Source organism: Meles meles, chromosome 8 (assembly GCF_922984935.1).
Source record: "Meles meles chromosome 8, mMelMel3.1 paternal haplotype, whole genome shotgun sequence".
Classification (NCBI taxonomy): domain Eukaryota; kingdom Metazoa; phylum Chordata; class Mammalia; order Carnivora; family Mustelidae; genus Meles; species Meles meles.
Window position 1 is genome coordinate 100,685,390 of NC_060073.1, and position 72,089 is coordinate 100,757,478.

At 39.7% G+C, this 72,089-nt stretch overlaps 4 protein-coding genes, 1 non-coding gene and 1 pseudogene across 5 annotated transcripts in view; 3 read left to right on the top strand and 3 right to left on the bottom strand.

The window, feature by feature from the left end:
* LOC123949815 (olfactory receptor 10G6) overlaps positions 1-454 on the top strand; it is a 984-nt gene extending 530 nt beyond the window's left edge. Inside the window, exon 1 of the mRNA XM_046017464.1 lies at positions 1-454. This exon is cut by the window's left edge and continues 530 nt beyond it. Coding sequence (XP_045873420.1) covers positions 1-454 — 454 coding nt within the window.
* Positions 455-9,898: 9,444 nt separating this feature from the next.
* On the top strand, positions 9,899-10,888 carry LOC123949886 (olfactory receptor 10S1). The gene has a single exon (XM_046017596.1). The coding sequence runs from the start codon at positions 9,908-9,910 to the stop codon at positions 10,886-10,888; it is 981 nt and encodes a 326-aa protein (XP_045873552.1). The 5' UTR covers positions 9,899-9,907.
* Positions 10,889-22,382: 11,494 nt separating this feature from the next.
* Positions 22,383-23,327, bottom strand: LOC123949401 (annotated as a pseudogene).
* A 12,712-nt stretch (positions 23,328-36,039) lies between these two features.
* Positions 36,040-37,970, top strand: LOC123948841 (olfactory receptor 6T1). Its single transcript, XM_046015969.1, is given in 3 exon segments — positions 36,040-36,157; positions 36,985-37,933; positions 37,935-37,970. Coding segments are annotated over 3 exon segments (1,005 nt in total). The 5' UTR covers positions 36,040-36,137.
* Positions 37,971-42,441: 4,471 nt separating this feature from the next.
* Positions 42,442-43,386, bottom strand: LOC123949382 (olfactory receptor 4D5). The gene has a single exon (XM_046016799.1). It carries the CDS (start codon positions 43,384-43,386, stop codon positions 42,442-42,444), a length of 945 nt encoding a protein of 314 aa, XP_045872755.1.
* Positions 43,387-62,870: 19,484 nt separating this feature from the next.
* On the bottom strand, positions 62,871-63,005 carry LOC123950099. Its single transcript, XR_006820125.1, has one exon. It is a non-coding gene; the product is annotated as a U4 spliceosomal RNA (small nuclear RNA).
* Between the last annotated feature and the right edge of the window lie 9,084 nt (positions 63,006-72,089).

Genomic DNA, 72,089 nt, shown 5'->3' on the forward strand with positions numbered 1-72,089 from the left:
CTTCATATTCCGGCTGCCCTTCTGTGGTCCCAACCGGGTAGACTACTTCTTCTGTGACATTCCCGCCATGCTGCGTCTAGTCTGTGCTGACACCACCATCAATGAGCTGGTCACCTTTGTGGACATTGGGTTCCTGGCCCTCACCTGCTTTATGCTGATCCTCACTTCCTATGGGTATATAGTGGCTGCCATCCTGCGAATCCAGTCCGTCGATGGGCGTCGCAATGCCTTCTCCACCTGTGCCGCCCACCTGACCGTTGTCATTGTTTACTATGTGCCCTGCACCTTCATTTACCTTCGTCCTGGTTCTCAGGAACCCCTGGATGGAGTGGTCGCTGTCTTCTACACTGTCATCACTCCCTTACTTAACCCCATCATCTACACACTCCGCAACAAAGAGATGAAGGCAGCATTGTGGAGGCTGGGAGGTCGCAAAGATGTGCAGCCTCACTGACTCATGAGCCCCAGACATGCGAAAGACGCTAAGATATAGGACACAGGTAACTGGGGATATTTAAGACAGAAAGGAGAGAAGGATCCATGCAGAGAGTAGAAGACTCCTAGGTGCAGAGATGGAGACTGGAATTTTTCCTGCCTTCAAACGTGATTTTCATATTTCTACCTTCAAATCCAATAGGGATCAAAGCAACCCAGCAAGGACGGAAGCTTGCAGAAAAGATCCACGATAAGTAAAAATCCACATAAAAATTCTGTTTCTCTATGACATCAATCTGCATGTTCATTATTGCTTCTAACCCTTCAGCAGATTCCCATATTGCTTTTTACATGTAACAAATAACCTTCATGCAAAACAGAAAGTTTGACCTTGACCTCAGTTATAGAAAGTAGGTGTTTTTATTTCCATGTAACTGTGGGAAACTAAAGTCAAGGAAGAGAGTGGCCCTTCCATACTTCCTGTTCTCAGCCTTTTACTTTGACAAAAATGGTAGATGGACTTGAACTTGAGGAGGCAATTCCACCACACTGGGAGGGAGCTGTTCATGGGCACTGCCTCACTGCCTCACCAGTTCTAGCCTTCTCAGTTTGCACAGGGCTCCACCTCGATAAAGCTGAGGGAGGTATGTCAATGGTAAACTTTCTTGCTCCACAAACACAGACAAGATCCCCTGGCGTCCCCATGGATATCAGTAAAACAGATCATAGGAGGTGGTGCAAAGACTGTGTGCACTACCACATTCTGGCATTTTCCTACAACTGTTGAGTTTGAATGAGGAGCTGGATGGGATGGGGCATGGACCTGGCTGCAAGAGGATGACCTGAAGCCTGGTTTTCCTTGTGAAACTGTTGCTAGTAGCTCGTGAAGGCCCTTCACTTCCAGGTTTTGGGACACAGGATGCAAGACATGGTTTCATTGTTTCAAATGTACAGGAGTGAGTAAAACCCAGAAAGGATCACTATATTCTCCAGAATCAATTCTATTTGTTAAAAAACTGTGATAACGGATAAGAACTGGTTTCTCTGGACCAGAAACTTTCAGAAATGGAATGTGTGCCGTACAACTCCAAAACTGTGACATTGTTGGCTGTTCTGAGAGGTTGTAGTCTTATGAGAAGGACGTGCATTTGTATCTGAGCATAAGATAAAATATCTGACTAGAAAATGATTAAGAAACAGCTGGTATAATTCAGTGGACCATAAGTACTGTAGTAGTTCAGAAAAGGAGACCGAGAAAGAGCATCAGGTCTAGAATCTGTAAAGCTGACATCATGGGAAGTATTGGATAACATATGGGTTGAAGGTCTTGTAAAATTGAGTCAGTCAAAGGAAAGGAGTAGGCAGCAGTTTTTATGTGAGGGGGGAAAAACAAAAATCCCCTCAGGATAGTCCTAGGAGAATGTTCTAGAAAAGTCTAATCAATTATTTGAGGAGGAGCCCTGGGGCTAGGAAAAGGCAGTTGACAAACTACTGGGCACCTATACAAAGAACAGTGTCCTGGGCACCTCAACACCCCACAGGCCAAGAGGAGGCAGAACTGTCTCAGTACGCCGCTGAACGGAACATCGCTGGGCCAGAATGGACTGTGGGGAAGTCAGAGGAAAGCAAACTGAAGGGCCTCCTCTCCCATTTAGGTCAATGACATATCATGAATGCTTACATCTAAAACTTAATTTGTTGCTTAAGTTTTAATAATAGAAGATACATTTCATCGATTTAAAAAAAGACACCTAAAAACATAACAAAGAACAAATTTTACTTTAGTCTCCAAACCACAGTTAAAAGAGCAGCAGAGCTGAGGGGTAAAGCTAAGTCTGAGTCTAGAGTTTGAGCTCTCCGCTAGAATGAACTACAGGGAGTAATGTTTTCCATGTAACTTCATCACTAGGAAGGGTGTTTTGTTTTCAAGTGAGCTTTGAGGTTATCTAGCCTTGAGAGTGAGAAAAATAAAGCAGAGAGGAAAAGTACAAGCCTGAATGTTTTTCCAGTGTGGAAAATAGTAACTAAGAACAGTCTACCGTTTAGAGTTTGGAAAATCAGTATGCTTTTCTTCCTTCTAAATTTGACTTCTTGTTTTAAAATTTAAATAACTCTCTGGCTTCCTATTTTAAAACTTGAGTAATTGATCCAAGTAGCATATTTTATTAGAGAAAGAAGCAAATTGGAAAATTGTGTTAGCTTTCATTTCCCAAATGAATAGCTGATTATCACATTACCCTTATAAATACTTGTCACACACACAGGCTTAATATGCTATCTTCTAAGTATGCTAAATTTTTTTTTTACGATTTTATTTATTTATTTGACAGAGAGAGAGAGATCACAAGTAGGCAGAGAGGCACATAGAGAGACAGGAGGAAGTAGGCTCCCTGCTGAGCAGAGAGCCCCATGTGGGGCTCGATCCCTGGACCCTGAGATCATGACCTGAGCTGAAGGCAGAGGCTTAACCCACTGAGCCACCCAGGCGCCCCTAAGTACGCTAAATTCTTACGTGTACTTGACCTTCTTTCACAATATCCTTTGTATATATATGTGTGTATATATATGTGTGTGTATATACGTATGTATATATATATAAAATGTGTATGCATATCTTTTATATATGTGTGCATATATGACACACACAGACAAAATACAAATTCCATTAGTATGTTTGTTAGCACAAACTTTTTGAGTAGCTGCATTTTAAAAAACCTTTTAAAGGGCACCTGGGTAGCTCAGTTGGTTAAGCGACTGCCTTCAGCTCCGATCATGAGAGTCCTCGCATGGAGTCCCATATTGGGCTACTGGCTCAGCAGGGAGACTGCTTCTCCTTCTGACCCTCCCTCCTCATGTTCTCTGTATCTCATTCTCTCTCTCTCTCTCTCTCAAATAGATAAATAAAATCTTAAAAAAAAAAAACTGTTAAATACCCAGTAGAACTACTCTCCCATATTTTCTATTCATGTTAAGATAATTTCCAGCTATTTTCTTTTTTTTTTAATTTAATTTTATTTTTTTGACAGATAGAGATCACAAGTAGGGAGAGAGGTAGGCAGAGAGAGAGAGAGGAGGAAGCAGGCTCCCCGCCAAGCAGAGAGCCCGATGCGGGGCTCGATCCCAGGACCCTGGGATCATGACCTGAGCGAAAGGCAGAGGCTTTAACCCACTGAGCCACCCAGGCGCCCCTCCAGCTATTTTCTTATAGTTATTTAAGTGGATTTATAAATAATTTTGTGTGTTATATGTATTTTGTGTTATAGTGCATTATATATTATTTAGAAATGTTTCGATTTATATGTTTTGCTGTCATGATCTAATAGTCATTCCATCTAAGTTATCTTTGTATGTATCTATTCAGATCACTTATGTAGTAATTTTTTAATTTTAATATTCATCAAGAAATCTGTTTATGCTTATTTCTAAATTCCTGAAGAACATTTCAATTTACCCCTGTTTTACTTGATCTCTCTAGGAGTGATTTCTTCATCTGCAAAATAAATTTAAGCAACATGATCTCTCAGGTTCTATTTTGATATTCAAAAGCTCTATCATTTTTCCTACCCCCACCATTTCCATGAAGTGTTCTTAAAAATTGGTGTATACAGGAAATGTTCTTAACAGACAGACAAGAAAAGAGGAATCATAGAAAAATACCTAGACTGGCAGCCACCAGCCAGATTTTTTCATATGCCAGAAGTGATAAAATATAGAATAAACAATTTTATCAAAAATTTGCTTCTGTTTCCATTTTTTGCATAGTTTGACTATTTCACTGCATTCAAAGGGCAAAGATAGAACTAACTGATGGTAGTGAGGTATCTTGATTTAAACCGCATGTAAAGAATATTCTAGGGACGCCTGGGTGGCTCAGTCGGTTAAGCAGCTGCCTTCGGCTCAGGTCATGATCCCAGCATTCTGGGATCGAGTCCCACATCCGGCTCCTTGCTTGGCGGGGAGCCTGCTTCTCCCTCTGACTCTGCCTGCCACTCTGTCTGCCTGTGCTCTCTCTCTCTCACAAATAAATAAATAAAATCTTTATTAAAAAAAAAAAAAGAATATTCTAACATATCTAAACTGTCCAATAGCGGACTAGGCTTTTCTGTGAAGTAATAATATTCTCAGACTGAAAGTGTCATGGAGAAATCTGTGGGTTGGGTAACTGTTTCAGAAAAAGTGAGGATGTTGTGCTCTGTCCCATGTCCCAGGGTCGATGCCTACTGTTAACAGAACGTTCATCACATATCATTATTTTAAAAATGGGAGTTGACATACCGACCATGAGATGAGAAACCAAGCCATCATGCCAATAAGTGGTGATGGTGGGATGTAAGCCCAAGTCCGTCTGCTTCCAAAGTCCATGCTCTTTCTGCAGTGCTCTTTCAAAGATGCTTATGGGAAGCACAAAAATCCATAACACAGGCCTTCTTCCCAGGGGGCTCTGTGATACACCCACAGAGAAGAGGGAAGCAGTACCCTAAGCCAGTCTGGGAACAGGGTCCTTAACACAGTACGCTGTCAATGCCTCTGGAGTTCACACCCCTGAACACCCCGGACACTTTTAGACAGAGTAGGAAAACTCCCTGGGGGAGAAAGACTAGATCTAATCTCAAATAGTGGTTTAGATCCTTCCTTCTCCAAGTGTGAACCATGGGAGAACAGCGTGGGCATCACGGGAGAGGAGTCAGAAAAGGAATCCCGGGCCTATTCCACACCTGCGGAATGAGAATCTGTATCTAAGATTCTCAGGGGATTCAGACTCACATGAAGCTCTAAGAAGCTTGGGAGATATCATCCGGTAAAAATGAAGGTTGATTCCTTCAATGTGGACTAGAGCAGACTGAGGAGAACAAGAGGAAACTGGGATAAATTTAGGAGAGGGTGAAGAAATCTACTTGAATAGAGACGTGTCCTGAATAGAGGAAGGATGGAGGAAAAAAGAATAAATAGACAACACTCAATCAGATTTTAGATAGTCTTGAGTTGTGAAGTGAAAATGTATGGAGCCCAGTAAAGAAATATGGGAGGGTGGGGTAGCTTGCAGTTCTAGGGGATCAGTGAGATACACTTGGCTGGAGTTTGATCAGGCAGTGACTTGCAGGGTGGAGTGCACAGTGGCTGCACCATTTTCTCTTCCCACCAACAGCGCATGAGGGTTCCAATTTCTCTACCGTTCTTGCCAACGTTTGCGCTTTCTTTTTTTTTTTTTTTTTTTTCCTTTCCTCTTACTCTTTTTTTTCATACGAAAGGAGCCTGGACCATCTTGCTGTGCCAGGAAGTAAGGAAATATATGAAAAGAGGCAGCATGTCAGTAAGACACAGGTGATAAACAGAAGGGTTGGGTATTTAATCTCAGAATCAAATATATATCCATGAGCCCCTATCTATTTAAGCAATTGAATAAATAAATAAATGGGGAAGAAGAACCACATATTCCTTACAGAAATTCCAGTTAATAATCTAGAAGATCAAGGGAAATTTGAAAATCACCATTAGACTAACAACAAAGTAATAATATTTTCAGGCAAAATATACAAATATCTTCTAAAATAAGTGAGTGAAAGATTGACAGGATATGGAATTTAAGCTTAGTCTCAAAGTACCTCCCCCTCACAGAGACATGTCACATAACCAATAATAAAACATACTGACATCATGTATACTCTGAAATGCCCTAGAAAGGATAAATCTTCATTTCTCTTCTGTAACTTCCTAAATATGGAAATGCCTAATCATTAGGTAAATTTATGTTTAACTATTTTTTAAATATTTTTTTATTTTTAATTTTTTTTATATGTTTAACTTTTTAAGTAATTGCCAAACTGTTTCCTAAAGTGGCTATACCTTTTTGTATTTTCTCTAGCAATGTATACAGGTTTCAGTTTCTCTACATCCAATAACACTGCATACCATTTGTCTTATACACACACACACACACACACACACATGAATATACATGTTTATACATATACATGTATATGTTTATACATATACATGTATATACATGTATGTGGGTGTGTGTGGGTGTGTATACATCCATTCCAGTGAGTGTGACAAGAGAAAATCTTAAACTAAATTGGCTAATCAGACACATGAAAAAATGTTCACCATCACTAGCCATCAGGGAGATTCAAATTAAAACCACATTGAGATACCACCTGACACCAGTTAGAATGGCCAAAATTAGCAAGACAGGAAACAACGTGTGTTGGAGAGGATGTGGAGAAAGGGGAACCCTCTTACACTGTTGGTGGGAATGCAAGTTGGTACAGCCACTTTAGAGAACAATGTGGAGATTCCTCAAGAAATTAAAAATAGAGCTTCCCTATGACCCTGCAATTGCACTGCTGGGTATTTACCCCAAAGATACAGATGTAGTGAAAAGAAGGGCCATCTGTACCCCAATGTTTATTGCAGCAATGGCCACGGTCGCCAAACTGTGGAAAGAACCAAGATGCCCTTCAACGGATGAATGGATAAGGAAGATGTGGTCCATATACACAATGGAGTATTATGCCTCCATCAGAAAGGATGAATACCCAACTTTTGTAGCAACATGGACGGGACTGGAAGAGATTATGCTGAGCGAAATAAGTCAAGCAGAGAGAGTCAAGTATCATATGGTCTCACTTATTTGTGGAGCATAACAAAGAACATGGAGGACATGAGGAGATGGAGAGAAGGGAGTTGAGGGAAAGTGGAAGGAGAGATGAACCATGAGAGACTATGGACTCTGAGAAACAACCAGAGGGTTTTGATGGGGCGGGGGGTGGGAGGTTGAGGAACCAGGTGGGTAATAGGGAGGGCACGTACTGCATGGAGCACTGGGTATGGTGCAAAAACAATGAGTACTGTTACGCTGAAAATAAATTTAAAAAACGGAACAAAACAAAACAAAAAATAAAAATCTTTTTTTAAAAAGTGGTTTTACAATTAAAACAAAAACTAAATTGGCTAAAATATCAGGGATATACAACCACCACTGATATAAAGGATATTATGATATATTCATCTACTCAACATTGAAATGGGTTTTCTTGTGAAATAAAGATTACTCTGTTATGAAATTTTTTCAAGCAGAAGCTATAGAATTTTTTGTCAGGAGCATCATGGGAAATACTACTGCATTGAATAAATTAGTGAAAATGAAGAAATGCAAGGTCATATGTTATGTGCCTGCTACATTCTAAGTAAAATAATAATTATCACAAATGATGATATCCTCATTTTTTAATTTGAGAAATGGAGGAACAGAGAAATTCAGCACCATAATCCCTCTCTTTCAGCTAATGAGTGCCTGACCAGGGATTTATTTTTATTTTATTTTATTTATTTTTTATTTTTATTTTATTTTGTTTATTTATTTGTCAGAATGAGAGAGAGAGCACAAGCAGGGGGAGCAGCAGGCAAAGGGAGAAGCAGGCTCCCTGCTGAGCAAGGAGCCCAACTCCGGGACTCGATCCCAGGACCCTGGGATCATGACCTGAGCTGAAGGCAGAGGCTTAACCCACTGAGCCACCCAGGCATAACCTGACCAGAGATTTAAACTTGAATCTATAAAAATCAAAATAAACTTTACTCCTTAATATTTTGGCTGCTTTATCCCCAAAATGTTCATGGGAAACTAGAGAAGGCATGAGGTATTTTCCGTGTTCCCTGTGGGAAGACGTGACATATGTACGTGGAACACTAAAGTAGTCGAGACACTACATGGTTAGGTATTTCTTCATAATTATCACAAATACTATAGGTCTCAGGAATGAATAAATCAGTGTGAGATAATGTATTCATAAAGGGCTTGTAAAGGATTTAATGTTCAAACTTGAGTACAGAGAGTAGATTTGTGAGAGATTAAATGAATTTCGTGTTCAAAAATGTAATGCAGTGACGAGATCAGGGAGAGATTATGGCAAATTGCACAGAAGATGAGGCAAACAGTATCATCCCTAGATAAGAGAGATTTCTTTAAGGGATTGTAGGAGATAAGGATTTTGTGATAATAATGGAAATGATGTGTAGATAATTTTGACTATCAGACAGCAATAATACAATTCATGCCTTGGGCAGTGGGGAACAGTAAAGAACAGAAACAAATTAAACAATGTTGCTGTAAGAAGACTGACAAAGAAGCTGAATAGAGAACCATGTTACACCTTTGGGAAGTGAGAGAGAGCTGGGATGCAAAACCATTGTGAAATTCTAGGTATAAAACATGCACATGCAGACTTAGGTCCATGGAAATTGAAGATACAATAGAAATTAGGACTTTATTTCTTTTTTTAAAGATTTCATTTATTTATTTGACAGAGAGAGATCACATGTAGGCAGAGAGGCAGGCAGAAGGGAAGGGAAAGCAGGCCCCCTGCTGAGCAGAGAGCCAGCCAAGGGGCTCTATCCCAGCACTCTGGGATCATGACCTGAGCTGAAGGCAGAGGCTTAACCCACTGAGCCAACCAGGTGCCCAGCAGTTTGGTGCGTTTTTCTTGTTGTTGTTGTTGTTGTTGATTTTAAGATTTATTTATTTACTTACTTACTTACTTATTTATATGAGGGAGATTGAGAGAGCACAAGGGGCAGAGGGAGAGGGACAGCAGACTCCCCCCACTCCCATGCACAGGGCTCACTCCCAGGACCCTGGAACCATGACCTGAGCTGACTGAGCCACCCAAGTGCCCCTAGAAATCAGGAGTTTAGAGATAATTTTCACATAATACAACATCTAGGTTTAGGAGATAAAGGATGGAAAGGATTAAAGAAAACTCTTGGATTTCAACTCCAACTCAACAATAAAGGCATGGGAAAACATTTCCCAAAACGATGAAACAAAGATGTACAGGAAGAGCAAGAAATGTACTTAAATATTTGTCCTTCTAATGATGCAGTCAATTCTCTAAGGCTTCGTTGTCATACACTTGAGAGTTAGCTATGGGTAGCTGTTAATTCCAAAGAATTCCCTCTGGGTAAGGAATGGATGGAACTGCTGGGTGTCTGGCTGACGTAACAGCCCCCACACTCTGGGCAAGTATCCCCCAAAGATGGGCTACAGCTCCTAGCATCACATAGTAATAAGAGCCGGCTTACCCACATCTGCAGTATGGCAGAGTAAATTAGGAGAGTGAAGGCATCATAATTCGGAAATATTTGCAGGATTGATATGGTCCACGAGAGTAAGATTTACAATCCATACTTATATTGGTGTTATTTAGGGGATGCATTTCTCCAAGTAATTATTACAGTCCTTTATGTGCCTCAAAGGATTGTAGGTCCCCCATATTGAAAGAGTCATTTCTGAAACAACAGCAAGAAAAAAACAGATCAAAAGAGTGAAATGAACCTGTATATCTTTCTCTAGTGTATGGGGCAAGACCAAGCTGGCACAGCCCGATGGCTCGTGACATTGCTAAGAGGGATGGCTGTTCATTACATTTGTTGTTGTTATCAGTTTTGTTACAATGGGGTAACTAACCGCTTCATGTGTGAGAAGATGGCCATGGAGACAGAGGACCCCAACCAGACTGTGGTGAGCCACTTCTTTCTGGAGGGTCTGATGTACACAGCTGAACATCCTAGCCTCTTCTTCCTCCTCTTCCTCCTCATCTACAGCATCACCTTGACCGGGAATCTCCTCATTCTCATAACTGTGGGCTCTGACCCTCACCTCCGCTCCCCTATGTACCACTTCCTGGGGCACCTCTCCTTCCTGGATGCCTGTTTGTCCACAGTGACGGTACCCAAGGTCATGGCAGGCCTCCTGACCGCAGAGGGGAAGGTGATTTCCTTTGAGAGCTGCACTGTACAACTTTACTGCTTCCATTTCCTGGCCAGCACTGAGTGCTTCCTATACACAGTCATGGCCTATGACCGCTACTTAGCTATCTGTCAGCCGCTACACTACCCAGTGTCCATGAACAGACGGATGTGTGCAGGGCTGGCTGGACTCACTTGGACCATAGGTGCTGTGCACTCTGCAATCCACACCTCCCTCACCTTCCGCCTGCTCTACTGTGGTCCACACCACATTGCCTACTTCTTCTGCGACATCCCCCCGGTGCTGAAGCTGGCCTGTGAAGACACCACCATTAACGAGCTCGTCATGCTGGCCAACATTGGCATCGTGGCTGCGGGCTGCCTGATCCTCATCGTCGTATCCTACGTCTTCATCGTCGCGGCAGTGCTGCGCATCCGCACTGCCCAGGGCCGGCGGCGAGCCTTCTCCACCTGCTCGTCCCACCTCACAGTGGTGCTCCTGTACTACGTGCCACCTGTCTGCATCTACCTGCAGCCTCGCTCCGGGGGGGCAGGAGCTGGGGCCCCCGCTGTCTTCTACACGATCATCACTCCCATGCTCAACCCTTTCATCTACACTCTGCGGAACAAGGAGGTCAAGAGGGCTCTCCAGAGGCTTCTGGGCCGAGGCTCACGAGAGTCTCCAGCAGGCAGCCCACCCCCCTGACCTGTGCTGGGATTCTTCATTTGCCTGCCAAGAAAACAGCTATTCCCAGAGCAAAATGGGGAGGGGAATTCATTCAGGTGGGAATCAGTGCAACTGAGTTTCAGCCCAGCCACAAGCTTTTCCCCCTCCCTTTGGCCAAGTGACATTTCTCAATCACAAACTCAGTCACAAACTCCCCATCTATAAAATGGAAGGACCCCGTAGGTGATGTCTATGACTATCTTCCGGATCTAAGTTCCATGGCTCAGAGGTATGTGAAATGCTGTTCATATCCTCACTTGTTTTAACAAATGATTCTTTTCTTATTTCATACGCAATAATTTGATTAAATAAATAACGCATATTAAAGAATACTGATAACAAAAATGTAATGAACAAATAATAAATAAAATTTTACCTATGCATCACCTAGCTTAAGAGAACAAACCACGCTTTCAAGAGGATAAAATACAACTACACGGAGAAAAGTGACTTGCTCAAGGTCACTTAGAAAGTGTCATTATCTTCACTTTCCCATTCAAGATCATATATAACAAAGTAGTAGAAGTAAGCTGGATTTTGAGGTCAGAGCTACCAGTATTCTAATCCGGATCCCACCAGTCAGTTAGGCATAGAATCTTGTGCAAATTTTATAATACTTGGTGTCTCAATCTCCTCTATTAATTGTAAAGTTAAAAATAACTACTTTGGGGCACCTGGGTGGCTCAATCATTAAGTGTCTGCCTTTGGTTCAGGTCATGATCCCAGGGTCCTCCATCGAGCCCCATGTCAGTCTCCCTGCTCAGCAGGGAGCCTACTTCACCTTCTCCTACTCCCCTGCTTGTGTTCCCTCTCTCGCTGTGTCTCTCTCTGTCAAATAAATAAATAAAAATCCTTGGAGGGAGGGGGGTCGAGACACGGGGGTGGGGTTATGGACATTGGGGAGGGTATGTGCTATGGTGAGTGCTGTGAAGTGTGTAAACCTGGCGATTCACAGACCTGTCCCCCTGGGGATAAAAATACATTATATGTTAATATGAAAATAAAATTTAAAATAAATAAATAAATATCTTTTTAAAAAAAATTACTTTGTAGGATTTTATGAGGTTAAGTGCCAGTGCAAAATAAATGTTCCCTTTTCTTGCCAAGCCTGCTAAGGATGTCAAAGAGAGCTTATTATATAAGCTAAGGTTCAATGTGTCTCTGAAGAATTAGAGGGGTTTTGATATCTTCATTGAACATGGAGGAAGCAATACAAAAAATATGTATATTTCTAGACTCCAAGGTAACAAATAATAACTCTAGGTTTTAGTGAGAGCAGCTTGCCACAGAAGTGGATAGAGCCAGGCTGTGTTCAAAAAAGTCTGTGAATGACCCAGAAGTACTCTATAGACAGAAAAAGGGCCTTGAATGTCAGATTTTAAAGTTTGGATTATACACCAGACATCCTGCCTCTTTATTTCTCTGGTTCTTCTATAGGAAGAAGAAGAAGTCACATTCGTAAATGCTAAAACAAAAGGGATAAATGGTAGAATGACCAGTTAATGGACCACCATAACAACCTAGACATGAGAAAACCAGTGTCTAACTTGGGTAGTATCATTGAGATGGAGAGGCATTTTACAGAATTATGTCTAGAGGTATTGTAAAGGGAACAAACTAGAAAAGCGTTAGAATTGGAATCGTAACCATAATCATTTTGAGCACATGAATGTAGAAGGCACTGTGCCTGTTACTTTATATTATTCCTCCTTAAAACTATATTTCAAGACAACGGTATTAATCACCTTATACAGACAAGAAACCTGAGACTGAAGGAGGTGACATAAAATTTCCAAGGTCATGCAACCAGTAATAGTTGAAGCCAGGATTTCAATTCATGTCTGTATGGCTTCAGAAACCCCGCGTTTCGATTATGCCCGAATACCTTGGAGAGAATTGAATCTAGCCTTCACTGTTTACAAACTCCCAATTACATTAGAGGTCTCAATATCATGTTAGACCTTGAACCAAGGGTAGTCCTCTTTGAGATAAGGATTCCCTGAACTTTAAATAGTGCCTTGTCCTCCATAAAGGCAGGATCTGAAACTGGCATTTCTGGAACAGAAAAAATACACCAAAAATAAAGAAAGAAATCTGGGCGCCTAGGTGGCTTAGTAGGTTAAGCCTCTGCCTTTGGCTCAGGTCATGATCTCAGGGTCCTGGGATCGAGTCCCGCATTGGGCTCTCTGCTCAGTAGGGAGCCTGCTTCCCCCCCCCCACCCCACCCTGCCTGTCTCTCTGCCTACTTGTGATCTCTCTCTCTGTCAAATAAATAAATAAAATCTTTTAAAAAAAGAAGAAGAAGAAGAAGTGCATCGAAGATGCCGCCCTCAGCCAAAATTCAGAGCTAATCTCCTTTGTTCTAGTATCTCAGAGTTACTGATATATCTGTAGGAAGGCCAGAAGGAACCCAGAGAAGTTCATTATTCCCATAGAGTAGGTTTTAAACAGAGGGAGAGCCAAACATAGAATGGGGGCAGAGCCAAAACAAGGCATGGTCCTGTCCTGAAGCGTTCTTCTCTATCATCAAATGGCTGCTTTGTTGAAATAATGAGATACATCACGGAAGAAGAATGTGCCTATACCATTCCAGTCCCTTCTTCTCAACTTTGGCCCTACCCCTTCTATCCCTGTCTACCCCTTACTTTACTCTCTCAGACTCTGCTCTTCTGTCTTCATATCTGACCCGGTCAGCCTGGATTCTTCATCACACTGATTTATTATAGCTTTCACAATGGCACTAAAGCTATCCTGCCTTACATAGTTATTGAATGCGTCATGTGCATAACTGGATTATAAGAACTTTAAGAGCACAAAGTCCATAGACCTCGTATATGTCCCAACCAAAGGTTAACTCTATAAAATATTTGTTCAACCCAATACTCAAAATCTGAAAATCAAACAAGACACTATCAGTTCTTCACAAGAAGAGTATCAAGTCAGAAAATTGGTTTTTCATCCAGACAAATTGTTCCTCCTGATTATTTTCTCCTTTTAGACATTTTGATATTCAGTGTTGATTTTTAAATTTAGGAGACTGGATGTATTTCTAATACTACAGGCTCACTTGAAATTTAAAGGAAACAGACTAGAAAATTACTGAGTATTAGTTAAAATGAAAACAATACTTAACAAAAGGAGGACAACTGCATAGGGCTATCATTTTCTCAGTCTCCCGGCAATGCCAGTAGTGCATAGACTGTTAGTCTCTTTTTGATGAATATGGTAAAGGGACAGGAAACAAATGCATTATTTAGGAGGGATAACCTGCAGAGAAAGACATGCTACAAGAGTGACAAAGCATCCTTACTCTTGGTCGTCTATGGTCTGGTGCTTCTGAGGGAGAAGTTCACCAGGACTCTGAAGGTGGAATGTGCGAAGAAATTGTGAATCATGTGATCAGATGAACTAACTAACCTCATCGAATGAAGGATTTCCGTGGCAACAGTGGCATTCAAATAATGAAGCTGCAAGTGATACATGATTTCAGTCCTGTTGTTGTTTTAATAATGTGACAATCTGTAAAGCATGTAGTCGTGTCCCCCTAACAGCAATGCTAGCATTTAATAAAATAATATTTCTTTGAAAATATTTTATTACTTAGTTTTTATTGCCAAGTTTGTATCCACTTCCAATTTTAGCGATTGCTAACAGTTGTGCTATGTAAATTAGGGTAAATATCTGAAAACATTAAAACTGGGGGGGGAGGGGCACAGACTTAGAGACACTATGACAAGGTAGTGTTTCCCCAGAATGTTGCAGAAATGTGTAAGCTTAGGGGTCGGATGTTTTACCACCCTTTAATTAAGGGAGGCTCACAATGAAATATGGATGCCCCAAAGTGTGAGTAAGAGTCCTTGAAGTTAGATCATTCTCTTTCTCTCTCTCTCTCTCTCTCTCAGTCTTTCTCACCTGAACCCTTCAATAAAGGCTTATAAATTCTAAGATATTGAGGCAGATTGTATTTTCCTAAGATGACCACAACAGTATCATCCATCCCAAACCTTCTTCTTGAAAAGAAATGAGGACACTTTCCATCAAGAGTTAAGGAGTCTTTTCCCCAACCCTCCCCCCTACCCTGCCTTCTGAATTTGAAAGATGCTAGGTGACTTCTCAGGCTGGACCACCATAGGCAATGCAGTCTCGCCCTGGCTCTTGAAGGCACTTACTTTTGGAACTATTCATCATGCCCTGAGAGAGGGCAAGTAGCCATGGGCCACGGTAAGAGACGCCTGTAGATAGGTTCCCATGAAGAGGTTCTGAGGCCCTGGGCCCAGTGCAGCTAAGTTCTTAGAGACAACAGTGAGTACAGGCTTCCCAGCCATAGGACTGAGCCATCTAACCTCAGGCTGCCCCAGGGACTACCAAGTAAAGGGGAGATGAGTCTTTATCACGATACCTGGCACAAATTCCAGACTTGTGACTAAATCAATGATTGTTGTTGTTTTAAGATACTAAATGTTGGGGTGTTTTGTTACATCAAAATTACAAAAATTAACAAAATTACAAAATTACAAAAAATTACAAAAAATTAACAGAGAACAATCTATGCCTGGTCACTGCTACTAACGTATACACACAGACATGAGTATAGTATCATCCCCAAGTAACCCTCAGGAACCATTGGTTGTGCTTCCAAATAATTTACCCATTGTTCTTTATATTCTGTTCCCTCACATCTTATAGTACTAGAACAAATAATAGAACAAACTGATTCCAAAGTTAGCAGAAGGAAGGATATAAGGATTAGAGTAAAAATAAATGAAATACAAAACAAGGAAACAATAGGAAAAAATCTACAAAACTCAGGGTTGGTTTTTTGAAAAAATAAAATTGAAAAACCCCTAGCTAGACTAAGGGGAAAAAGAGAGAGAAAACTCAAAGAAATAAAATAAGAAACTTTACAATTGATGGCCAGAAATAAAAAAGATCATGAGACACTATTATGAGCAAATATAGATCAGCAAATTTTGCAATGCAGAATAAATGGATAAATTCCAGGAAACATAAAACTTACCAAGACTAAATTATGAAGAAATAGAAAGTCTGAATAGATCTATTAACAAATCTACAGGTTAGAGAAGTACTCAAAAAACCTCCCAACAAAGAAAAGCCCAGGACCAGAGGCTTGACAGATGAATTCTAACAAACATTTAAAGAAGAATTAATGCCAGTCTTTCTTAAGCTCTTGGGTGAGTGAGTCAACGGCCAATGGTGGGAATCAGGTATCTTACTGTGAGAACTGGCAGCTTACAAACAAGCAAGGAGAGAAAGCACGTGGTACTAGATTAGAACAGGAGTCATCAGTATGCACACATGTTTAACTGAATATAGCCACAGATGACTGCATATGGACATATTTATTGATATGTGTAGATACATGTATTTCCTTGTTCTATCAGCTTAGAGGGCCTAGAAGCAGTGATACCCTAGTAGCAGCAAGAACATTTCATGCCCAGATATGGGTTTCTAATGATGATCTGCAATGAAAGAAACCAGGAAAGGAACTTGGGCAGGAAAGACAAGCCTGGAGCATCTTCTGGTGCCAGACAGCAAAGAAGTGCTAAACTACACACACAAACACACACACACACACACACACACACACACACACACGCACACACGGTTATGTCAAAGAGACACAAGAGCTGGGACACCTGGGACGGTGGGTTGAGTTTTTGACTCTTGACTTTGGCCCAGGTCATGATCTGGTGGTGGGATCAACCCCCACGTCAAGCTCCATGATAACCAGGGAGTTTGCTTGGGATCCTCTCTCCCTCCCCCTGCCCTTCCCCCACTCGAATAAATAAATCTTTAAAAAATAAAAAATAAAAAGAGACACAAGAACCAATTGAAAGGGTTCTCAATAGCCAAAACTTAAATAATTTGAGTAACAGAATAAATAAAGCAGTAATGGAATATAATTTAATATATAAAATAAATGCCCATAACTCCATCATGACATAAATAAATGATTAAGTAAGTAGATAGATAATAAAATGGAAAAATCCATATTGCAGAAGCCCGAAGAAACAGAAAAAAAGAAATAATAGAGATAAGAGAAAAAATATTTGAACTACAGACAACATTTGCAATCCACATACCCAACAAAGACTTTCTGGTATGTATCTAGAATGTATTTTTAAAAAGAAAAAGAAAGAAGTACTAAAACTCAATGGTAAAAACATGAACAATGAAACATTCCTATTAGAAAATGGGCAAAAGATGTGAAAAGACAGATCACTGAAGAGGACATATACCTGCCAAATAAGCACATAAAAATATGTTCAATACCATCAGGAATGAGGGTGATATAAGTTAAAACCACAATGAGACATTTCACATCCATCAGAATGACAGAATAAAATACAGTGACAGTATGAAATATGGCACAGATGTGGAGAAGCTGGGGCATTCATATATTGCTGGAGGGAATGTAAAATGGTACCACAGCCACTTTGTTAACTAACTAGAAAAAAAAAGACATAGTAGCTAAAATTTTCTCAAAATCAGTGGAAGACAGATTCAAGAGCTATGCAAACCTTAGACAGAGTAAATCCAAAGAAATCCATGTCATGGCTCATCGTACTCAGACTTCTGGAAACTAAAAACAAAACAAAATTTTTGGTGAAGGTAAAGAGAAGTGACAAATAACCTACGGAGATATAATGATTAAGATGACAGCGGATTCCCCATCTGAAATAGTGATGAAGAAAGGGGTTTCAACGGAAAAGAAAGAACCGCCAATTTTGAATTCTTTTTTTTTTCAGGTTTTTATTTAAATTCCAGTTAGTTAGCATACAGTGTAATATTAGCTTCAGGTGTAGAATTTAGTGATTCAAGCTTTACATTCAACACCCAGTGCTCATCACAAGTGCCCTCCTAATCTCCATCATCCATTTCACCCATCCCACTGCCTACCTCCCCTCCAGTAAGCCTATTCCCTACGGTTGAGAGTCCGTTTTCTGACTTGCCTATCTCTTTCCCCCACCCCACTATGTTCTTAAATTCCACATATGAGTGAAATCATATGGTTTTTGTCTTTCTCTGATTTATTTTGCTTCACATAATACACAATAGCTCCATCCATGTCATTACAAAAAATACCTCATAGTGCATTTGCTGAATCATAAGGTAGTTCTATTTTTAACCTTTTGAAGACCCTCCATACTGTTTTCCACGGTGGCTGTACTGGTTTGCTTTCCCACCAACAGTGCAAGAGGGTTCCCCTTTCTCCACATCCTTACCAATGCCTTTTGTTTTCTGTGTTGTTAATTTTAGCCATTCTGACAGGAGTGAGTGATATCTCATTGTAGTTTTCATTTGTATTTCCCTAATGTGAGTGATATTGAAGATCTTTTCATGTGTCTCTTAGCCATCTGTATGTATCCTTTGGAAAAATGTCTACTCAGGTCTTCTGCCCATTTTTAAACTGGATTGTTTTGGGTGGGGGGTTGAGTTTTTGTTTTTGTTTTGAGAAAGAAAGGAAGAGTGTGTGTATATGCACAAACAGGAGGAGGTGCAGAAGGAGAGAGAAAATCCCAAGGAGTTTCCTCACTCAGCTCAAATCCCAAGGCGGGGCTTGATCTCAGGACCCTGTGACCTGAACTGAAATCAAGAGTTGGAACGCTTAACTGATTGAGCCACCCAGGCATCTCAGGTGTTGAGCTTTATAAGTTCTATAAGTTTTATAAACTGAGTTTTATAAGAATGTCCAATGGAAAAAAGACAGTCGCTTCAAAAAATGGTGTTAGGAAAACAACAGCAACATGCAAAAGAATGAAACTGAACCATTTTCTCACACCATAGACAAAAATAAATTCAAAATAGATGAAAGACCTAAATGTGACACAGGAAACTATCAGAATCCTAGGGAGAATACAGACCGCAACCTCTTTGACCTCAGTTGGAGCAACTTCTTACTAGATGTCTCCTGAGGCAAAGGAAACAAGCAGAAATTAGCTATTGGAACTTCATCAAAATAAAATCTTCTGCACAGTGAAGGAAACAATCAACACCACTAAAAGGCGACCTTTGGAATGGGAGAAGATATTTGCAAATAACACATCTGATAAAGGGGGGCCACCTGGGTGGCTCAGTGGGTTAAATCCTCTGCCTTCGGCTCAGGTCATGATCCCAGCCTTCGGCTCAGGTCATGATCCCAGGGTTCTGGGATCGAGTCCCTCAACAGGCTCTCTGCCCGGCAGGGAGCCCGCTTCCTCCTTTCTCTCTGTCTGCCCCTCTGCCTACATGTGATCTCTGTCTGTCAAATAAATAAATAAAATCTTTAAAAAAAAAATATCTGATAAAGGGTTAGTATCAAAAATCTAAAAAGAATTTCTCAAACTCAATTCCAATTTTGAAGTCTATATCCACTAACAATATCCTTTGGAATAAAGAGGAAATAAATACATTTCCAGATGAAGGAAATCTAACATAATTGGTCTTCAACATACAGACTCTTTCAGAATAGCTAAAAAAGTATATGGAACGTAAAGGAAATGATCACAGGAAGAAGCCTAGACTAAACTCCAGGAAGGAAGAAATGCTGACTGTGGAAAATATAGATAAATAAAATAGACTATCTTCATGATTTTTTAAACTTTTTTTGACATTTGAAGCAAAAGTAATTACACCACCTGATATGACACTCAATGTATGTGGAGGAACTACCAAAGACAGGTTTTGTTATTGGTGTGTTTTTTTTTTAATGAGAAAGAATAAAGGGAAGTAAATAGAAGCAAGTTTTCTACACTTGACTCCAAGTCACAAAATGTCAATACTATGAAACATGTACATGTAGACTATGTAAGTTACATGTGTATATTGTGCTAAATAGAGTATATAGACAGATACTTCAAATCACTAAGTATAAATCAAAGCTGAATTCTGAGAAAGGTCAAGTAATTGATAGGAAGGCAAGAAAAGGAGAGCAGAGAAAAAGAATATATCAAGGATGTATCAAGAAACAGTGGAAACAAGTAGAAAACAACACAATGGTAAGGTAAGCCCTCAGACATCAAGAGATCAATAACGGTCTAAATTAATTAAATGGAGATTTAATTTAAAAGCAGAGGTTTTCAGGGTGCCTGGGTGGCTCAGTTGGTTAAGCATCTGCCATTGACTCAGGTCATGATCCAAGGATGGTGGGATCAAGACCCACATCAAGCTCCCTGCTCAGTGGGGATCCTGCTTCTCACCACCCCCTGCTCCTTCTCTCTAGCACTCCCTCTCAAATAATTAAATAAAAATCTTAAAAAAAAAAAGCAGAGATTTTCAAGATTTATTTAAAAATAACCCAAACATGCTACCTACAAGAAACTTGCTTCAAATACAATAATGTAAGTAGGTTGAAAGAATGAAAAATAATAAACCATAAAAACGTAATAAGTTGCAAGAGTTGCTTATATTTTCTTAACACAGCTCCATTATCCTATAAGTTTTTCTTTGGTTTATCATTTGACTTTTCATTTTCTTAACTGTGTCTTACAACAGAATTTGAATAGAGAAATAGGCAAATCAGTAAATATTACAGACATCAAAAGGCCAGCATAAGGGATATAGTCAATAATATTGTAAAAACATTGTATGGTTGGTTGCAGGTGGTAACTACATTTTTCATGGTGATCGTTGCATCATGCACAGAATTATCAATTCTCTATGTCGTACACCTAAAACTAATATAACACTGTATGTCACCTACACTTCAATTAGAAAAAAAGAAAATAAGCACAATATTTAACCAGATATTTCAAAGAAGATATATAATTGGCTAGCAAACATGTGCAAAAATCCTCAATATTATTCATTAAGGACATGTAAATTAAAACCAAAATGAGATATTATTGGACACACCCACCAGAATGACTATGATTAAGAAGACAGATGTTATCAAGTGCTGACAAAAACATAGAAAAAATTGTCATATCCTGCTAGTGGAAATATAACAATAGTAGAATCTCTTTTGAAAACAGTTGGGCAGTTTCATAAAAAGTTAAACAAAGACTTTTCATTTCACCCGCAATTCCATTTCCCATATTTTCACTTAACTCACTCAGAAGCAGCACCCAGACATCTATACATCTCCCCTCCTTCACTACTACCTCTGGATCCAGATATCTCTGTTGACTTATCTTGAGTTTGAACTACTTTTCATCAAAGGATACTGGACTATTATATATCCAAATACAAAAATTTTACTCAGATCAACAGCCCACACCATATAGAAAAAGCAATTCAAAACAGATCATGAGTTTAAATGTCATCATACTTAGAGAAGAAAACATAACAGAGAAATCTTGGAACTCTGGGATGAGCAAAAGATCTCTTAAATATGAAACCAGAAGTTCAATCCATAATAAAAGATTGAGACATGAGAATTGATCAAAATTGAAATTCTCTGCTCTTTGAGAGACACTATTAAGAGAATGAAAAGACAAGACAGATTGGGAGAAAATATTTAAATCATATGTCTGATATACTTTGCATTCAGAATATATCAAGAAATCCCAAAACTTGAGACTAAGAAAACAAACAGCACTATGTGCCCTATAAGACCGCACACATTGCCTGTCTCACTTACCACTATATCTGCAGTGTTTAACAATGGAGCCTGGCGCAGGATAGATGCTCAGTCTCTAGTAATAACTACACTGTTTGTGCCATTAACCCTCTGAGACAAAAGGGGCAGTGAAAATCATACAGGGAAAATGCTGACTGCTTAAAGAATTAGAGCTTTTTAAGTCTATTTGAGAAAAGGACAAAAATTCTTCTACTAATATAGCCTCTCCTATTATCTATATTTCTGGCCCTGAAATCCCAAGAGGGAAAACCCTGTATAGGCTTTATTCCTGATGTCTCTAAAAAGGTTATGTTAGTTTCTTGTCTTTAGGATCTAGGATCAGAAGGAAATCCCCCTTTACCACACTCCCTCGAGACCAGAGACAAGAAGGAGAAAAGCATCTTTCTATTTTTATCTTCTTTGGGGAAACAAAGGACTCTCCCTAAACAAAATGTCCCACAGCAATCTAATAGACCTCTCTCATTTCCACCACAGCCTCTCAACAGAGGTTTATGGAGTGAATGAATGAATGAATGGCCAAATCTCAAGTCCACCAAAGTTCATATATCCATGATAAATCTTCATAGGAATTCCAGACAGGTCTCAGTCAAAAATCCCACACTTTACCATTTCTGAATTTACCAACATTCAACCTTTTATACTTAAAATTTATAACTTCTGAAAATGAGCTGAAGAATGACAAAGGAACTCCTTTTTACTTTCTATGAAAAGACAGAGGACTGGTCCTCCTCCTCCTTATATTGTCTTTGTGAAATGACTTATAATTAACTCAGTTTACCCTATTATTTGAATCATTTGCATTCCTATTTTGATTTTTTACTGTTTTCTCTGTAACTTCAAACATTGTGTGCCCCTCCTAGGTTTGGCATCTATACCTAACCCAGTTTCCATTTATGAGAACATCCTTTTCTTCAAAGTCGTACTCAGTGCAATTTTAACGTCTTTGTTCCTCAGACTGTAAATAAAAGGATTCATCATTGGCCCCACGATGGTATAAAAAACTGTGGATACTTTGTCTTGATCCAGAGACCCAGCAGATGGCTTAAGATACATGAACGCTGATGATCCAAAGAAGAGAGAAACAGTAATTATGTGGGAGCTGCAGGTACTCAAGGCTTTGGACCTGCCCTCCGAAGAACGGATATGGAAAATGCTGGAGAGGATCAAGGCATAAGAAATGGAGATGGTGAGACTGGGCACTATTACATTGATGCCCACCACAATGAAAACCACTAGCTCGTTGATGTAGGTGCTTGTGCAGGAGAGCCGGAGGAGAGGAGGTATGTCACACATGTAATGATTGATGATGTTGTCACCGCAGAAAGTGAGTCTCAGCATGCACCCAGTGTGGGCCACGGCACCCGCAATCCCCATCACATATGTTCCTGCCATCAGCGTGAGGCAGACCCGATGGGACATGATGGCCTTGTAAAGCAGGGGCTTACAGATGGCCACATACCGGTCATAGGCCATGGACGTCAAAATACAGCACTCGTCAATAACAAAGAAGGAGAAGAAACAGAGCTGTGTCATGCACTCTGCGTAAGAGATGATGTTCTCTGTTACAAAACCCATCAGCATTCTAGGGATTATGACAGACGAGTAGCAGAGATCAATGAAGGAAAGGTTGAAGAGGAAGTAGTACATGGGAGTGTGCAGGTGAGGGTTCAGACCAATCAGAATAATCAAGCCCAGGTTCCCCACCACGGTGACCACATAGATTCCTAAGAAAATGAAGAAGAAAGGCAGCTGGAGTTCTGGCTGTTGTGTTAAACCCAGCAGGATAAACTCGATCACTGAGGAGTCATTTCCTGCAGCCATTCTTCCCTAAGGCATAGCTGTGAGAACAGGACAAAGGGTGACGTTGCAATGAGTACCCAGCCTTCCCCGCCAACCCCCCCATATTGAGACTGAGACCCAGAGTGAGAGAATGAACTCAAACCTACCCTGCTGTGTGCCTTTGTTGTCTCCATGGCAAAGTTTGATCCACATTCAAAGATGTGTATCAAACACACTAACAGGTGAGTGCCGTAGGCGTGAGACTGAGGAACCCTGTGACCAATCAGGGCTACGTTGTCTGTGTTCCACTCCTGCTTTGTCCACCAGCCCCCCCTAATGACCCATGGCTGCCTCCACGGGGAGGAGATGAGGGCATCTCAAATCTTCAGCTGCCATAGCTGAGGCTGAGAAGAAAGAGAACAGGACAGATCAAATCAACGCTCACCCTTCAGTATAGGGCCTTGCTACCCTTTCTCCCTGATTCTCAAGGAGCCACAAGTGGCTCTGATGAATTACAGAGGTGAGCAGCCCTTCACGGAGATCCTTCTTCTTTGTTACCTTTTTTGTTTTGACCGAGGGAACCAGAGCACAGACCTCTGACGAACCATGACTTACAGATGATGATTTCTGACAGTGGCTTTGACCAGAGTGGTTTTCTCCAGACAAGGGGGTAGTAAATAGCACCCTGCCCGTGCCCAAAGAGCCCCATGCTAATATGACCCCAAGGGTTTTCATGAATTAGGAAATCCTAGGGACCTGATTAAAAACAAGAAGATGGTTCTCCCAGCATTTTCCCCAGAGATCAGGCTTTGTACCAAAGAGACATTACCTACTGTGCATGTATAGCACAAGTTCATTAGAGGAACAGTGATTTCTTAGAATATGCCATTTTTCACACCTTTGGCATTGTTGCCAAATTGGGCACATCCCCAAATAGAAAAGCAGATGATCCTTCCTGCATCCACAGCCCCTCTTGCCATACAAAATACTATACATTATTTGTTTGTTGTGTCTTCCCACAACACACACACACACACACACACACACACTCATTCATACACTCACATACATTTGAATTTAAGTTCTAAAGGGACAAGGATTTTGTCTGTTTTCTTCAGCACTATTTCTGGAGCACCTTAGACTAATACGAAGGATATATAGTAGGTATTGAATATTTGTTTGATTCAGTGAATGAATGAGAATCCCTTTTTTCCGTCTTTCCTGGGCCCTGTACTGGTTACTGACTACAATGGAATTCTTGCCGCACAGGCAAAAGCTTACATGGCGTCCGTGTCTTTCTTTGCACACTTGACTGTAGAGTAGGAAAAACACCAGGAACGTCCGTGAAGGTCACTGCTGAACTCCTGGTGTCCATGCAGGAGCACTTCAGATCACAGTTACTGAACTCAAGGAAAAAATATTATTTTCCTCCACCCTCAACGTCACATAGAGGACTGCCATAGGCTCTCAGAGAGGTCCCAATGTCTCTCCCCAGGGACCACAGCAGAGACTCAGATCAAAAGGCAGATTTGGATTAGCCTAGGAAGCTCCAAAATGCCAAAGTCCTGCTCAGCTCACTGTGGGAGGCCATGGGGAACCATTCAGGGTTTTTATTGCTCTTTTGGCACCAGATTGAAATCATCAAAATGGAGACTCTTAGGAAGATTAACGTGGTGCCCACCAGCAAGTTGGACTGATATGCAAAGGACTAGAGGCAGGGTCAGCTTTGGGAGACAATTACAACAGTCTATGAATGACTTTCGGATGCCCTGAATTAACAGTGCTACTGTCAGTAATTCCAAGAAGCAAACATACTCAAGAGACATTGCAAAGGGAGATTCATCCAGACTTCTTACAAAGAGGATAGAAATAGACAAAAAGAGTTGAAAAAATGCTAGCCTCAGGATTGGGATAAACTATGCTGTGACTACAAACAGAAAGAACTCGAAGTATTTATGGAAAGTGTACATTCGGGTTGAACATGGTGAGGTTGGCTGTTAGCCGGACAGTGAAGCAGAAGCACATGTTAGGAAACAGCCCAGTGAAGGCTAAATAAATGTAAGGAAGAGGGTTACACATGAGAAAAAGATTTGGGGATTGTTTCCATAAAGGCTAAAGCCGTGGGATTAGGTAAACTCAAGGAGAGAAAAGATGAAGAAAGATTATGCTAAGTGAAGTAAGTCAAGCAGAGAAAGACAAGTATCATATGGTATCACTCATATGTGGAACGTGGGTAACAACACGGAGCAGCATGGGGGAAAGGAGGGAAATTTAAAGAGGGAGAAATCAGACAGGGAGATGAACCATGAGAGTCTATGGACCCCGGGAAACAAACTGGGAGTTTCAGAGGGGAGGTGGGTAGGGGAATGGGACAACAGGGTGATGGGTATTAAGGAGGGCACGTGTTGTGATGAGCACTGGGCGTTATGCATAACTAATGAATCACTGAACACTACATCAAAAACTAACTGAACAGAAATGAATATAAAAAGAAAAAGAAAAAAGAAAAGAAGGAGAAAAAGAGCAGAAGAGCAAGAAGAAATTTTGAGAAATCCTCCCATTGTAGGTTTTATGTTTAGGATCATCTTAAACCAAGCCATTACTGATATGAATCCTAATTATTATTCTTATCCCCCTCAAAATTACTAGGGGACTGAAAACTCCTCAGGCGAAATTTGAAAAGTGCCCCACTGGATAGGCATTCCTCAGGCTGCAACAGTGATAAGTACCTGGGGGAGTCCATAAAATGTTTCGTCTTTTTTTGTTTTGTTTCTTTTAGGCAGAAAAAGAGAGAGCACACATGAGCAGAGGGAGAGAGAGAATCCCAAGCAGGTTCCACGCCCAGTGCAGAGCCCATGTGGGGCTAGAGCTCATGACCCTGAAATCATGACCTGAGCTGAAATCAAGAGTCAGTTACTTAACTGACTGAGCCACCCAGGCACCCCCATAAAATGTATTCTGTATAGAAAGTTACAAACTCTTATTTGGCTAATACGATAACCAGAAAGAGTCCCTCTAAACTTATATGAAATCACATTGCAAGAATCTCACATGAAGGTTTTAAGCCACAGCTGAAAGGCATTCTTTCATCTTTAATGCAAACCACCTAAATACAGGCAAATGTGAAATGAAGATAGGGAGGGTCTGAGCCTATCCTTACATTGCAAAACTCTCATTCCCTCCCTACCTTTCTCCCACCTACATAATGTTCGCCTTAACCTAATTCAGTTAAAACAATGTTAAATGGTCTTCCTTTCTTTGAAATATATCAGCACCTCTTGCCCATGCCTGACTCCCTTTTTTTTTTTTAAGATTTTTATTTATTTACTTATTTGTCAGAGGGAGAGAGACCAAAAGCACGGAGAGTTGAAGGCAGAACAAGCAGGGCAGTCACAGGGAGAAGCAGGCTCCCTGCTGAGCAAGGAGCCTGATGTGGGACTCAATCCCAGGATTCTGGGATCATGACATGAGCCAAAGGCAGAGGCTTAACCAACTGAGCCACCCAGGCATCCCCTGACTCCTTTTTAAGTAACTCAAGCTCAATATGTTCTAACTTGTCATAGTCAGTGGTAATCAAAGCTTTATGTGATGCTCTATTTTCTAAAGATGCAGAAAATAAAACCATGTATTTTAACCCAGAACATGATGTTTTCATATATGTTTACATTGTCAAATGGTCATCACAATCAAGCCATTTAACATATTCATTACCTCATGTAATTATGAGTTTTTTGTGATGAGAACACTTAAGATCAACTCTCTTAGCAAATTTCAAGGATATATTACAGTATCATTAACTATAGATACAATGTCGTACATTAGATCTCTGTAACCTACGCATCTTGCTTAACTGAATTTTTGTCCCCCTTGGAGAGCATCTTCCCCTTTTGCTCGGTCCCAGGTCCTGACAACCATCATTCTACTCTATGCTTTCATAAGTTTTGACATGTTGAGATTATATATATAAGTGAAATCATGCAGTATTTGTCTTTTTTTTTTTCGTCTGCCTTATTTCACTTAGCATAATGTCCTCTAAGTCCAACTACGCTGTCCCAAATCCCCTTCTTTAAGGCTGACTAAACCATAAGGATTTTTTTAGAAGTCAGCTCATCCTAAGATTAATTTCTTAAAGAATATACACAAAGACCTCTAGTCAAATAAGATAAATGAATCAGCTGTAGCAATGGGCAAGGGGACCGTTATCTGTAGAAAGCAGAACTCTCTAGTAAATATTAGATTGGAAAAATACACCTTAATCTTAAAGCCAGATGAGGCTTCCTAGGTATTCCCTCTTGCCTGATCCACTGTAAACGAAAGAAATTTTGTGGACACTCCCCACAGACAGAAAAGGAATTGCCTGTACCAGTCTATTTACCTTGCAGGAGTGAGGGTGGGGAGATCGTGCCCAAAGAGACATTTTTCTATTAATAAATGAACTGGTCCCAAGAAAAGGATGGACTTGCCTTCTTGCTTTTGAAGCACGATGGCTCCACCTACTGATAAAGGTCTGACCCAAAGAATTTTGGACCAGCTCTTGAGATTAGCAATTTCTCTTCACTTACAAAAATTGGGTAAAAGGGGAAAAACCCAAGATTTCCAGAATGTGAAGAAGAAAGGAAGTCCTTTCCTAGACGGAAATGTAGGAGGAAGAATAAACATTTCTAAAGTGCTGGGAAACAGGATCCGGCAGAACCTGGCTACTCAATAAATACTTGTCAGTGGCAGATGCTGCCATCAGATTCTATTTGTCTCTTATTTGTGCAATAATCACACCTGTGAAGAAAATACTGTAATAAAGTGGGTAAGAGCCTGGCTTCTGGGGCAGAAGACCAGATTTAAGTTGTGTGTCCCTCTTCATTTCCATTGATTAACCAAAGTAAACATGTATAAGGAAAAAAAAAAGAGAAAGGGAAAATGCCCATTTTTTGGAAAAGGTAGCAGTTCTACTAATTTATACTAATATACTACTAGCAGTTATAGTAATCTCCCTTCAGAATGATGTCTGATGTCAGAAAAATGTCTTGATGATAGCATTCCATCTTAATTCTGAGATGAAATGCTATCATAAAGACAGTTTTTCTCCAAATGAATGTAGCTATCACCAGGCGTGTTATTGAACAAACCATTTGGACTCATTTCTTACTTTTTGGCCTCTTCTTATGAGACAAGGCTTTGTGATCAAGTAGGCACCAGAACACCCTCCAGGTAAGGTGATTATCTGCCACACTTTATAGAAGTCCCACTTTAACTGGAATTATATCAGCTGGTTTCACTGAAAGAAACAGAAACTATTCTAGGAATTTTAAGCAAAGAGGCTTACAGGGAAATAAGTGCTTACATAATCACTAGCAGCAGCACTTAGGAAATGGATTCTAGACTGGGACTCCAGGATGGACTCCTAGTACTCTGTAGATCTGACCCAGTGAGGAGGTTAGAACGAAGGTGGGAAGAGCTCACCCACAGTAACCACAAGGGCATTCAACACCCTTGAGCACACTTTCTCTTATTCTTGAAAATCAAAGCAAGGCTGGCTCCTCACTTTCCCATATTAAAAGCAGATCGCTTTTATTGACCTCACTATTCTATCTGATTTAAAGGGGCAAGTTTTGACAATCCCAGAATGTTTAAAGACTTTTCTCTAGACATATTATTCTAAACAGTGCAAAATTTTCTTTTATCTATTACATATTTTAAGTCATAATTTATTTAGCCTATGAACTCCTAAGAATATCATAGAATATTTTCCCATCTTCAGGAGAAAGAAAAAAAAACATAACTGGCTACAAATAAAAATCACCAATACACAGTCTGACATGACTATATTTCCTAATTCCAACTAAGTTCAGACAACAATCAATAGAACTTTCAAATATGTTCTCTTGATTTCATTGTATCTCTGTTAAGCCAATAGTAGGCACAATTCGTTCATGCTCCCAAATGTGCAAAGTTTTTCAGTAGAATGGCATCTAAAAAGGGGCAGACTCTTAACAGTTCACAGTTTTAAAGGACTTTAAGTTCAACATTTATTCAGGGGATGGAGCAGAGTCAGCAGAGAAAAATGGATACTCTGAGCTTATAGAATTTATGTAAATAAGAAGAGAATTTTTATTCTGCATGATAATGAGCAAAATTTAAATGATTTTTCTAATCTTTATTATCTTAGTGCAAACTATATACAATCCATTCTCTTGAAAGCCCTCTGAAACCCATTCTGCTGATGAGGAAACTGACACTCAGAGAATGTAAGTAATATAGTCAAGTTCAGGCAACCGGTTGTGTCATAACTAGTGTGTGATTCAATACTCCCTATTTATTGAAAAATAGGGTTTATTTTGTTATTTGTGCTGATAATATATAGACACTTAATTTTTATAATTTCATTACATTCTCAATATACCCAAGGTCTTGAGTCACTAGCTAAGTTTAAGAGAATTTCCCAAAGTTTGGATATAGTAGTAAATTTTCTACTACCCTATACTCAAGAAATAGCTTTTTTTATTTTTTATCAAAGGAGTATGGCTGCCAATCTATGACAAAACTCAAACAACTTACTCCCTGTAACCTCAAAGGGCTAATTACACTGTTTATTTTTAATAAAGTTAGGTCAAAGGTGTTTCCTTTTGGGATTTCAAAACAAGTTCAAAGCAAGTTAAAGTAAATGTTAATTGATTAGGTATGGAAAGAATTAATCATGCCAAGTTATAAGAGCTTATCTTTCAACACTACAGAGGGGTTTTGCCTGGTATCACGTGAAGCAAACAGGTGTTAATACAAAAAACCTTCCTTGTTCTCCAGTGACCATGAACAGGAGCCCTACAGTTCCTCAGCCTTCACCTTCTTCAGAGTGGCCAAGGGGAGAAGCTTAAGAAGTACCATACTGGAACAGGTACAAGCCAATTTATATGAGCCTCCCATCTCAGGCAACTTTGTGTACTTAAAATCTATTCTTACTCTGACTTAGAAAGGAACTTGTTCCTTGCATTAACAAGTCTTGCATATACAAATCTTGTCTTATAGTTTTGCAGTATGAACCATATGGTATATTTCATTACACACAGAAATACAATTTATGTTTATCGGAAGCAAGAGAGGAATGAGAGCCCCCCATTCCCACTTCTGGCTGTGGAGTTCTGCACACATAGACCCGTACTTGAGCCAATAAAGCACTGCACTGCACTGTGGGAAGCTCTGAGGTTTATGTTTTGCTTACCCAGATAAAGGGTAACAACTTCCTCTTTTATTAGGACCTCAGACACCACGCCTCCAGCTCTTGGAAAACTTTGTCCTTATTCTTGTCACTGCAGTTTCACGTGAAATTCTAGTTTTGCGGGTAGAGAAGTTACCAGGAACCTACTATATTTGGGAGAGCACCAGGCAAAGTACCATGTCCCAGAGAGCACAAGTTCAGGGAACATTTGCATTCTGCAGTTACTGTGTTAGTCATTCTGTCCTCAGGCCCGTAAGAATGGAATTATTTCTCTTAAGAAGTAAGTGACTTCTGGGGCGCCTGGGTGGTTCAGTGGGTTTAGCCTCTGCCTTGGCTCAGGTCACCATCTCAGGGTCCTGGGATCAAGCGCCGCATCGGGCTCTCTGCTCATCAGGGAGCCTGCTTTCCCCTCTCTCTGCCTGTCTCTCTGCCTACTTGTGATCTCTGTTTGTCAAATAAATGAATAAAATCTTAAAAAAAAAAAAGTAAGTAGCTCCAAATAGTCATATTTCTTTTTAATTTAACACATTGATTATTTGACAATTACCTAAAAGCAAGAATACCATGTAATAGGTATATAAAGACACGACTGGCAGAGATGGAAAGGATCCAAAGACAAAAATTGAAATTCTTCGGTCTCAAGGGCTTGTTTAGGCTCCCAGGAGCCTTTAAGTCCTTGGGGTTTGAATCATTCTGCCTCCAACAAATAGTATGCTCTGGTCTTGCTATCTTTAAAAAGGAGTATACTTACATAATAATTATATTTTGAACAGTAGTTTGTTAATAAAAAATGCACAATCTTTATAGTCTCATTTTCCTATGGAAACACTCAAAAGTTTTGGTATTTGGGGTTATTTTAAACCTTACAGACTTATATCCTTTCTTGAACTGAGATAATTCCTCCTTAAATGCTCAGTTAAATGTTATAAACCTTATAAAGTATTCCGTGCTGCCCCCAAACAAAATTTGTTTCTTTCTCTGCCCCCACATGACTTTCATTTTACTTTTATCACAGCCTTAAATGAATTCTAATGGAATTTATAAATTTGCAATCACGGTATCTTAACACTTACTATGCTATGGCTCCTTAGCAATTAATGCCACTTTGTATCTCCGGTACCTGGTAGGACAAGGTAGCACAAGGTGTTCGAGATTGTATCTAATCTCCTATGTATGGGGTACTTGGAGAGCCCAGTCCTGAAAGCAATACTCTATACATATTCGTGGGCACCATGGGGCATGAGTCAGCCATTTGGAATGTTGTCAGAATTAGAAGCCTGGATTTATATTGCTTCTCTGGGCCATCTGTAAAGTTTGCTCTACTAGAAGATAGAAACTGTAAAGTTTGCTCACATTAGATAGCTGGTGTTGGGGACACCTGGGTGGTACAGTTGGTTAAGCCACTGCCTTGGGCTTAGGTCATGATCCCAGGGCCCTGGGATCAAGTCCCACATTGGGCTCCTTGCTCAGTGGGGACCCTGCTTCTCTCTCTGCCTGCCACTCTGCCTGCTTGTGCACGTTCTCGTTCTCTCTGACAAATAAATAAAATCTTAAAAAAAAAAAAGAAGAAGAAGAAGAAGAAGAAGAAGAAAGCTGGTGATGGTTCTAGTTAGATGGTTCTAGTTTCTAGGGTCTTCCATTTCCAACCTACAACTTAACTTCTTTTTATACCTCAGTCCTTTTCCTTTAATCACACTCAAACCACCCAGCTCTCTTCTTTCTCTCTAAATCCAGTAGTTCTCAGACTTTAAGGTAAATAAGAATAACCCAGAGAAATTGTTAAAAATCTGTATTCCTGGACCCTAACCCCAGAGGATGATTGCGTTTTTACAAGGTAGAGTCTAAAAATCAGCATTTTTTTAAAGATTTTATTTATTTAAATTTATCTTTAAATTTAAGATAAAATTTAAATTTTAGATAAAATTTTAAGATAAATTTAAGATAAAATTTTATCTTATTATTTATTTATCTCTCTTGTCAGAAAGAGTGAGCGAGAGAGCGAGCACAGGCAGACAGAGTGGCAGACAGAGGCAGAGGGAGACGCAGGCTCCCTGCCGAGCAAGGAGCCCGATGAGGGACTCGATCCCAGGATGCTGGGATCATGACATGAGCTCATGAGCTGAAGGCAGAGGCTTAACCAACTGAGCCACCCAGGCATCCCTAAAAATCAGCATTTTTAATTGACAAACTAGAGGATTCTGGTGCAGGTTTTCCATGCTCTTAGGAAATAATTCAATAAACCTAGATTTATCCTTAATTAATAAAGTATAAAATGTATTCAAACCTCAAGATGCCGGGAGGATAGCTAAAGAGGAGAAAAGAGAAACAAGCTAAGTAAATGTGCAGTCAGTAGAATGAGGATTTGGCTAAGGGAAGCAGGAGAGCAGTTCTGAGTGGATCATAACGAGCTGGAGGACTAAACAGACACACGAACATACATCCTGGAAACTGGAAATTTGCGAGACCACATGGTCCACGTGGATGAAAACATTGAGAAAAGGTCTCAGGGGTGCCTAGGTGGCTCAGTCGGTTAAATATCTGACTCTTGATTTCAGCTCAGGTCATGATCTTGGGGTCAATGAGATCGAGTCCCAAGTCGGGCTTTGTGCTGAGTCTGGATCCTGCTTAAGATTCTCTCTTGGGATGCCTGGGTGGCTCAGTCGGTAAAGTGTCTGCCTTCATCTCAGGTCATGATTCCAGGGTCCTGGAATCAAGTCCTGTATCTGACTCCCTGCTCAGAGGGGAGTCTGCTTCTCCCTCTGTCTGCTACTCCCCCTGCTTGTGTGCTCATGCTCTCACTCTCTCTCTCTCAAAAATAAATAAATAAAATCTTTAAAAATAAAAAATAAATAAATAAAATTGGTTCTCTCTCCCTCTGCCCCTGCCACCACCCCCAGCTCCCATGTTCTTTCTCTCTAAAAAATAAAAAGAAAGAAAAAAGAAAAAGGGTTTCATAGCAAAGGTTTATGGTAAGTCCTGGCAAGAGGGTCTTATCTTTCAGAAGGGAGATGAGAGGGTTTTAATGATTTTAACCAGATTTAGGATAGTAAGTCATAAGTGTAAGGCCATGAAGGAGTACTTACTGGGAATGATAAAGTACGTAAGTAGCTATGTGTGATTCTAGATCTTTAAGCAACCCAAGCAAAAGGTTCCACTTTCTACACCATCTAGATCCAGCATATCCTGTGATAGAACTTGAAAGACAAAGAGGACAAGTCCCTCTGATGTACTCCAGCTAAGGGAGTCCATCCTCTTGGGGGAGGGCGTGGTGACTGGGGACAGAACACCCACCTTTCATCGCTCTACAGGAGGAGCTGAAAGCCTCCAAGACAAGGCTCATTCCAGCACAACATTCTGAGGGATATTTTTATCTTTTCAGGACCAAAGCTTTAAACTACAATAACTAGGGGCGCCTGGGTGGTTCAGTGGGTTAAGCCGCTGCGTTCGGCTCAGGTCGTGATCTCAGGGTCCTGGGATCGAGTCCTGCATCGGGCTCTCTGCTCAGCAGGGAGCCTGCTTCCCCCTCTCTCTCTCTGCCTGCCTCTCTGTCTACTTGTGATCTCTCTCTGTCAAATAAATAAATAAAAAATCTTTAGGGGCACCTGAGTGGCTCAGTGATTTAAGCCTCTGCCTTCGGTTCAGGTCATGATCTCGGGGTCCTGGGATCGAGCCCTACATTGGGCTCTCTGCTCAGTGGGGAGCCTGTTTCTCCCTCTCTCTCTGCCTGCCTCTCTGCCTACTTGTGATCTCTCTCTCTGTCAAATAAATAAATAAAATATCAAAAAAAAAATCTTTAAAAAAAAATTTTAAAAAAACTACAATAACTAATTTCTATATGCAGAATTCCTATAATTAGCCCACAAATGCAACAAGATAACAATTGGAAGTTGACACTGGATCAAATTTACAGTCACCAACTCTCTCTCACCTAAGATATTATGGCCAAGCAGTTCCAAGTGCAGGCTCCAAAGTCAGACTTTCTAAAATTCCGATCCCTAGCTCTTCTACTCACTAGATATGGGTCCTTAATTTTTAACCAATTCCTTTGCCTGTAGAATGGAAGTAATATCTAGCTTGTGTAGTTGCTGAGAGACTTAATAATGAAGTGAATGAAAAGTTCCTTTCCTGACACATCATAGCTACTCAATAAATGCTAGCTATCATTATCATGAAGCAATATTATATTATCAATGTCCTTTTCCCCTCTGGCAGGTTCAAGTTTCAAGTAAAAATAGCCATGGTCTGACCTCAGGGTTGAATCATCTTAAATGTTCATCTTATTTCTATCTCTGAGGTTTTGTAAACTTGCTCTCCTGCAGTTTGCTCAGCAATAAAATGGACAACACTAGAAGCTATCTTAATGTATAGATTAAGTCATGGTGCAGCTAGAGTGGAAAATGTGTGTACATGTGTGTCCCTCATAGCTCTAATTCCCTCCATTGATTCTCACCTTGCCAAGCAGTATTTTTAGTGCAAAGGGCATGGAACAAGAAATCATTTCCAATAACAATTTAACAGTTTCTAACTATGACTTTAAGCAAGACTTCTTAGACATTAAGTAGGCCAACCAACAACATTATTTGGAGGTTCAAAATGACAAAAAAAAAAAATTAAGATTTTATTTATTTGGGAGAGAGAGAGCATGAACAAGGGGAGTGGCAGAGGGAGAAGCAGACTCCCCGGTGAGTGCAGAGCCTGACAAGGGTTTGATCCCAAGACCCTGAGATCATGACCTCAGCAGAAGTCAGAAACTTAACAAACTGAGCCACCCAGGCGCCCCCAAGTGACAACATTTTAAACATGTATACATAGGGGTTATATTTTGATTATGTAGAATCATAACAAAGACAGGCAGCCACCTGGAAATTATTCGGAAACTTGCAAGTAATCTGAAGGATTACTTGTTACAGTTATGTCAGTGGAATACTGTATAACAGATTTTGGTGTATGTGTTTTATAATTGTGGATAAAAGCTAATATTAAACATTTGACAGCTAGGCTTTATAAGCTATTTTTAAACATAGTATTTACCTGATACTTTGGAAAAAGCCACAGTTAACATATTTCCCTTATCTGAAATGATTATGACATCCTGAAATAGTGCTCTAGCATCCTTCTTTGGATTTTATTGAGGTACTTCTTTGATTTTTGGAGCTATAGACTCTAGGCTAACAGAATAAAGCTTTATTATTAGCTAGCTAGCTACTTAATTCCAGGATTTACTCCTTATTGACATACTAAAACTTTGCCTGAATGTCTCTCTCTTTCAGCCTTGGAACCAAGATTATTTGCCTCAGCTGATAATTTTTCTTAAGGCTTCTTCAAACAGGATACAGAAAATATTTGTGTTCCCCACCTTTAATGCTGGAAGTCTGGCGTAATAGATGATCCTGGATTAAACTTTGCCAAAGTTCTGAAATACTTCATTCCTCATCAATTAAATGAAGTAACTTGATAGTAACTTGCATTCTTTCTGCCTTAGAATACATTTTCAGGCAATGAAATTGACAGGCAATATCTACGAAAGTCTGAGTATTTGGTTCTGGATTTAAGAAAAGGATCCTAGAACCAAGATGTCAACTGAAACCCAACCTTTCAAAACTTATGGGTAAATTTCACAAGATGCCAAATGTCCAAGGAAAAGATGAACATATCTCCAAATGAAGGCAATGGTGAAGAGGTGAGCTGATACAGCCTGTCTCCTTTGTTAAGTTTCCCTCTCCCTCCTCTTCTCATGCCATGAACATGTTGAAGGAGCTGAGGATGAGGGGAGGCAAGTCAGTGTGACACCGGGAAGAGGGATTTCCTATAACCCACAGAAGGAAGTCTTGGTAAAAACAATACCAAAAAATAACCAAACAGGACTGGGCTCTGCATGGTTTCATCCTGTGACTCTGTGGCTATTTAAGGAAAATAAAATCACCAAAAATACTGAAAGCCCTGATTTTTATTGTTATATTATGTTAAGCCAGGACACAGAAGGACCACGAACACTGAGAGTTGTCAGTCATCTTTTCTTTATCTATAAGATGAAGGGGACACCTGGGTGGCTCAGTTGGTTAAACATCTGCCTTAGGCTCAGATCAGGATCCCAGAGTCCTGGGATTGGTCCCACATCGGACTCCTTGCTCAGTCGGGATCCTGCTTCTCCTTCTGCCTACCACTCCCTCTGCTTGTGTGCTCTCTCTCTCTCACACACAAATAAATAAAATCTTTAAAAAAAAAAAAGATGAGAACAGTTATATCTAACTTTAAAAGCCACTGTGAGAGGAGATATTGCATCCATATTTCCTAATACATAATTAGTTCAATATCATCCACGTTATTAGTGGTATACAGCTTGCTATCATAATTTGCTTCTCTTTCTGTGAGTCACCTCTAAGCAGAAAGATTCATATATTCTCAGAATGTAAGGAAGCACTCGGTGCTCATTATTTTATTGATTGATTAGAATATGATTTGTGACTATAGATCCAGTTACGAAGATCTGTTTCATTTCTCCTCCAGGTCACTGGAGATGAGTCCTGAAAACTGGACTCGGGTGACAGGGTTTGTCCTTCTGGGTTTCCCAAGAAGCCACATCCTGCAGTCCCTGTTGGTCCTGGGGTTGATGGTGACCTACATCGTAACGGCCACAGGCAACCTGCTCATTATTGGGCTCAGCCGGACCAGCCGACACCTGCACACACAGATGTACTTCTTCCTGAGCAACCTGTCCTTCCTGGAGCTGTTGCTCGTGTCTGTGGTGGTTCCCAAGATGCTCGTCATCATTCTCACAGGGGATCACTCCATCTCATTTGCCAGCTGCATCCTCCAGTCCTACCTCTACTTCCTCCTAGGCACCACCGACTTCTTCCTCTTAGCTGTCATGTCTCTGGATCGTTACTTGGCAATCTGCCGACCGCTCCACTATGAGACTCTGATGAGTGGTCGTGTCTGTTCCCAACTCGTCCTGGCCTCCTGGCTAGCTGGCTTCCTCTGGGTCCTTTGTCCCACCATCCTCATGGCCAACCTACCTTTCTGTGGCCCTAACGGTATCGACCACTTCTTCTGTGACAGTTGGCCTTTGCTGAGGCTCTCTTGTGGAGACACCCGCCACCTGGAGCTGGTGGCTTTCGTGCTCTCCACGTCCGTGTTACTGGGCTCCCTGGCACTGACCTCAGTTTCCTACGCCCGCATTCTTGCCACTGTTTCCAGGGCCCCCACAGCTGCAGAGCGAAAGAAGGCCTTCTCCACTTGTGCCTCACATCTCACCGTGGTCGTCATTGTCTACGGAAGCTCCATTTTTCTCTACATCCGTATGTCAGACGCTCAGTCCACGCTGCTCAACAAAGGTGCCTCAGTCCTGAGCTGTATCGTCACACCCCTCCTGAACCCATTCATCTTCAGTCTCCGCAATGAGAAGGTGAAGCAGGCGCTGAGCGATGCACTGAGGTGGCACAGAGCCATGGCGGCAGGAGACTGTGAGGGTCACAAGTAAAAGGAAGTATTAGATGAGATTAAAAATGTATGCAATTTTAAAAAGTGTATTTGAAGTTCAAGTCACTCGAGCAACACCCTGAACTTTCCTCAGACAATTAAGAAATAGTCTCCTTATGGGGAGACATCTAGCTCTTGGTTTCTGCTCAGGTCTTGATCTTGCAGTGGAAGGATCGAGCCCCAAGTCAGGATCTGTACGAATCTCCCTCCACCCCTCTTGCAAATGTGCACTCTTTCTCTCTCTCTCTAAAACAAATAAAATCTTTAAAAAAAAAAAAAGAGTTTTCAAAAATATATAATACAAAACAGGGAGTGAGCGTTCATTTTCCTCCCTCCTATCTGCCTGATGCCACCCCGCCCCCTCCCCAGAAGGCTGATCCAATTGGTCAAGTTTCAGAATTCTAGTTCGGACACATGTCCTTTGGGGCAGGTAATAGCCTTCAGGCAGGGAGAAGACTCCTATTCTTCCTTACGTGTGTGTTCAGGCACACTGATTCCCGCTTTGGGATCCTGAATGATGAAGCCACTCGGGGGAATGCTGAAACATGGAGATTCAGATCAGGAGCTTAGAGGGGAGTAAGAGGCCTTCTGCAGCCTTCCACCTGGATTGAGTATTACAAACAAGATTAACCCGAACCTGGATACAGAAAATTACATTTTGGCGGCAGTAATAAATGGTTCTTTCACTTGTTACTGCTCTGTACGTGACTGTATCTCTCAAAAGAATCACATAAAGGAAGAATGCTGTGACCAACAAAACTTTTGGCTATCCCGAATTCCCAAGTCTAAATACAAGGACAATCATTCCAGCATTCCTTCAAGAAATATTATTAAATACCTCGTATGTTTAAGGCACTGAGCTAGGCTGGCTTCAGATGAGGGTGACATCTTGGGACAACAGAGATGTGTAGGGCCCAAATTTTAAAGAGACACATGCCCCCTACTGGTTGTGCAAGTTCAGGGTCAGGCCGAGCACAAACGCCTCCTCAGTTCTGCACCCGAGGCTGCTCTGGGGCTGTTCTGGAATCTAGGCTCTGGAGCTAGACCTTCAGTGTATGGTAGTAGACACGGCTCTCGCTTTTATAGAATTTACAGTATACTGCAGATGGTTGGCAAAAACCAAACCAAACAAACAAATAAGAAAACCTAAATACACACCTTGGTACGTAGTTAAAATTTGTGATCAATGCTTTTGAGAAAAGAGTTTTGTTCAAGGGGCTAATAAGGGAAACTAATTTAGACGAAAGGTGGAACACGCCTCTGAGGACATGAGCTTTAAACTGTGGCCTCAGGCTGAGCGGCATTTACCCAGGCAAACAAACGGTCAGGGAGGAGCTTTCCAGAGAGAGCGAGTAGTGTTGGCCAGGACCCGGGGTAAGACAGGAGGGACTAAGAGAGAAAAATGTACAAGGGGACTGGAGGCAGAGCGGTGGGCTGAGGTCAGTTCAGACAGGACCTTAGCTATAAGGTTTCCGTGGATCTTTCTTCCTTTGTAAAGGCAATGTAAAGCCTTTGAAAGGTTTTAAGCGAGGAAGTGATCAAGTTGTATTTTTAAAAAATCAATCAGCCATTGTGGGACAACTGGTTAGAGGGAGACCAATGGGTTTTAGAGAATCAAGTAGGAAGCTGCCACCTGGCCTAGATGGCTGGCTATGACTTTGACTCTACACCTGGCAGCAGCGACAGAGAAAAATGGACAATATGTAGTTTGGAAGCAGCCTTGGTAAGTAAGATGGGCACTCCTCCTGCCCACAGAGATCTCACAGCCTGTGAAAGAGCCAGGCTGGTAAAGGGACTAAGTTAGAAAGAGGGGAAGAGCAGAATCCTAAGGGAAACGGAGGTATTTTCTGAAGAGAATGACCTCCTACTTATGTGCATGGGGATTATGTGCATTTTTATGTGTATTGGACCTGCCTAAATTTTAGCTCTTTTTTTTAAATGTTTATTCGACAGAGAGATCACAAGTAGGCAGAGAGGCAAGCAGAGAGAGAGGAAAGCAGGCTGCTCGCTGAGCAGAGAGCCCGATGAGGAGCTCGATCCCAGGACCCTGGGATCATGACCTGAGCTGAAGACAGAGGCTTTAACCCACTGAGCCACCCAGGTGCCCCTAAATTTTAGCTCTTTTCCCCTACTATCCAGCCAGATGAAAATCATTTGGGTTACTGGAAAAAAAAAAAAAGAAGAAGAAGAAGAAGCTGCATTTTATTTGCACTTGTATGTCCTCTTCAGCGTATCTGTACATATGACTTGTATAAATCAAGATTTGACTCTGCTACAAGTCCAAGGTATAGTGGCAGGAGAATTAAACTCTTCCCACTAAACCAAACTATACGGAAAGAGAACTCTGACTTGAGTCTTCTGATTCCAAAATTATCTTTTCACTAAAGATACTCTTTTTAAATAGATTATGTGTTTGCTCTATGCCGATCCCCTCTTCCAACTTTCCAACTCGTTTTTTCCTAGACCTGTGTCTTTCCTCTTTCAAGCTTGACCCATGCTCTAGGCCCTGGGTACTAAACATTCCCTCTCAGCTGGCTATCATCCAGGAAAGGAATTTCGCTTATACTAATTTACTTACTAAGGTATAAGGGATGGGTGATGACTTAATGCTACGATTGCAAAGATGTTTGTTAAATATCATCCTTTTCCCATCCCACATCCATGGTAGGTATCACCAGTTGATTAAATAACACTCAACATGAATAAACAAAACATGTTTTTTTAAATTTATATTTATTTTTATATTTATATTTATGTTATATTTATATTTAAATATGTTTGTTTATATTTTTATTATTTTTATTTTTATTTATTATTTATTTATGTTTTTATTTTTATTTTTATTTTAAAACTGATTCTTGGGTATAGGAGTGAAGATAAAAGGTGCAAGTCCTATGGTAAAAGTTAAGAAGCCAGATGGTGGTAGGAGAAGCCACTTGGTGGTAGGAGACTCGGGAATACTGATCAGGGAGTTAAGATGTGAGGGGGGTAATAGAGAGACAACATAAGAAAAGACCATGACTGTTTCTCCATTCCCTCTTAAGTTGCAATAGAGCTTCTAGGGGTGCTTGTGTGTTATCTTGTACCACTCCTTATTTAGGGACTGAAGGATAATCTACCTTTCCACCTTATAACCCAATTCTGCATTTTTCATTGGGTTCAGTTGTCAACAAACGATCTTTTATTCTGTGTCCCCACATTCCAAAATCCAGTCTGTTTCACTCTCCCAACTACAAGAGACCAAGACTACATTAGGATATTTTATTTCTGCCCACGATGTCAAGAGACCCTTAGTAGTTACAAAGAGCTTTAGATATTATCCAGAACTTGGGTTCCAAAGTTACACAGAACCTGGATTAGATTCCAGAAACAAGCTCTAGAGACTCAAATAAATTATTCGAAGTCTCTCAGCTGCCACAGATTCATCTTTAAAATGAAGATGATGGTCAGGGGTGGGAGGTTGGGGCAACCTGAGGGTTTTGAAGGGTCAAGGGTGGGAGGTTGGGGCAACAGGTGGTGGGTAATGGGTAGGGCACGTTTTGCATGGAGCACTGGGTGTTGTGCAAAAAGAATGAATACTGTTACGCTGAAAAAATAAATAAAATGGAAAAAAATAAAAAAATAAAAAAAAAAAAATGAAGATGATGGGGCGCCTGGGTGGCTCAGAGGGTTAAGCCTCCGCCTCAGCTCAGGTCATGATTTCAGGGTCTTGGGATCGAGCCCCGCATAGGCTCTCTGCTCAGCAGGGAGCCTGTTTCCTCCTCTCTCTCCGCCTGCCTCTCTGCCTACTTGTGATCTCTGTCAAATAAATAAATAAAATCTTAAAAAAAAAATGAAGATGATACCTACCTCGTAATAATGTAGAGAAAATTAAAATCAATACTAAATATAAATCACTTGATACAACGCCTGCCACATAGTAAACTCTTAACAAATATTGTTTAAATCGTGATGATGGTGAATACCTTAAGAGGAGGAAGTAATTTTCCAAAGACAATTTCCTTTCTCTTCATTGACATTAAATTCAGTCAGCCTTCCCAAATCAACCCCACATTGACGTTAACCTCCAGATCCCTCTTGTCTCTAGGATGTTGATAATTGTTCTGAGCTCATCTGATAGATTTTGTGTCCAAGAAGAAGTATCAGAACAGAAACACCAGATGTGCCACTCCATGCAGCTAGAACTTTCTCCGCGGGGCTGATACCATCATACGGACAAGTACCACCGAGCCAAACACCATTTCTGCATGGTGTTTCTCTAGGAGGCACTTGGGAGAAGTTCTAGGATACTCATTCCATTTTCTAACTGTGTTAAGAGTTCAGGTCCCCAGAACTTGACTGTGGTTGAAAACAATAGAGAAGCAAGTAGTAGAGCAAGTAATCGAGAGGACATGTAGTTTTAGTTACTCTGCAGGTCTTCTCAAGCATGTTCCTACACTGAAGCAGCCCGCAGATTCTCAGGCCCTGCCTCTGCTAATCTGGGGGTCAGTGCTCCAGGGGACCCAGAGGGTCCTTCTGCCTCCTCCACAGCTTTTTCATCGCCACAATCACTTCCTTATTTCTCAGGGTGTAGATGGCAGGATTCAGCATGGGAGTGACCATTGTGTACAGCACAGAGACCGCCTTGTCCATAGGGAATGTCCGAAATGGCCTTGCATAGATGTAGACACAAGGCACAAAGATTAAGGTCACTACAGCAATATGCGAGGCACAGGTGGACAGGGCTTTGCTGCGGCCTTCCCATGAGTGGCCTCGGAGCATGAATAACAGTGCCGTGTAGGATCCCAGGAGCACCAGAAAACACATCAAAGTCACCAGGCCATTATTAGACACCATCAGAAGCTCTAACACAAAGGTATCTGTGCAGGCCAATTTGATCAGCTGCGGCACATCACAGTAAAAGTTGTCCAGCTTGTCAGGCCCGCAGAATGGCAGCTGGATAGTCAGTCCAACCTGTACAATGGAGTGGATGAAGCCACCCACCCAGGAGGCTACCATGAGGAGCCCACAGACGGTCCTGTTCATAATAAGCGTGTAACGCAAGGGCTGGGAGATGGCCACATAGCGGTCATATGCCATCACAGTCAGCAGGAAGATCTTGATGCCACCAATGAAGTGGAAGAAGAAGAGTTGAGTCAAGCAGCTGCCAAAGGAAATGACGGGGTTGCCTGAGAGCAAGTCAACCAGCATCCTAGGTGCCGTGATGGTAGAGTAGCAAAAGTCAAGGAAAGAAAGATTGCCTAAGAGAAAGTACATGGTTGTGTGGAGGTGTGGGTCCGAGGTCACGATGGCCACAATAAGGAGATTTCCCGTCACAGTCAAAAGATACACAACAGAGAAGACAATGAAGAAAAGAAACCGGAGCTCCCATACCTGAGAGAGCCCCAGGAGGACAAAGCTCGTCACCTGGGAATGATTTGCTGGATTCATCTGCTTGGTATGACCTGGTCAGTGAACCTGCTGAGGAAAATGGACAACTTCATCATGGGATCCACAAGGTTCTCTGCAATAATTTTCTCTGCCCTCTTTGGGGAATTCTTCCCTGTCTCATTTACTACCAACGAATGTTGTAAGTAGTGCGACAGGAAACCCAAGCATTTGAACATCATCTACTGTGCAGTCAAACTCCAGGGGCCTAAAACTCAGGATAACACTGATACTGTTCATAATGGATGAAAATCAAAAATAATCAGCCCTCAAAACTTGAGAAATGATCCACAGAGAAGTGAATTCTCACTTCTCCCAGCAGCCAGCTGTATAAACAGGAGCGATCTTCCCAAATTCTCTAAGTCTCACTTCCCTCCTCCATGATGTACATTAGCCAAAATGCCTGCAAGGTCTCCCATCGTCTAAGATTTTATAGATATAGATGACCTTTACTTAGAAAACTCGAAAAATTGGGGTGCCTGGGTGGCTCAGTGGGTTAAGCTGATGCTTTCGGCTCAGGCCATGATCTCAGGGTCCTGGGATCAAGTCCTGCATCAGGCTCTCTGCTCAGCAGGGAGCCTGCTTCCCTCTCTCTCTCTCTGCCTACCTCTCTGCCTACTTGTGATCTCTCTCTGTCAAATAAATAGATTTTTATCTATTTATAAATATTATTTATAAATAGATAAAAATCTTTAAAAAAGAAAACCCAAAAAATTCCCACCAGCCAAATATTTAGACGTATAAGGGTCGTGAACTAGTGTTTTTCTAAAGTTAGATTAAAAAAAAAAATAAAAAACATGTAGAAGAAACATCTTCCTATCCAGCAGGTCTGGGAAACGCAGAGAAAACTATAGTCCCCATGGAAATAGAGGGAAAGGCAACCAGAATGTTGAACCACCCCTGGAAATTTGTGTGTCACTGCTAATTTGGGGGATATCCGCCAAAGAACAATTTCTTATTCATATGAAAAGCAACAAGAGAAGTCCATAAATATTAACTGAAGGTAAAACAAAAAAAAAAAAAAATCACTATCTAAATGCAAAACTGCCTCAACATCTTGAAAACCTTAAAAATAAAAAAGGGTATTTTTAAATATTTAAGTGTTTTTAAAAGATACTTAGAAAACTAGCTATTTGTAAGAATTCTAGAATGACTCTCTTCATACTCTTTAAGAGAAATGTGGATTTATCATCCCACACTTAATTTTTAGTATGACTTTTCAACTATGTTTTCTTTCCTTTGTTCTTTCTTCATTCAATATGGATTCATTAAACAACTTTTATTTACTCAGCCCTATATTAAACAGTAAGGATTTTTAAAAATAAGACACAAGTGATCTAACATGTCACACTTCACCTCCTGACACCTGCCCACCTCTCCAGTTTTGTCACTTTATACAAAGCCCCCTCACACACACATGATGACCTACAGCATACCAAACTATTTGAGGTTCCTTGAGTTTGCCATGCTCGCCCCATGCTTCCCTGATTTTATTGATCTCTGCAGACTTATTTTATCTTAATTTTAATGAAATGTTTCAAATACACAAAGTTGGGACTTCCAGTTTTAGCGTAAACATGTCTTCACATGTTCCAAGTTCTTCAACTTGGAAGTCAATACTCTCTTATCCTTGAAGCAAGAAAAAGCTAAATAAAATGAAAGGCAATGACTTTTCTTGGGGCCATCAGAGAACAGAAGTCACAGAACAAAACACTCCCCCAAAACCTGGAAGAGGAGGGAAGCGAGAGAGAATCATAGCAGAGATCTACTTAGCTGGGGGAGAACCACCAGAGTCAAACACTGGTAGGAGCACTTAAATAGCAATTTTGACAGATTACTGGAGGTTGGGTGTGGACTAGCACGCTAGTGGGAAACCCCTGGGAGCTGCAGCCTTAGGGAAACCCCACACTTCCGTGGGTTCCATCTCGTAGTGAAGAGTGAAGAAAGATACTCTCCTGGAACTGTCAGGGTAAGAGGAGGAGTAACAAGAGTGAGGGGTGCCTGGGTGGTTCAGTCGGTTAAGCCTCTACCTTTGGCTCGGGTCATGATCTCAGGATCCTGGGTTTGAGCCCTGACTGGGCTCCCTGCTCAGGGGGGTTCAGCGGGAAGTCTGCTTCTCCCTCTCCCTCTCCCCGCTGTTCATGTGTGCTCTATCTCCCAAATAAATAAATCCTTAGGTGGGGAAGAAAAGAGTGAAATTGGCCTAGATAATTCTCCATTTAAAAAAAAAAAAAAAACTATTCTCTAGGATAAAAGACTACTAAATCCATTTCCCACCTGGGGAAAGGACCTTCCTCCCATTTCAGCACCCCACAGCCTTGTTGTGTTACCAAAGGGGGTGAGTGTCCAACGAGGGTCCACTAAAGACTTATGTTTAATCACACGATTATAGAATGCTTTTCTCCCTCAGGGACCTTACCTCCAGCAGGAAGACAGTGGGTTACCATGGAAACGGCTGCAAGACACAGACTCTCTAAGAACAAGTACTTCAGGTTGCCTAAAGGCAATGCCGGAGATAACAGAGTAACCAGAAACCTCTGACTCCTACAAAGATAGCAACTACTAGCCAGATTCACATAAACTCTCACACTAAAGCTTCTTTACCTCGGTTCCTATTGTTCCAGGTTTGGCTTTCAACAACAAAATCACAAGGCATGCTAAAAGGCAAGCAAAAACACAGTCTGAAGAGACAGAGTAAGGAACAGAACTAAACTTATCTATCACACCGATATTAGAATTATCAAGCAAGGAAGTTGAAAACTGCCATGATTAATCAGTTATGGGCTCCATTAGAGAGTAAGCAGCCCGCAAGAACGTATTCGTTATGAAAGGAGAGTGATGGAAATTCTGTAAAAGTATAAAGATGGAATGCCAGAAGTCCAAAGCACTGTAACAGAAATAAAGAACGCCTCTAATGGGCTCATCAGTAGACTGGACGCAGCCAAGAAAAGAATAAGGGACCTTGAAGATAGGTCAATAGAAACTTCCCAACCAGAAAGGCAAAGGATAAAAATGGCAAAGAGAGACAGAGAAGAGCATCCAAGAACATTGGGATAGTTTTAAAAGGTGCAATACACATGTAATTGGAACAAGAGAATGGAGTAAAATAAGTACCCAAATAAAAATGGCTAAGAATATTCTGAAAATCATGATATACACACAGTCACAGATCCGCGGAGGTCACAGCACACCAAACAGAATAGCAAAAATTTAAAACAAAAAAAAACAAAAAACTATACCTAGGTATGATGCAGGCAAGATGTCAAGATTCAGAGCAGACGGCCAAGAAAGAATTCTTGAGACGTCTTTGGTGCAAAAAGGTGGTTTTATTAAATCACTGGGACAGAACCTGGGGGCAGAAAGAGCTGCCCTGGGGTCATGAGGAGTGGCCTATTGCATACTTTCAAGTTGGGTGGGGTTTAGGGATAGCTTAAGTCTCTAGGGAATTTTGGAAGCAAGGTTTCCAGGACTTTGAGGGGCTAGCTATTGTTGGGAAATGGTCATTTACTACCATCTAATAAAAGCTTAGTCATGAGACACTGCAGGTGTATATGGGCAGGTCATATGCTTGGGGAGTGATTGCCAACATATATCTTGGGAGGGTTAGAGATAAAGGAAGTTTCCATAGGAATTTGTATATGTTACAGCAGACTGACGCCAGACAAGATCCTGGGGGTCAGGCTAAGATTGCCTTTGCCTCTAGGAAAGTATTAACATGAAGGCAGCTGAGTTCCTGGAGGAATGTCACTCTACCTGTTTCAAGGACTTGTCAGTGGGCTCTAGGTAGTAAGGGAATTTATTTTTCTTTTGCCTTTGTTTCCCACATCAAGTATATCATAGTCAACAGCAGAAAACCAAAGTCAAGGAGAAAAATCTTCATAGAAGTCAGAGGGAAAATTTTCTCAACAAAAGAGGAACAAAAATGAGAATTAGAGAGAAAGGCTTGTCAGAAACCAAGAAAGCAGGAAATAAGTGGACTGAGATACATTTAAACAAGTGTTGAAAGAGAGGGGGGAAAGCACCAGCCTAGAATTCTAAATCCAACAAAATTGTCTTTAAGCATTAAAGAGAAATAAAGACTTTCTCAGGCAAATACCAGGTGAAAGAATTCGTCACTAGCAAACCCACCCAGCCAGACGTGTTAAAAAGAAAAAAAAAAGGTCTTTAGGGAGAAAGAAAATGATGTTGATCAGAAACTTGCATAGACAAAAAAAGGAAGAGTGTTGGAGAAAGAATAAATGAAGATAAAATTAAAATAACTCTAAAATGTTTTCTTATTCTTAAAAGAGAAATAACAGTGTTTTGGGTTATGGACAAGTAAACAGTTATGTGCAAGTAAATAGAATGACAGCAATGTCATAAGGGATGGGAGTCTATTCGTTTGCGAAACAAAGCACCCCAAATTAAGTGGCCTAAGCAGCAAAAATGTATCCTCTCAGCTCTGGACAGTAAAGGTTCAAGAGCAAGGTGTTGGCAGGACTGGTTCATTCTGAGAACCGTGAGGCTGTTTCCAGCTTCTCACCTCACTGCTGGTGCTTTGCCAGCAATCTTTGGCATTCCTTAGCTTGTAAAAACATCCTTCACATCACCTTCATCTCCACACTCCATTCTCTGCAAGTGTGTGCTTCAGACTTTCCCTTTTCTAAGGCCACCAGTCATTTGGCAATAAAGCCGATCCTAATGACCTCCTTTCAGCTTGATTACCTCTGTAAAGGAGCTGTCTTAAAATACAGTCACATTCTGTTAGGGGTTAGAACTTTAAGATGAATTTGGGAGGGGGGGTGTACAGAATTCAATTCTTACAGGGAGGGAGGAATTGGGAATACTCTTGTTGAGGAGAACAAAGGCAAAAGAAATAGAGATAAAATTAAATTTCCTTACAACTTACAGCCCATTGATAAATTCCACAGACCCGCGAAGTGTGATATTCTCAGGAAACTCAGGGCTATCTTAATGTTAATGCCTTGCTAGAGGCAAAAACAGCCTTAGCTCAACAATAGCCAGATCTCCAGGATCCTGTAAGTCTTCTTTAACATACGAAAATCCCTTTAGAGACTTCCTTTATCTCTACCCACTCCCCCAATTTAGAAGTATATAATCAATCACTCCTCACAATCACAGTGCAGCTCCTTCTGCCCATTGGTCCTGTCCCTGTGCTTTAAAACACACACACACACACACACACACACACACACACACTCTCTCTCTCTCTCTCTCTCTCTCTCTCTCTCTCTCTCTCTTTCTTTGCACTGCAGATGTCTCAGGAATTCTTTCTTGACCTTTTGCTCCGTGGCGCCACAGCACTCTGACCTACAGATTAACACCACCTCAACCAACATCCTAGCAAGCTATTGTGTAGATATCAACAAGCTGACTCTAAAATTAATATGAAAAGCAAAAAGCCTAGAACAACCTACACAATGTTGAGGAAAAACAACGCTGGGTGACTCACACGAACTGATCTCAGTATTTACTGGGACGTCATAAAGTTACATAATTAAGGAGCATGATATTAGAGAAAAATAGAGACATAGATCAATGGACTATGATAGTCCAGAAGAAACAAAAACAAAAAAAAAAACAAAAACATACAGGGGCGCCTGGGTGGCTCAGTGGGTTAAAGCCTCTGCCTTCGGCTCAGGTCATGATCCCAGCCAGGGTCCTGGGATCGAGCCCCGCATCAGGCTCTCTACTCCGTTGGGAGCCTGCTTCCTCCTCTCTCTCTGCCTGCCTCTCTGCCTAGTTGTGATTTCTTTCTGTCAAATTAATAAAATATTAAAAAAAACAAAAACATACAGAAAACTAATATTTGACAAAGAAGCAAAGGAAATTCAATGGGGAAAAAGATTGTCTTTGCAACAAATGGTGCTGGAACAACTGGACATCCATATGCAAAAAGAAATTATACACAGATTTTATGTATTTCATGAAAAATAACTCAAAGTGAAACATAGACCAAAATGTAAAATTCAAGCTATAATATCTCTACCCAAAAAAAAGAAGGAAATTTACATAAACTTGGGGTTTGGTGATCTGTTTTTACATGCAACAGCAAAATCATAATCCATAAAAGAAAAAAATAATAAATTGGACTTTCTTAAAATTAAAGATTTCTGCTCTGCAAAAGAAACCATGAGGAAAAGCAAAAGACAAGCTCCAGCTCAGATAAAATATTTGCAAAACATATATCTGGTTAAAGATCCAAACCCAAAATTACAAAGAACTCTCATAACTCAACAACAGGAAAGCAAGCAATCTAATGAAATGGGCAAAAAATCAGAACAGAGGGGCACCTGGGTGGCTCAGTGGTTTAAGCCGCTGCCTTCGGCTCAGGTCATGATCTCAGGGTCCTGGGATCGAGTCCCACATAGGGCTCTCTGCTCGGCAGGGAGCCTGCTTCCCTCTCACTCTCTCTGCCTGCCTCTCTGCCTACTTGTGATCTCTCTCTGTCAAATAAACAAATAAAATCTTTAAAAAAAAAAAATCAGAACAGATATCTCACCAAAAAAGATATACAGGTGGCAAATAAGCAAATTAAAAGATGCTACACATCATTTGTCATCAGGAAATTACAAATAGAGTAGTTCACCATGGAGATACAGGACAATTCTAGTAACAGTATACTTGCACGTAGGAACTGAACAGTTCAGTAAGTAAGAATGGCAATGGTAAGAGCCAGGTTTCTCACTGTTGGAGTGTAAGTTTACAGGCAAGCAAGAAAAAAGGTTAAAATGATCCATGTTGTAGTGGACTAGAGTCGGAGGGATCAGTAGAACTCAAGTCTATCTTAATAAAGAGATAGACGGTTACATATCGAAATACATACATGGGTAAGTAAACACTAATCTATTTCCTTGCTCTGCCCGCACAAAATACCTGAAAGCAATGACATCCCTTTAGCAAAAACACAAAGAGCACTCAGACCTTGGTTTCTAATTCAGTCTCTAATAAACGGAACAGGGACTTCTTGGAGAAATAGCGGATTCTAGGATGAGGGCAGGACTATGCAGGATGAGCCTGGAACACTAGGAAGACAAAGCATGGAAGCACTCAAAAAAAGTTGACGAGATATGTCAAAAGGACACAGGAGCCAAATAAACAAACTCTCTGTGCCCAAAGCTGGGACAATGGGTGCAACAAAATAAAGTAGCATTGGCTTATAATCTAAGTCATAAAATAAACATCCCTGATATAAATATATGATTGAATAAATAAATGGGGGAGAAAGACTCTGCCTTGGGCTCAGGTCATGATCCCAGGAACCTAGGATCCAGCCCGGAATCGGGGTCTCTGTTCAGCGGGGATTCTGCTTCCCTTCCTCTCTCTCTGCCTGCCTCTCTGCCTACTTGTGATCTCTGCCTGTCAAATAAATAATAAATAAAATCTTTAAAATATATATATATTTTAAAAAGTTATAGTTACTGGATAAAGTAAATGATAAGTCCAGATGTCAGAAACTGCCAAATTATATAAACAAAAAAAAATATGTAATGCTATAGAGAATTTGTGGGCTTTTTTCTTAAAGATTTTATTTGTTTTGAAAGAGAGAGAGAGAGCAAGTGTGCATGTGCGCATGAGTGAGAGGGTGGGACAAAGGGGAGAGAGCAGCAGGCTCCCCACTGAGCAGGAAGCCCAGTGTGGGGCTGGATCCTAGGACCCTGGGATCATTACCTGAGCCTAAGGCAGATGCTTAACCCACTGAGCCACGGAGGCGTCCTGCTATAAAGAATTTGAGTGACACAGCAAACCAGCTTAAAATAATAAATATCTAAAGCAGTGTAGTCCCCAAAGCAGAAAATGGTATTCTTGTCAAATACCTACGTGTTTTTCCTCCAAATTGTCCATGTATTATGTCACAGAAAAAAAATTCAACAAATTCTTAATGACAGAATTTATGCTGCATTATTTGAAATTAGTGGCAAAAAAGTAGGTAAAACAAATCATCCACTAAGAAATTTTAAAATATCTTGTAAGTAAGATACATATGCTATATCTTTTAATTAACTCTTTCACTTAGGAATTTCAAATGTAAACTTTAAATATATTTAGAAAGTAATAGTGAGAGTACTATAAAAAATTTGCAGGCAGTTGGCAAAGTAGCAAGAAGAAAAAATTAAAACCGCAGGTTTCTATATTTGAATATTAAAAAAAGAATATATATGAATTAAAAATCCAACAGAAGACACTATAAAAAGGAAAAATACAGAGTCAGAAAAAGTAAAATAACTCTCCCACTCCAGCACCAATCCAAAAGAAAACTATGTGCATAATCAATAAAACCAAAACCTTTCTTTGAGTAAAATAACAACCTAGAAACAAATATATAAGTCCAAAAAGAAAACACTAGTTACACATACACAGTAGTAGGAACTGCAAAATTATGTCTATGTGACATTTATACAAACTTTAAAATCTAGTGAAATGGATAATGTTCTAAGAAAATATAAATAAACTAACCAATTTCTTCAATGTGGAAACATGACTATGTAATAGATAATAATAATAATAAAATAAATTGTAAAGGTAGTCAAAGATTCTTCCTTATGAGCAAAAATCTTTTGTAGAGAAGGTCTACCAAACCGTCAAGGTACAGATTATTACTCATGCCACGATATGTCCAGAACCTAAAACAATTTCTGGCACTTAGAAACCAGGAACCCGATCCATAGTTGTTGAATGAATAAAAGTCCTACAAACTGTTAGCAAGCACAATGATGACCAACCTTATTCTTTTTGATAACATTAATGTAATACTATTACAACACTCAGAAAAAAGTACCATATAACCAACAAAGAGAAAACTATAACATAGGTTTAATTTCTAAATATAACAGTGAAAAATTAAATTGAAAAAACAATGGCTTTCTTGTCTTTCAGAAAAAATTTTAGGAAAAAAAAAGAAAAATAGATTATATCCTCATTTCCAATAAAACCAAATGCTACAAAAATACCTAAAATAAGCCTTATGAGAAATATTTAAGACTCACACACACAAATAATCTAAAACCTGGGTGACTTATTGACTAACTTTAAACATATGCCATGTTTGAAAGGATAAGAAGCTACAATATATCTTGAGTTTTAAATTTTTTCCCAATAAATTTTTAATATTAAATAATTTTAGCCAGAATGTCACCAGAAGTTGTTAAGGAATTTGACAGGATATTTTGAAATTCATCTGAAAAAGGAATGTGTCTGGGGTGCTGGGTGGCTCAGTCAGCTGAGCTGTGGGCTTTATTTTGTCTCCTGTCAGGGTCTCAGGTTTGTGAGATGGAGCCCCGCCCAGTGTAAAACAATTTTTTTCTCCTGGGTGCTTTGCTTCCTGCCAGTCTCTGCATGTGCCCAAATGAAATTCCTCTGTTAATGGCTCCAGCAGATTTCTTACTCAGACTCTTTAAAGACCAATTTTCATTTCACATCACCTCTGACTTACTGCCTACTTTTTTTTTTTTTTTTTTTAAATCTCAGGTGTCCAGTCTAACTTTTCCTCTCTTCCTAAGAGAGCATATCATGGAATGGTTTTGCCCAACATATCTGCCAAGTAAACTTCAGTTTCTTTTTCCTTTTTTAAGATGTTTATTTATTTATTTGAGAGAGAGCACAAGCTGGGTAGGGGAGAGGGTAAGTCAGAGGGAGAGGAGAAGCAGACTCCCCGCTAATAACTGAGCCCCCCAGTGCAAGGCTCCATTCCAAGATCATGACCCACCATGGCAAGAGTAAATAGAGACCCAAATAAATGCTTAAACATTTAAACTTATACCTCAAGCTAATGAACTGTAAAATATATTCTTGCTCACTTGTTGAAGACACCTCCGTAAGGTCCAGAAAGCCAGATCTGAATTTAGAAACTTTGGTCACATAGAAGGAGTTCTGGGGGAGAGGCAACTCCATCCTGATTGCTTTGTCTTCACCCTAGCTCCATCGTGCCCATGAGGGGTCCTCATTGTGTGCATGTGTGCACCCTGGTTTGCACGTTCCAGCTCTGTCTCTTGTCCCACCACCCCATCAAACAGTAGGCACCCCCAGGCCATCCCCCAGGCATAGGGATATGCTTACATCTGTCACAGACCATCCTGGGGAATGCAGTCCTCAAAAAGACTCTGGAAGTGGGATTAGGACCAGTCAGACAAAGTCTTAAACACTGAGAGCATGGTGGGGAGGGGTAAACTGGAGGACTGGAGCCTTTCACCTTGTGTCTCTACTGCCCTAGGCAAGAGTCCTTGGGGCCTGAGTCTAAAGCTAATACTGCATCCAACAAACCGAGTGCCTACTTTATACAAACTGTGCTCTCTATTATGTTTTTGTGGTAAATGTGTGCCAATGACACCTGGAGAAAAATTAATAGAAATATTATGATAAAAAAAGTAAAATGAAACACCAGAAAAATGCAGGAAATGAGAAAAACCTAAAAAAAAATTAGCTGGGAAGCCTTTTAATGTTTACTCGAATTCCCACCTTCCTGAAACACTTCAGCTCCAATGAGAATTATCTAAATTTGTGCGGCCCAACACAGTAGCCCTTGGCCACATGTGACAATTTAAAATTAAATGAATTGAAATTCAAATGAAAGCTCAATTTTTAAGTTTTACCAGCCACATTTCTAGCGCTCTCAATAGCTCTATGTAGCTAGGGTCTACCATACTGAACAGTACAGATATAGAACATTTCTGTCATCACACAAAGTTCTACTGAACAGCACTTTTAAAGAAAAAGAAAAAACCTCCTTTTGACCTTCAAATGACCTTCATTGGTGACATTGATGAAAATCAAGCAATAACCTTCGAGGTTAGTTGTGCTACAATGATATGGTGCCACTTTTGAATTCCCTATCAATGTCTCCCTTACATTCGATAGTTATTTAGAAAATTGTAAGCAATAACTTCAAAAAATCTTGTTCCTGGTATGAAGCATTTTATAAGGTCAGCCTCAAAACAACCTTAAAGAATTAGGCAAGATGCTTTGTTTGGACCAGCAGAGAACACACCAGTTTGAATCCAAGATCCTGTGAACAGCCTGACATATTCTTATGGAAACTATATCAGAGAGCCTGGATTCTAGTTCTAATATGCACGAGATCTTGGGGAAGTTAATCTCTTTCAACTTTGGTTAAATGAAAATGGTAAAAATATGCCCAGTTTGCCTCATGAGGCATTTTAAGGATGAGATAGGAATATCATAATTAAATAAGTATGACTAATATCCTAAAGAAGGTTTGATTTTTTTTTCCCAAACTGTCTGATTTTAAACAGATGTATTGTTACAGATGGGCCAGAATAGAGAAGATTTTACTCAGTTCCTCACACCTGAAACCTTTCCTTAGACTTTATGAGCTCTTTACTGTAATAGATCTTATAGCTAGATACGTAAATGTAGATTTCAGATTTTTAACTGGCATAGTCAGTCTTTAACACGCCTTGTTAGGTAAAGTTCTGTACATACACGCATTAATTTTCTCTTCCATCCAATTCAGTGATGATTTATTCTCAGATTTTTGGGTTTGAAGCAGAGAGGACTAGCAACTAAAACATAATGGACCAGTTATTTATCAGGATGTATAAATTATGCATATTACTTTAAGTAGAAAGACAAGGAAGGAATCACTTTGTGAATTAACAATAAAATATAGGGGCGCCTGGGTGGCTCAGTGGGTTAAAGCCTCTGCCTTCTGCCCAGGTCATGATCCTCGGGTCCTGGGATCTAGCCCCACATCAGGCTCTCTGCTCAGCAGGGAGCCTGCTTCCTCCTCTGTCTCTCTACCTGTCTCTCTGCCTACTTGTGCTCTCTGTCTGTCAAATAAATATATATATATATATATATATATATATATATATATATATATATGTGTGTGTGTGTGTGTGTGTGTGTATAGAGAGAGAGAGAGAGTGAGAGAGAGAGAGAATAAAATATAAATTAGGCATATTGTGGCGCTTGGATGACTCAGTAGATCACATGACTCTTGATCTCAGGAGTGTGAGTTCCAGCCCCATGAGTTTACTTAAAAAAAAAAATTAAAAATTTAGAATGAATTTAAAATGTTATAAATGTCCCCAAAAGATTCTAGATCTAGCATTATTGGGAGGAAAATATACCTTCTGTTTGGAGGACTGAGAAACTGTGACATCCAAGGGCAGGAGTGTGTCACATTCATTTGGGGATCTCTACTGGCAGGCACAAACCCTAGCTTTGACACCCATTAACTGTGAACACCCAGGCAAAGTGTCTTGCTCGTACCGAGTCCAATCTGTATAATGTGAGCAACGATGTTTTCTGTTGTAAAATGAGCATAATGATGCTTCCCCTGCAGGGCTGGGGAAACGTGTGAAATTAGACAATGTATGAGAAGCTTTTAGCTCCGTGGCTGGAAGGGTGCTAGGTAGCACTATTGTGCATATAAATAAAACATAGTTGTATCTTGAAATGTGGAAAGGATTTTTAACTGTCAGAAATAGGGTGGAAGAGAAATAACACATTCCAGAGGTAAAAGACAGATGAAGAAAGCATGTGAAGATACGACAGCGGAGGGAATGTCTGGGTAAAGTGAAAATGTCTAACTTGAACTAGAAATAGTGGTAAGAGATGATATTGGAAAAGCAGATAGAGGGCGGGCTGTGACCTCACCTTCAAGGAAATGTCAGGTTAAAGAGTTCCTGTTTCCGAGTTTATGAGCAGGGACATGAGGGAATCAGCCTAAGACCTATCCCTGCCCAGCTGTGGCATTTGAACATTCAATTTATGTAACAATTTAAAGTTTGTGAATCCTCCCAGGCTAAGAGAAACTCGGGCGCTTCCACTTTCTGTTCAATTACTCTATTTAAGTCAAACTGTGTTGCTTTTTAGAAAGGAACAAGTTAGCCTAATTTTAAATCTTATTCCTCTTCCTGAAAGTGGAAAGACAATAGCAGGAAAAATGGTCTTAGATTTTAACACAGTCATTCAGCCTTGAGGGCGCTTGCTGAGTTCTCAGGGCTAGCCAGTAGCAGAGCCACGAACTGTAACTCAGGGCCATGTTTCTCCGGTGGAGAATTTCAGGCTTGAACATCTCCAAGTGGAGGAAAAATAGCCTAAGAAATACATGAGAATAGCCTTGGTGCACTTACCTGGAGCTTCCCATTTAGGGCATCCCAACAGCAATCATCGATATATAAATTCAGATCAAAATGTGTCAGACTGCAAGGATTCCTTTGGGCCTCTGAGAGGTTTTGGGGAGCGGAAGTTGCTAGTTTTAGTGCGAAGGGTTATTGACAGAGCAGGACGTAAATACCAGGCGTGGGGTAGGCAACCTGCCAGGCGCTCTCCCAAGCCAGAGGTCACCGGGGACCACACACAGGACCAGAGCGTAGGAAGAGCAACGACTCCAGGAAACCATCCCTAAAGGATAAATTAACTGCTCAACCTCTAGTTTGGAGATGTTCCTACATCACACCACGGCCCATAATCCAAAGATGACATTTGTAATGATTTATCTCCAAAATTCTCTTTTCCCATCTTTCTCTTGCATCCTATTTTGCAGCCATATGCCAAATTTAGATCAAAGATCTAAATGCAAAAAAAAAAACCTAATGAAAAATTTCACTGAGAAAGTGAGTTCGGACAACTACCTGGAACCCTTACCTCAGCCTGACTTTACTATCCTCTACCAGCTGCTATGTGCACCATTACTCTTGTTAAAGATTTAAACGATCATCTCTGTATTTTATCGTATTTATGCATATTCATGAGGAAAATTATATATTCTCAATTACATATGCTCATATATATATGTTCAAAATTCTCAAATGTGTTGACACCTTAGAGTATATCCCTCAGAAATATGCAATCTACTGAATGCTTGTTGTATATTGGTTTCCAGAAAATTTATTCCAATGTAATTATGTGAGATTCAATCACACCACATTCTCACTATCAATAATTAGCAATTTTTACATCATATTCTATAGAATTTCCTTAAAATACAATATCTTTAAATTATTGAGGATAAATATTTCTTGTCTTTTCAGAAGTCTTCCAAGACTATCAGGTTGATATTAGCAACTGTTCTGTTCCTTGCCCAGACTTCCCATGCATTATTTGTTTCTGTAGACTTTGTTTTTATTATTTTTGAGCGATTTATTAAGAAGAGAAGCTGTATTTACATATGAATACACACATTTACATATTCATATGCATGTGCATTTATATGTAAGTGGGTGTGCCTGCATTTAAATATATGTTAATACGTATGTTTATTATTTATATAAATTGTTCTTGACTGTGTAGTGGTCAAGACTACTTTTTTTTTGCTTTTTAAATGTTATTTCATAAGGGGTTTTTTTATGTTTAGCGAGGACTTTCCCACTGAAATAGTCATCCTGTACGACCTAGATTTTATTCCATTTTGTTCCTTCATTTATTTTCCATTTAAATCTATAAACAGTCTGGAAGTTTCTTAGATGAAGCATTAACATTTTTCTAAGAAGCTCCATTTCCAAACTCCATTTATTATATAAATTTAGAACTTTGCTATTGGTTTGTCATATTTTTTTGTCATTCACTAAGTTTTTCTACATATATTAAGATTTGTTTCAACATTTGATTTGATTTCATTAAAGGGTCTGTCAATTCTTATTAGTATGCTTTACTTGTTTTTAAAATAATACATTTATGTATATTGTACCTATTTGAATTCAGCCATAAATCCAGAAAACTATTAGATAATGGTGACAGCAAAAATCTTTGTCTTCTTTCTCTTATTTTAATATCTATGGTTTTTATTTTTCTTTGTGAGGGAAGATCACTTTATTACTAGCTTATGAAATATTTTGAAGTTTTTTTTGGTTGTTGCATTGTTTTATTGAGATTATCAATATTTTGTAATTAGATTAGTGTATGTACTTTTTTTTTTTTTAAGATTTTATTTATTTGACAGAGAGAAATCACAAGAGAGGCAGGCAGAGAGAGAGGAAGGGAAGCAGGCTCTCCGCTGGGCAGGGAGCCCAATGCGGGACTCGATCCCAGGACCCTGAGATCATGACCTGAGCCGAAGGCAGTGGCTTAACCCACTGAGCCACCCAGGCGCCCCTATGTACATTTTTAATATAAGTAGATTCTAAAATTTCTGGATGAAACTTTAGTGCTGTTGTTTTAGTTTGTCAGTATTAGTTTTAGGACTTTCACATCTGTATCCAGTGGTGAAATCAGTCTATAGACTTTACATTTCATGCTGTCTTGGTAGATATTGATATCCAGTAAAACCTAATGAACTGAGGACCATCTAAGTTTTCCTGGATTCTGGACAATTACTTTTTGATGGTTTTTATAGAACTCACCAAAAATGTTTATTAGGGTTTCATCTTGTTGTGGAAAATAATTTTTTTAACTGAACGATATGTGAGAAATTGTATTTCATTGCAGTTTAAAAAAAAAATTTTTTTTTTAGATTTTATTTATTTATTTGACAGACAGAGATCACAAGTAGGCAGAGAGGCAGACAGAGAGAGAGGGGGAAGAGGCTCCCTGCAGAGCAGAGAGCCCTATGTGGGGCTCCATCCCAGGACCCAGGGATCATGATCTGAGCCGAAGTCTGAGGCTTTAACCCCCTGAGCCACCCAGGTACCCCCTCATTGTAGTTTTAAATTTTGTTTCCTCTATCTATGTGAGATTCCACATCAAGAGCTGTTTTTACATGTCTTTTCTTTGTGAATTTTTGTTCATATATTTGCCCACGTTTCTTCTACGCTTTAAGCACTTTCCTCAAATTTTAAGAATTCTTTATGTATCGAATATATTATGACTTTTTCTGTGATGTAGGTTGTAAATATTTTGTGTTTTCTTTATGGCATTTTCCAATGCAAAAATGTTTTTTATTGAGTCAAATATGTCTGTCTGTTCTTCTATTGCATGTAAGTTTTGAAACATAGTTGAAAAATATTCTAATAAACCCATTGTAAAAAAATAATCACCAGTTTTCTTCTGTGCTTGTACATTTTTATTTCTTACATTTAGTTATCCTTATAAATGGTGTGAAGTCTAATTTTCTTTATTTATTTTCTAAGATTTTATTTATTTGTCAGAAAGAGAGGGAGAGAGGGTGAGAGAGATAGTGCACAGCAGGGGGAGGGGCAGGCAGAGGGAGAGGCAGGTTTCCCCCTGAGCAAGGAGCCAGGCAAGGAACTCAATCCCAGGTTCATGGGATCATGACCTGAACCAAAGGCAGGAGCTTAACCCACTGAGCCACCAGGTATTCTGTCTAATTTTAGATCTAATTTTATGTTTTTCCAAATGCATAGCAAGCTATCCCAACACTATTGATTAAAAACTCCAACTTTGCTCCTATTGAGATTATATCTTGATCATATATTGACTTTTATATGTACTTTGATCTGTTTCTAGAATTTCTATTCTATTCCAGTAGTCTGGTTATCTATTCTAGTCAATACCACATTTTATAAATATAAAGGCTTAGAGTATGTTTTGATATCTCATGAAGCTAGTTTCCCCTCTTATATATTGATTATTTTTGATTTATGACATTTTATTTTTTTCTATCACTGGTAATATTTATTTTTTATTTTTTCATTTTTTAAGCTTTTTTTTTAATTCTAGTTAGTTAACATACTGTGTTATCTTAGTTTCTGGTGTACAATTTAGTAATTCAACACGTCCATACATCACCCTATGTTCATCACAACAAGTGCACTTCTTTTAAAGATTTTATTTATTTATTTATTTATTTGACACAGAGAGAGAGACAGCAAGAGAGGGAACACAAGCAGGGGGAGTGGGAGAGGGAGAAGCAGGCTTCCTACTAAACAGGGAGCCCGATGTGGGACTTGATCCCAGGACACCGGGATCATGACTTGAGCTGTGGGGAGATGCTTAACAACTGAGCCACCCAGGCGCCCCCAACAAGTACACTTCTTAATCCCCATCACCTACTTCATCCCTCCCCCACTCTCTGCCCCTCTGGTAACCATCAGCTTGTTCTTTATAATTGAGTCTGTTTCTTGATATGTCTCCTCTCTCTCTTATTTTTTTCCCTTTGCTTGTGTCTTTTGTTTCTTAAAATTCCACATATGAGTGAAATCATGTGATATTTGTCTTTCTCTGGATGACTTATTTCACTTAGCGTCATACTATCTAGCTCCATCCATGTCATTGCAAGTGGCAAGATTTCATTCTTTTTTATGGCAAATAATATGCCACATCTTTTTTAAAAAATTTTTAGTGAGAGAGCATGTGGGGGGTGGGGGTGTGGAGTGGCTGAAGAAGAGGGAAAGAGAGAATCCCAAGTAGGCTTCATGCTCAGTGCAGAGCCTGGTAGAGTGCTCAATCTCACATCCCTGATATCATGACCTGAGCTGAAATCAAGATATGGACACTTAGCTGGCTGAACCACCTAGGCACCCCATATATCATATCATCATATCTTCTTTATTCATTTAACAATGGGTACACACTTGGGCTGCTTCCATATCTTGGCTATTGTAATAAATGAATTCAATAAAGTTGCAGGATACAAAATCAATGTACAGAAATCTGTTACATTTCTTTTTTTTTAAGAGTTTATTTAAGGGAGAGAGCACATGCATGAATGGTGGGGGGAGCAGAGGGAGAAGGACAAACAGACTCCACATCAATTGTGGAGTTCAACACAAGGCTCAATCCCTCAATCGTGAGATAACAACGTGAGTGGAAACCAAGAGTTGGATGTTCAACCAACTGAGCCACCCAGGTGTCCCAAAATCTGTTGTATTTCTATACACCAAAAATGAAGCAGCAGAAAGAGAAATTAAGATCAAAATCTCACTTACAATTGCATCCAAAATAATAAGATACCTAGGAATAAATCTAACAAAAAAGATGAAAAACCTGTAATCTGGAAACTATAAAACACTCATGAAAGAAATTGAAGATGACACAAAGAAATGGAAAGATAGTCCATGCTCATGGATTGAAAGAAAAAATATTGTTAAAATATTATACTACCCAAAGCACTCTACACACTTAATGCAATTCCTAAGAAAATACCAACAGCATTTTTCACAGAACTAGAACAAGGAATCTTAAAATTTGTATGGAACTACAAAAGATCCTGAATAGCCAAAGCAATCCTAATAAAGAAAAACAAAGCTGGAGGCATCACAATTCTGGACTTCAAGTTATATTATAAAGCTGTAGTAATCAAAACAGTATAGTACTGGCACAAAAATAGACACATAGATCAATAGAACAGAATAGAAAATGCAGAAATAAACCCACAAATACAAATCAATTAATCCTTGACAAAGAAGGAAAAGAATATTCAATGGGAAAAAGATAGTCTCTTCAACAAATGGTGTTGGAAAAACTGGACAACAACATGCAGAAGAATGAAACTGGACCACTTTCTTATTCTTGACACAACAATAAATTGAAAACAGATTAAAGACCTAAATGTGAGACTTGAACCATAAAAATCCTACAAGAGAACACAGACAGGCAAGCAATTTCTTTGACATTGGCCAGAGCAACTTCTTTTCTAGGTATGTCTCCTGAAGCAAGGGAAACAAAAGCAAAAATAAACTTTGGGATTACATAAAAAAGCTTCTGCTCAGTGAAGGAAACAATCAACAAAATTAAGGCAAGCCAAGAAATGGGAGAAGATATTTACAAATCTCATATCTGATAAAGGATTACTATCCAAAATCTATAAAGAACTTATCAAATTCAACATCCCCCCAAAAAATAATCCAATCAAAAAATGGGCAGAAGGCCTGAACAGACATTTCTCTAAAGAAGACATACAGATGACCAACAGACACATATAAAGATGCTCAATGTTGCTCACCATCAGGGAAATGCAAAATTACAGTGGGGTATCACTTCATACCTGTCAGAATGACTAACACCAACAACACATGAAACAACAAGTATTGGGGAGGATGTGGAGAAAAAGGAATCTTCATGCACAGTTGGTGGGAATGCAAATTGGTGCCGCCACTCTGGGAAATGGTATGAAGTTTCCTCAAAGAGTTAAAAATAGAACTATGCCACAATCCAGCAATCACACTATTGGGTATTTACCTAAAGAATGCAAGAACACTAATTCAAACAAAACAAAACAAAAACAAACAAAAAAACAAGAACACTAATTCAAAGGAATACAGGCACCCTTACATTTACAGCAGCATTATTTATAAAAGCCAAGATAGGGGCACATGGGTGGCTCGGAGAGTTAAGCCTCTGCCTTTGGTCATGATCTCAGGGTCCTGAGATGGAGTCCCACATTGGGCTCCCTGCTCAGCAGGGAGCCTGCTTCTTCCTCTGTCTCTCTCTCTGTCTTTCAAGCATAAATAAATAAATTCTTTAAAAAGTAATAATAATACGGAGTGCCTGGGTGGCTCAGTGGGTTAAAGCTTCTGCCTTCGGCTCAGGTCATGATCCCAGGGTCCTGGGAGAGAGCTCCACATCAAACTCTCTGCTCAGCAGGAAGCCTGCCTCTGCCTACTTGTGGTCTCTCTCTATCAAATAAATAAAATACTTTTAAAAAATAATAATAATAGTCAAGATATGGATTGATGAATGATATTTATACATTTTTCAACTAGCAATAATCGCGCCTCAGACAAATCTCATTGGCTATGATACTGCCACTGTGCAAAGCTTATATACCTTTTTAAAGTCCTTATTCCTCTGTCTTTTCATTTCCTTTTGGACTATGTGGTGGTCAATTTTCAGTGGTATCCCTTAAATATCACCTATTGCTTATTTAAATTCAGGGAACATTGCCTGATTCCAAATGTCCCTAACCTTAGTCCCTGGAGTAGCTATAGTTCTCATTTCTGAATTATCACTAACTGATTTCTGGAATCATTTGGCTCAGGGTAGCACTGGCATATTAGATAATGGCACAAAGAAAAAGTATAGAAAATCTATAAAAAGACTCCATTTCACTTATTAGCTGTATGGCCTGCAGATAAGATATAATACTACATAAAAAACCCAACTGATGAGAATGGATGTTTAAGAAAAAAACAAGCTAGAAATGATGCAAACTTGTATTATCTATCAAATTTTAGTAAACTGCCTTTTTGAATTTTATTCATATCTGTTTTATCTAACTCATTTTAAGTTGATAGACATCATTATTTTAAAGGAAAACAAAACAAAATAACCGGACTTTTTAATTAAAGAATCTGAATTCATAATTTTCTGAAAATAAAAAAAAATCACCTATTGCTTACATAGCAATGAGGTTTTTTTCAACTTTCCTCTTCCCCTTCCTCTTTTTCTCCCTTATTTTAGGGCATTGCTTCCAGTGTTCTCAGAACAAACAACACATAACACGTGTTATATTCATATGACAAAATTATCATTCTATCATCATCCCAAACTTTGCTCTTATCTTAGACCTACAATCAAATGTATTAAATATTTACCATCAGTATTTATAGTGGTATTTCTATAGTACTCTTCTTTGAATGAAGTCCATCATCTTCCAGTAAATTCCTCAAGAGCAGTTTATAGATAAAGAATTCCTTGAGCTCTTCACATGCTTAAATCTGTTTTCAGTAGCCTTGATACTTGAAGGAATGCTTAGTTGGATATAAAATCATTTCAGCTTTTTTTCCCCCTTAATTTCTTCAAGTGTTGCTTCATGCCTTGATATAAGTTGTATTTGAGAAGTCTTATGTCAGCCTAATTCTCTTTTTTTAAGTTATTCATCCCTTTTGCCTTTTCTAAGCTTGTATCTATATCGGTAATTCTAAGCTTGTATCTATACTGGTAATTAAAATTTGTTCTTTTATTTACTTCTGTATTATCTGCTACTCCCTACCCACCAAAAGGAGAGAACTTATACATCTACTTCACCATAATATTCCAGCACTTAGAACAGTAGCTCGCACATAGTACCCACAATAGTGTTCTTTGATTATAAGTTTTTTAATTTTGATGTAGTCTAAGTTATTTTTTTGTTGTTGTTTCATATGTTTCTGGTGTCATAACCAAGAAATCATGGCTGCATCCAAAGTTATAAAGACTGTCTCCTATGCTTTCTTCAATGATAGCTATTTTATGAAGTTTAAAATATATTTAAAATAAAACTTATGATGATAATGTGAAATATTGTATTCAAACAGCATGAAGGAGACCTCAAGGGTGCTGTTAATATTATGTTTCTTTATTTGAGTACTTGTTACACTGACATGTTCTCTTTGTGAACATTTAAAGAGCTATACATTTACCATTTGCGATCTTTTCTATATGCATTTTATATTTCAAAGAAGGTTGCTCAAACTTTCTTCCAAAATAAAACAAAATAAAAATAAGAAAATAACACATAAAAATAAACTGGGCAAAGAGAGTTCAAGAAGACAAATTGTAGCCAAAGTTTACTTACGAAGATAGATTCAAGAATTCTAAAATAATTAGAAAATTTATTTCAGCAGTTTACTAAGACAAACATAACATGACTAAAGAGGGACTTTCCCAGAAACTCAAAGTGTTTAACAATGAGAAACAAGAGAAGAAAATTAGTTTGGGAAACTTTGTACAGGAACATAGATGAGTGCAAATTTAATTTAAAACAATCTAAACCAAATGGAACATAGTGTTAAGGCTTTATAAGTTTAGACAGTAAGTACACAGGTGGTTATTACATTGTTTTCTACTTTGTTTTGTATGTTTGGAATATTTCACAATAAAATAAGAAAAATTTTCCACAAACGATAATTTATATATAAGATACATCCTACTTTGGGATAGAAAAAAATCAATTGATATTTCAGTAGATGCATAAAATTTTTCAATAAAGTTAAACATTTACTTTTGGTAAATTCACTCTGCAAATGAGATATATAAGAAGTCCTTTAATTTGATGAGGCAAATATGCCAAATTCTACAGTGTATATAATACCAACTATTAGGAATATAGAGGCATTTTGATTAAGATGAAGAACACAGAAAGGATGCTTATTATCTTTTTTTTTTTTTCCCATTCAACCTTATCTTGGTCATCTGAGCCAATGAATAAGACAACACAATAAAAAAAGAAATAAGTGATATAAGTACTGGAAGGAAATAAACATCTTTTCGGCAGACAATATGTTTTCCTCCAAGAATAACCTAAGAGAATATATAAATAAGTTAAAAGACCTAAAATAAGAGTTTAGTAGTTTCTAGATACAAAAATCAACAACTTCACACCAATAATAAACAACTAGAAAATATTATTAAATATTTCAATTCACAAAAGCACAAAGCTGCAAATTACCTATGAATCAATCTAATAAAAGATCTTTCTGGGAAAAAAAAATCACAAAATATTGTTGAATGACATGGAAGAACCCATAAATACATGTTGTCATATTTTTGGATTGGATGGATAAATATTAATAGCATTGTTAATTCTTTCCAAATAAATTAATAAATTAATATGATTATGAATCAAATCAAAGTAGGATTTTTGTAGAACTGTATAAGTTAATCCTGCTCTTTATATGGGGACCAAAAGGCCAAGAACAAATCAAAATCATTTGGAACAAGAACAAGCACTTGGACATATTAAACATCAACACTTTCTATTCCTATAGTAATTAAGAGTGCTGTATCATGCAGGGATATAAAAACAGACCCAGAGAGGAGATGGGGAGTCAAGATGGCGGGGAAGTAGGAGGAGGCACCATTTTGACCTGTACCCTAAAGTGAGCTGATTACCTACCAAAGAACTCCGACCACCCATGAAATCAGCCTGAGATCAGAATTATACATGTCTGGATCTCTACAGGAGCAGAAGACGCCAGTGGCAGGTAAAGCAGACTGGGAGCGTCAGACTGATATCGGAAGATAAACAAAAGGGGGAGGGAGCCACCAGAGGTCACCGATTGGAAAGTAATACCCCAACACAAGAGTGCTCTGCATCTGGGGACCAGCATTAACTTGGAGTCTGGTTGAAAGCACTCAAAAAACAAAGAGCAAAGGATCGCAGGGGGTAATAGTGGGAACCTGGGCGGTTAGGGTCAGGGACCTAAGTCCCCGGACCCAGGACAGCCTCCCCTGGCGCTGAGCCAGAGAGAGTGCGGCAGAGAAATCAGGTCTCTGTCCCTGAGCCGCCAGTGCGCCTGAACGCCAGCACGCCCGAGAACGAGTAAGGTCTGGCTCCCGTGAGGGGCTGGGAGCCTGGCCAGAGGGCAATCCTGAAACGCGCGCATCCCACACCCTCCCTTGGGATACGTGCTCATAGGCGCTAGCCTGGAGCTCTGGCATCCGGAAAAACCAGACATTCCCAGCCCGGGACAGCGGGAAAATCTCAGTGTGCGATCTCTGCTCCGAACCTCTCTGGCGGTCTGGAGCTGCCTAGACAGCCACCGCTGCCCTGGTTTGGGGTACAACGAGGAGCTCCTGCATCCCCAGGGACAGTGACTCAGAACCGACTCTGCCAGCAGCTTTTGCAAAACATTCTGAGGCTTCTCTCTGAGAGGGAGGTTGGGGTGCAGTTTGCTCTCCTCTAAACCTCCAAAAACCATCAAAAGCTGTCAAGGTGAGAGAAAGCAGATGAAAGAACATAAAAACCCCCAGAGAACAAAAGGCTGAAAAAAACAGTTTCCTCAGAGCTCACCCCCTTGAGGGGAGCGGGAGGACCTAACTCAGGGAACATCATTGTCTGAAAACCCACGTGGCAGGCCCCTCCCCCAGAAAACCAACCAGGAAGGAAGAAAAAAAAAAAAAAGACTACAAGAGAACAACCACCACTACTTCATAAATACAACTTTTATTTTTAAATATTTACCAATATTCTGGTTCTTTTTTTTATACATACAGATAATTTTTTTTTCAAAAACTAACGATTTATTGTATGATGAATAACATAACACAATATAAATCAATCAATCAATCTTCAAAAAGGAAAAAAGATAAAGGCAGGGGTAAATACAGAAAAAGGAATCTTGCATAATTGTTGGTACTAGCCATAATCTATCTCTGAGTTTCTGAGCAGTCAAAGGCAGAATGAAATTACAAACCCAATCATGCTTCCCATAGATTAATTGGAAAAAAAATAGTTTCTCAGGATTCCCTTTTCATTAAGACTGGGTGGCTCAGTAGGTTAAACCTCTGCCTCCAGCTCTGGTCATGGTATCAGGGTCCTGGAATCAAACCCTGCATTGGACTCTCTGCTCAGCAGAGAGTCAGCTTCCCCCTCTCCCTCTGCCTGCCTCTCCGCCGACTTTTTATCTCTCTATCTCAGTCAAATAAATCAATAAAATCTTAAAAAAAAAACAATGAATTCTAGGTGACATCAGGAAAATGACAAGAGCAGGCAGCTCCATTTCCATCCCTTAACAAAGCAATGAAAAACAAGCAAAATATTGTTACAACCATCTTTTTTAAAATTCTGGAAAACAATCAAAGGTTCACAGCAATCAAGTTTTTTAACCAAGAAATACTTGTGGAAAGATATTGCAGGAAATTTTGTAGTGTTGTTTTTTTTTTTAAATTTATTATTATTCTTTTTAATTTGTTTATTTACAGCATAACAGTGTTCATTGTTTTGGCATCACACCCAGTGCTCCATGCAGTACGTGCCCTCCCTATTACCCACCACCTTGTTCCTCAACCTCCCACCCCTCCACCCCTTCAAAACGCTCTGGTTGTTTTTCAGAGTCCATAGTCTCTCATGGTTCATCTCCCCTTCCAGTTTCCCTCAACTCCCTCTCCTCTCCATCTCCCCATGTCCTCCATGTTCTTTGTTATGCTCCACAAATAAGTGAGACCATATGATACTTGACTCTCTCTGCTTGACTTATTCCGCTCAGCATAATTTCTTCCAGTCCCGTCCATGTTGCTACAAAAGTTGGGTATTCATCCTTTCTGATGGAGGCATAATACTCCATTGTGTATATGGACCACATCTTCCTTATCCATTCATCCATTGAAGGGCATCTTGGTTCTTTCCACAGTTTGGCGACCGTAGCCATTGCTGCAATAAACATTGGGGTACAGATGGCCCTTCTTTTCACTACATCTGTATCTTTGGGGTAAATACCCAGCAGTGCAATTGCAGGGTCACAGGGAAGCTCTATTCTTAATTTCTTCAGGAATCTCCACACTGTTCTCCAAAGTGGCTGCACCAACTTGCATTCCCACCGACAGTGTAAGAGGGTTCCCCTTTCTCCACATCCTCTCCAACACACGTTGTTTCCTGTCTTGCTAATTTTGGCCATTCTAACTGGTGTCAGGTGGTATCTCAATGTGGTTTTAATTTGAATCTCCCTGATGGCTAGTGATGATGAACATTTTTTCATGTGTCTGATAGCCATTTGTATGTCTTCGTTGGAGAAGTGTCTGTTCATATCTTCTGCCCATTTTTTGATATGATTATCTGTTTTGTGTGTGTTGAGTTTGAGAAGTTCTTTATAGATCCTGGATATCAACCTTTTGTCTGTACTGTCATTTGCAAATATCTTCTCCCATTCCGTGGGTTGCCTTTTTCTTTTGTTGACTGTTTCCTTTGCTGTGCAGAAACTTTTGATCTTGATGAAGTCCCAAAAGTTCATTTTTGCTTTTGTTTCCTTGGCCTTTGGAGACATATCTTGAAAGAAGTTGCTGTGGCTGATATCGAAGAGGTTACTGCCTATGTTCTCCTCTAGGATTCTGATAGATTCCTGTCTCACGTTGAGGTCTTTTATCCACTTCGAGTTTATCTTTGTGTACGGTGTAAGAGAATGGTCGAGTTTCATTCTTCTACATATCGCTGTCCAGTTTTCCCAGCACCATTTATTGAAGAGACTGTCTTTTTTCCATTGAATATTTTTTCCTGTTTTGTCGAAGATTATTTCACCATAGGGTTGAGGGTCCATATCTGGGCTCTCCACTCTGTTCCACTGGTCTATGTGTCTGTTTTTATGCCAGTACCACGCTGTCTTGGTGATCACAGCTTTGTAGTAAAGCTTGAAATCGGGTAACGTGATGCCGCCAGTTTTGTTTTTGTTTTCCAACATTTCCTTAGCAATTCGGGGTCTCTTCTGATTCCATACAAATTTTAGGATTATTTGCTCCAGCTCTTTGAAAAATACCGGTGGAATTTTGATCGGAATGGCATTAAAAGTACAGATTGCTCTAGGCAGTATAGACATTTTAACAATGTTTATTCTTCCAATCCAAGAGCATGGAACAGTCTTCCATCTTTTTGTGTCTTCTTCAATTTCTTTCATGAGTGTTCTGTAGTTCCTCGAGTACAGGTCCTTCACCTCTTCGGTTAGGTTTATTCCCAGGTATCTTATGGTTCTTGGTGCTATAGTAAATGGAATCGATTCTCTAATTTCCCTTTCTGTATTTTCATTGTTGGTGTATAAGAAAGCCACTGATTTCTGTACATTGACTTTGTATCCTGCCACGTTACTGAATTGCTGTATGAGTTCTAGTAGTTTGGGGGTGGAGTCTTTGGGGTTTTCCATAGAAAGAATCATGTCATCTGCGAAGAGAGTTTGACTTCTTCCTTGCCAATTTGGATACCTTTTATTTCTCTTTGTTGTCTGATTGCCGTTGCTAGAACTTCTAATACTATGTTGAACAAGAGTGGTGAGAGTGGGCATCCTTGTCGTGTTCCTGATCTCAACGGGAAGTCTGAAAGCTTTTTCCCATTGAGGATGATATTTGCTGTGGGTCTTTCATAGATAGATTTTATGAAGTTCAGGAATGTTCCCTCTATCCCTATACTTTGAAGCGTTTTCATCAGGAACGGATGCTGGATTTTGTCAAATGCTTTTTCTGCATCAATTGAGAGGACCATGTGGTTCTTCTCTCTTCTCTTATTGATTTGTTCTATCACATTGATTGATTTGCGAATGTTGAACCAACCTTGCAACCCAGGGATGAATCCCACCTGGTCATGGTGGATAATCTTTTGAATGTGCTGCTGGATCCTGTTTGCTAGGATCTTGTTGAGAATCTTTGCATCCATATTCATCAGTGATATTGGTCTGAAATTCTCCTTTTTGGTAGGGTCTTTGCCTGGTTTGGGGATCAGGGTAATGCTGGCTTCATAAAAAGAGTCTGGAAGTTTTCCTTCTGTTTCAATGTTTTGGAACAGCTTCAGGAGAATTGGTGTTATTTCTTCTTTGAAAGTTTGGTAGAATTCCCCAGGGAATCCGTCAGGTCCTGGGCTCTTGTTTTTTTGGGAGGTTTTTGATCACTGCTTCAATCTCGTTACTAGATATCGGTCTATTCAGGTTGTCAATTTCTTCCTGGTTCAATATTGGGAGTTTGTAGTTTTCCAGGAATGCATCCATTTCATCTAGGTTGCTTAGCTTATTGGCATATAACTGTTGGTAATAATTTCTGATGATTGTTTCTATTTCCTTGGTGTTAGTTGTGATCTCTCCCTTTTCATTCATAATTTTATTAATTTGGGCTTCCTCTCTTTTCTTTTGGATTAGTGTTGCCAATGGTTTATCGATCTTATGGATTCTTTCAAAAAACAGCTTCTAGTTTCATTGATACGTTCTACTGTATCTCTCGTTTCTACCTCACTGATCTCTGCTCTAATCTTGATTATTTCCCTGCTTGCGTGTGGATTTGGTTTGATTTGTTGTTGATTCTCCAGTTCTTTAAGGTGTAGAGAGAGCTGGTATATTCTGGATTTTTCAATGTTTTTGAGGGAGGCTTGGATGGCTATGTATTTCCCCCTTAGAACAGCCTTTGCTGTATCCCGTAGTTTTGACTGAAGTGTCTTCATTCTCATTGGTTTCCATGAATTGTTTAAGTTCATCTTTGATCTCCTGGTTGATCCAAGCATTCTTAAGCAAGGTGGTCTTTAGCTTCTAGGTGTTTGAGTTCCTTCTGAACTTTTCCTTGTGATTGAGTTCCAGTTTCAAAGCATTGTGATCGGAGAATATGCAGGGAATAATGTCAGTCTTTTGGTATTGGTTGAGTCCTGCTTTGTGACCCAGTATGTGGTCTATTCTGGAGAAGGTTCCTTGTGCACTTGAGAAGAATGAGTATTCTGTTGTTTTAGGGTGGAATGTTCTGTATACGTCGATGAGGTCCATCTGGTCCAATGTTTCATTCAATGCTCTTATTTCTTTATTAATTTTCTGCTTCGATGATCTGTCTATTTCTGAGAGAGGCGTATTAAGATCTCCTACTATTATTGTGTTCATATCAATATGACTCTTTATTTTGATTAATAGTTTTCTTATGTAATTGGGTGCTCCCATATTGGGGGCATAGATATTCACAATTGTTAGATCATCTTGGCGGATAGTCCTTTTAAGAATTATGTAGTGTCCTTCTGTATCTCTGACTACAGTCTTTAGTTTAAAATCTAATTTATCTGATATGAGAATCACTACCCCGGCCTTCTTTTGAGGCCCATTGGCATGAAAGATGCTTCTCCATCCCTTCACTTTCAGTCTGGGTGTATCCTTAGGTTCAAAATGGGTCTCTTGTAGACAACATATGGATGGGTCCTGTCGTTTTATCCAATCTGCAACCCAGTGTCGTTTTATGGGCGCATTTAGGCCATTCACATTGAGAGTGATTATTGAGAGATAGGTTTTTATTGACATCGTGTTGCCTTTGAAGTCTTTCTGTCTGTAGATTGTTTCTATATTTCTGTTCAATGATATTCTTAGGATTTTTTCTCTTTTATAGGACCCCCCTTAATATTTCCTGCAGTGTCGGCTTAGTGGTTGCATAGTCTTTTAAGCCTTGCCGGTCTTGGAAACTCTTTATCTCTCCATCCATTTTAA

Excerpts from the sequence above, each read along its gene's own strand:
- LOC123949382 (XM_046016799.1), bottom strand. The coding sequence starts at position 43,386 with ATGAATCCAGCAAATCATTCCCAGGTGACGAGCTTTGTCCTCCTGGGG.
- LOC123949886 (XM_046017596.1), top strand. The coding sequence starts at position 9,908 with ATGTGTGAGAAGATGGCCATGGAGACAGAGGACCCCAACCAGACTGTG.